The sequence below is a fragment of the Nesoenas mayeri genome (assembly GCF_963082525.1).
Source record: "Nesoenas mayeri genome assembly, chromosome: 5".
NCBI lineage: Eukaryota > Metazoa > Chordata > Aves > Columbiformes > Columbidae > Nesoenas > Nesoenas mayeri.
Window position 1 is genome coordinate 41,678,836 of NC_137548.1, and position 71,786 is coordinate 41,750,621.

At 45.3% G+C, this 71,786-nt stretch overlaps 2 protein-coding genes across 3 annotated transcripts; one reads left to right on the top strand and one right to left on the bottom strand.

Annotated features, from left to right (window-relative positions):
• Window positions 1–28,635: 28,635 nt before the first annotated feature.
• Window positions 28,636–44,162, bottom strand: VPS18 (VPS18 core subunit of CORVET and HOPS complexes). Of its 2 annotated transcripts, XM_080345804.1 has the most exons (6): window positions 44,012–44,143; window positions 40,382–40,509; window positions 38,751–38,892; window positions 38,487–38,578; window positions 35,913–37,783; window positions 28,636–35,174 (listed from the first exon to the last, which is right to left on the bottom strand). In XM_080345804.1, the coding sequence occupies exons 3-6, from the start codon at window positions 38,777–38,779 to the stop codon at window positions 34,446–34,448; spliced, it is 2,721 nt and encodes a 906-aa protein (XP_080201930.1). In that variant the 5' UTR covers window positions 38,780–38,892; window positions 40,382–40,509; window positions 44,012–44,143; the 3' UTR covers window positions 28,636–34,445. The 2 variants fall into 2 exon arrangements, with proteins under 2 accessions (XP_080201930.1, XP_080201929.1); XM_080345803.1 differs by lacking the exon at window positions 40,382–40,509 and having other exon boundaries at window positions 44,012–44,162.
• Window positions 44,163–52,727: 8,565 nt separating this feature from the next.
• Window positions 52,728–57,075, top strand: RHOV (ras homolog family member V; the record flags this gene model as incomplete). Its single annotated transcript, XM_080345807.1, has 3 exons — window positions 52,728–52,923; window positions 56,238–56,296; window positions 56,635–57,075. The coding sequence occupies 3 exons, from the start codon at window positions 52,728–52,730 to the stop codon at window positions 57,073–57,075; spliced, it is 696 nt and encodes a 231-aa protein (XP_080201933.1).
• Between the last annotated feature and the right edge of the window lie 14,711 nt (window positions 57,076–71,786).

Consider the following 71,786-nt stretch of genomic DNA (forward strand, 5'->3'; position numbering starts at 1 on the left):
CTAAGTCACAGATGTCTTTAACGAAAAACAGCCATTGGAATGTTAATAACAGCTCCTTGTACCGTAAGAAATGAGTCCACTCAGACATGCTTTTAGGAAACTAACAGTTTCAGCACATCAACCTATCAATCACTTAGCCTTCTAATAGTTCATTTAAGGGCATCTTTTATTAATTTGTTAGTGTGCTGCGCTGACAGTTCACCAAGTGGTATACACAGCCATCTCATATTCAGCTCCTCTGAGGTCCTGAAGTGACGGGCTCTCCTCTGAGATACTAATGAAGAATTCATTTGCCCCAAACTACTTTATTCATTCAGTCTTTAGTCACTTAGTTAACTTGGAAATGCTCCTGTGGCTACTAAACATTCATCAGTGCTAAGATGACAATTCGTGACCACACACCAACAACCCTGGAAACCCGAGAGAGTGGCTGGCGTAGTGCAGTCAGTGAAAGATGCTGATTTATACTGGCCATGAGAGAAACTGTGAGGTAAAATCATTGTTTTCTTTCACTGGAAAGAATCAGGTAATTTGGATAAGTATTTTTTAAAAGTATTAGCCTGGAAAAATTGGAGTTTTCTGTTGATTGGACCCCCACATTTTCCTCTGCAAGGTCTGTTGTCTGTGCTCCACAGCTTCATTTCTGAAAGCCTTCATGTAAAGCTGCTTAAAACTGATATGGGATGAAACAGACAATAACGCTTGTGTTTTGTTTTTTTGTTGTTTGGTTTTGTTTTGTTTTAATTTTCAGCCAGAAGCATACACAGCACTAAACTGCACCACGTAAACTTATTACTTCTATATATTTATAAACATTCTTTCAGGCTTAATCATTACTGTTGCCATTAGAAAGCCAGGAAAGACTAGCTACATCTGGATTTTCCTCTCCTTAGGCTTCAGCTTCAGGAACAAACAGCTGGAGCTGATGCATGGCATGGAGTTACAGCCAAGGGAAGTGTTAGCCGTCCGTGTTCCCACTCTCTGGTTCCTCTGCTGCAGACCCCGGTGCTTAACACGGTGCCATAACTCCAGCTCCCTAGGCTGTCAGTGGGTGGGTTAAGCTAAGATGTGACGTTTCTCAGAGTGGGAAGAAGTACATGTGATGGTGTGGGGATGGCAACTTCTGGCACGGGACCAGGGCAGGCAGGTGGTAGTCATGAGTCCAATTGTCAAGCCCTTGAACCAGCAGTTGGTGGCTGTGCAGAATGGTGTTGTTTATCCTCTCTGCTAATGGTATGAGAAATGCCAATAGCAAGGCACTTCATGGGAGGATACAAAGCAGATGAAGCTGCTCATTCTTTGTTAAATATCTTTGCCTTACCTGCTGTTCTCTATAGTTCCCTCCTCCTCTCCGAACATGACTAACTAGTTATATAATGAAGGTGACAGCCTGGAATACATTTTCCCATTTTTTCTAGTAAAAGCCACAGAGGCTCATTTTTTTGGACCAAATTAGTTTCCCCAATGCTGCAGAACTTGTGTCATCCAGCTAGAATCTGAGTCGAGTCAGAGCTGCTTCTACAGCAGCTGACCCAGCACTGGGCAACCGGCTCCCGAGGAAGAACATACTTTGTAATTGGCACAGCGTTGTCTACAAAGAGCCATGCAAAGCCAAGACTCCAAGGAGCCAGTGTGTGTGTCTCTGGCCCTCTGCAACCCCTCGTTCCAAAGGATCATCACATTTTTAATTAAGGCATTCCATTATGAAATGAGAAAACTGCGTCTAACAAGTGCTGACCCATGTGATTAGATGGTATATCCAGCATTTCTTCTGTCTGTCTCTACTCACACAATTTGCTGCCCTCACCAAGTAAGCAGGTAATTTTTCTCCACCTCAACAAATCATATTCCAGTTATAGAGACAACATCTAAACTTATGTCACAATGCTGGACTGCACATTCAAGACATGTTCCTTGCTGTCTCTGTCCTAATGGGACGTAAGCATTTGTGCCTGCCCGTGTCACCAGGAAAGCTCTGAGCTTACTCCAAAGAAAATGGAGCCCCATAATCTGCAAGGATGTGCACACACATGCACATGCACGCACACCAACACACATGTAGCAGGAAAATCATCAGCTCTTTCCCAGCAAGATCATTTCATAGATAATCATTGATTCATGGAGATCAAACAGGAAGGCTAATAAGAGAGAACTGCTGTAAAACGCAATGGTTTGCTATGTAACCCTGCCGTTTGGCCTGTTGTTGTCAAAGGTGAAAGTTTAAGAATGAAGCATCCTTGCCTCCCTGCGCTGCAAGAGAAAAGCCAGCGTCATAGGCTGCAGAAGTCAGTTGTTTTTGTGCGGGGTTCCTGTTTGTTACTCATTTCCCCTCCCTGTCCCAACACTCTGCCTCTTTAAAGCTCTTCCAAGATTCCTTATAGGAGAAGGTTTGCTGCCAGCTCCGAGCTTCCTGTTGTACTCTCAGAGAGCCTTATCTCCGCAATCTTCATGCAAACTGCAAGGGGATTTTTTGTTTGTTTTCTACAACCCAGGCCATTTCTAGGGACTAAGCAGTCTCTCTGTAGCTGACTGAGGTGGTGCCATTTTTTGGAAAATTCATTAGGTAGATTTGTTTAGATTGCAGATTGCAAATCAATCTCTGCCTCTGTGATTTCTACAAAATTAACACTGCCAGGTTGCCTTATTTAAAAGTCCTTTAAAAAGTTCTTTAAAATCCTCAAGAGGGATGCCTATGCATCTAGCAAGTGCAGCTCTCCACCTTTCCTTGGTTCTTTTTGCCTTTTGGTTTTCTAGCACAACTCTCATCTCTGGCCCTTTAAAACAGACGTTCTCAGGAAATATTAGCCTCATTTTCTTGTAGCTCTTCTCAATAGGAAGAGCCTCACTGTATTTCTCAGCTTCACTGAAAGCCTGGCAACATCCAAAGGGAAAAGAAGGCCTCATTTCCCAGATCTTCCTCAGTTCCCACTGGCCCCTTACCTCTGCACTTGTGCATCTTTGCACAGAAGCTGTATGAAAGCTTTCAGAAGTTCAGTTGTATCAATGAACTCTTCTTACTGAGTTCTACTCCCGCGCTGGATAAAGATACTGCTGCTGTGTCCGGCCTGAGGTACAAGTATCCTTATGTTGCAGGGACATGCTGGTGCTTCTCCCATGGCAGCCCAGCCAGCTGCCAGCAATGAGGTCAGAGGCTGTAGCTGCCAGCAGACCTTTTGGCCAGGAGAAGTCACCCTGACAACAGCATGAGCTCCCTGGGTCAAACTCCAGGTGCTAAATTTAGTGAGAAGCAGGTAATATCTCTAAGGAGACCAAGGTTTGGAGCCTCCAAGATGTTCCACTGATTGCTACAGCTATTGACCATTGATATATTGGAGCATGTGGGTTGTAAATGGTAGTAAAGTGACCAGCAGTGGGGCTTGGTCTCAAGAGGAGCCTCTCACCGCAGAGTTCAGAGCAGGGAGCCCTGAATCTTGGCTTTGCCCTGTGCCCATTTCTCTGAAGCCATGTTGCACCTGGGTACACAGACCCTCTCATGTTAGTGAATAACTAAGGACCTTCTCAGACACTGGAACGTCCTGGAACGAGGCAGGGCTGCCCCAGAGGCTGATCTCTGGGGAAAAGCTGCAGCATCCCAGTGCTGCCATGGAGAAGGTGGTTTCGTTATTTATGTTCTTCCAGTGAAGGTGGCAGCAAATAAGCTGCAGCGCGCAACAGATGACACAGTTTATTGTCTGAGATGTTGCGATGAACAGCCTGGGCATGCTCATGGCTTTGGTATCAGCAGGGGCAATGTTGTCTAGGCACATAGACCCCAAAAAGAAACACAGCTCAAGAGAGGCTGAAAGACCTGAAGATGTGGCAGTCTGCTCTGTGTTTGCATGAGAAAGTGTTAAATTCAGCTTGTGTCTTCCTCTGGCTGGATCTGACAAAACTTGTGCTGAGTGCTGGCTTTCCTTTCCCTCTGTGATGGGAGGGAAGAAGTCAGAGCTGCTCATGGCACACAGCATGGATGAGAAAGGCCAGCAGCATTTCCATGACCCAGAATATGACAGTGGCAAATGCTGCCCTGTGTGGCAACATGGGCTAGGGAAGGTGCCAGCTAATGCACAGGGTGGTAAATGCTCCATGTCTGTAAATGGAGAATGGAGAGCTCTGTTAAAATCAGTGAAAGGAGAATAAAATTACAATCTGCTGAAGGAAAACTCTTGAGATTCTAACTGGGGCTTGAGAAAAAAAAAAAAAAAAGAGCATTGAAGAGGTGAGAGAAATCCTGCTGGTGCTTGGGGATGAACCAGCACAATGCTGGGTTACACCTCCTCAAGTGAATTCTCAAAGCAAGAGAGCAATACGTAGCTGAGACCTGGCCTCCCAGCCCATGGCAGACACTTAACAGCCCAAGGGGTGATCGTCGTTGCCAGGAATTCATTTGTGAGGGCACAAGAGGAAAACACTAGGTTTGAACAGACCCATCCAACTAACGATGTTGGCCATTTTGCCTCATAGAAAAAGACTTGTGGACTCCTAGACAGCACTGGCCTTACAACGCAACTTCATGCACTGTGAAGATCCTGTTTCCCAACAGGATAATGAAACTGATAGAAACAAATTTTACTTCTCATCTCCGAACAGTTTTACTCCTCTAACGAGGTGATTCATCTCTGAACAGTTTTACTTCTCTAACGAGGTTGTTCATCTCTGAACAGTTTTACTCCTCTAACGAGGTTGTTTCAATTGTCCTCACAAGAGACCTGTCAAGCCAGATTTGGGCAGACTGTGACTATGGTAGTGTCAGATGGAGAAGGAGCAGGTGGCCATGCCCCTAAGCTCTTTTCTTCCCCCCCTGTCATCCTTGGAGAATGGTTAGCAATGCAGCAGCCTTGCTTTTGGCATCAGAAGTTAATTTCCAAGCAAATTATGGAAAACTTAAAATTATTCCCATTTCCCACACAGCAGCAAATAATAAACTGTTAATATTATCCTGACTTGAAGACCTGTGCAGTTTGCCAAAGCAAGATAATTATTTGGCTACTTTGTGCAGACCCCATCAGGCAGCCTTTTGTGGCATTTGCTTACTGCTGGGCCCCCAAAGCCTCAATACATGATGTCCTGGGGAAGATCTAGAAAACTCCTCTCTCTCCTCTGTCAGCACAAGACTGTGTTATGTAGTGCTGAGTATTTGCGCCCACAGGGCTTCAGAGCGTGAACATGGCTCATCCGTCTGGCTTCAAACAGAGTGGGAGATGTTGATGTTCCCTGGGGTTCTGCTACCCCTGGTTGTTCTGGGGGTGGGGTCAGTTCAGCCACTTTATCTATCTACAGCTTAGATGTCTACATTTGATCTAGTTGTCTAGACTCCCTTCTAACTAAAGAAGATGCAGGCACTTCTGAGGTACGGTTCGTCTCTCCCTAAAGTGACAGGTGGAACAGCTCAGATGATTTGCTTTCTCTCCACCGACTGAAAGATACATTCTCTTAAATTTGGGGGGAAGAGTTTGCTCTGTCTGCCAAGGACTAACTTTCACAAAGCACTGACCTGGGGGTCATAAGGTCTAACTTTTAATGTGAAGACCTGGGGGAAGCTGAGGAGCCTGGGTTGGGCACCTTGACTCCCAGCACAACATGTGGTGATGGCAACACACTTCCCAAGGGAAAGCTGCAGCACCACAGCCTGAGCAGGGACACTGCAGCAATGAGGTGGCTCAGCTGGTCACACGTTTCACCCTGCCACCAGCTGCCACCAGCCTTGCCTGGGTGAGAAAAAGGAAGATGAACTGGGTGAGAGAGCAAGATAGCCCTTCTGCCTACTTTTGAGTGCTTTTGAAAAGGTACTGCTGTCATGCTGATGGTTTTGCTTGGTCATTTGTAACCAATCCTTCTTCAACTTCCATCCACTCTTTGTCTGGTACCCTTGCAGGTTTCCCTTCCAAGCTTCAGCAGTCCACATGCATGGAAGACTGATTATTTATGCTGGGAAAGGGACAAAGAATGGTTTAAGTGTATTGTAAGTAAGGCTGTCTCCTAGGTTGTTACAGAAGCTCTTCATATCACACGCCCAGCTCACATTTTCTGTCTGCCCAGGGGGGTCACCCCTTCATCTAGGGCAGTTTTCAAAGCTGCCAGGCATCCTGTGCTGTCAACTTCACCAGCATTACAAACTTGCCATGACTCCAGGCTCCTTTCACAAATAACAACCTAATGGCAAAATCAGAAGAGCAACAAAAGTTCTCCTCTTCCACTTCTGGCCAGCATCAATAGTTTGGTAACAATCACTAATTTGATTTGATTTTTTTTTTTCATTTCCAGGCCTGTTCAAAGCAGGGAGGGAGAAGTGTATTTTAAATTCATCAGTCATGGTGTGAGGTGAAACTGAAAAGTTTCTAAGAGACTGAACGGCCTAAGTCTCCTTCTTGAGTGTACCTTAGACCCTCAAAACCCTACATCTCAGTGGAAGTCAAAGGGAATGATGGCCTTAATGTCTAAATCACTTGAGCAAGGGACAGCATCTCCTAAGTCTACTCTGATGCCTTGGAAAATTTTGCCTATTTATAAATAAGCTTTTTTTTCTGGCTTTCCTCAGTGCCAACTGAGTGCAAGTGTTGGCAAGATCCGTGCTAGTTTGTCTGGACTCTGAACCACTTTGCTGAATGCTTAATCAAGCTGCTCGCCTCCCTTGCCCAACAGAGGCCATTTATACAGCGAGAGAATCAGCTGGTCGATGAAGCAGACAAGTGGAGCGGGGGAGAGGGAGCAAGCTCTTTGAATGGGATGAGAACAGAGCCACCGGCACCTCAAGAAACTTTATCTGCCTCCAGTGCCAAGCACACACAGTGCTAATCTTTTGTTGCCATGAATATTCAAGCCCAGCTGCCAGCAACAGAGGGAGCAGCTGCAGTGGCAGAGCTGGCAGGTCCCCTCGTGGTGCCCTCACTTGCCGACCCTGGCATCTGGGTCTGTCTGGGGGTGGGGAGGGGGAGATGCTGCTTGCATGGCAGATGACAACCAATTCGGCAGCCCAGCCCCATGTTTACTCAGCAACAAGAATTCAGGAAGATGCTCACCCTGCAGAGCCCAGGACTGTCCTCTCCTGCTGACATGGGTATGCCAGATGCTCCAGATGTGTGGGGTCATGTGAAGTCCTGGAGGGAAGGGGTGAGCCTGGGACAAGAAAGAGCAACATCTGGGACAATACAAGATTGAATAACCCCTGCTTCTTCTTGGAGAAGCCAAAGTGAGACAGAGGCCTGCAGGCCCCATGGAAAGCAAGGTATACACAGTCCTAGGCAGATTGCGGTTCTCATGGCATATTTAACAACAGGGCATTTTTGGTGGCAGAGTATGGTGGGCTGGTGAAATGTCATTAGAGGAGTGCAGCACAGGTCACAGACAAGTTGGCAGGCGACTGTGCTGCTACGCTGTCATGGAAGAGTTGGAGAGTTTTTGCTACTCCAAGTGGCAGGCAGCAGCAAGAGGAAGCCATGAACTCTCCTCAGATGGCCAACTTGACCTTCTCCACAATTTAAGGCAGCTTTGCAAGGCTGGGTCCCCCTAGCAGCAGCTCTTCATCTCTGCATATTCCACAGAGATAGAGAAATGCCCTGGAACAAGTGTCGAAAGACACCAGGTCACAGAAGATATCCATGCTGCCATGGCATCATTCTGCCTAGCACTAACATCATCAGAGGCAGTAATGACCCTGCCCTGGCATGGAAGACCACTCATACCCACTTTGCTTAGCAGATTTCCCCTGTAATGCACTGAAATACTCTAGTGAAAAAATAAATGGAAAAAATGATGACCAGGGAAGGCAAGACCAGGCTTCAAGGAGCACCCAAGAATCAGATGTCCTGCCACCAGACCCAGGGTGGTCACTGTCATAGAGCTTTCAACAGGAAACCGGCTAGAACTGCTACTGAACTTGTTGCTTTTGCCCATTGAAGAAGGTGGTTCCTGGAGCACTTGCTATAGTCAGTTGTCAACTACTGACATTTAAAAACATTTACTACCATTCCTCTAAGTCTCAAAGTCCCTTGAGGAAAGCATCACCTCAGAGCAGCAGTATGTCAGTGTTGCAGTGCCAGAAGCTCATCACCTCCCCACCAGGAGTGCAAAGTCCTGCTCTCTGGCACATAACTTCCCCTTGAGCACCCACCTACAGCCAGCAGGCTGACCAGCTCTCCAGGCTTCCTTATTACAGGACTCAGAACTGTGGAGTAGTTTATATTGCTAGAAAAACTACCGGAACCAGAAAAACATCAGCCCCCCAGAAGAAAGAACAGCCTTTGAAGGCCAGAGGTTGATACTATGTAGTTAGCTATTGCTTTCCAAGAAAGGGGGGATCTGGATTTTTGAGAAGATGATCAGACCTGGGTTTGCATCCATGAGAACGGTTCCTGTGAGCAGTCCATAAGGAAAAATGAGCCAAATGCCTGCCTTGGGACACATTTAAGGATGTCACATGGACCAGGGTAAACACTCTTAAGCAAGCATATAGCACTGCATAGAAAAGTCGTCTCCTGAGGCTGTTGAACTTGCCAGTTCTCTGTCCTGTCAAACTCAGAAAGTCCATCCTAACTATATTTGCGAGTAGGACATCTCAAAGGGGAGAAAGTAGGAATAAAGCCAGGAAAAATCACATCTACCAAAACATTTGTTTTTACTTTATACTTTCTTAGCCTTTTTAGTATCAACGTTAGGAACAAAAACTAATTTCAAACAATTAATAAAATATCTTAGATTTAAGAAGGAGCTATATTGATCCAGATTAGCACAAATGTAATATATGTACCTGTTTGAATAAGCTATTTTTTGTCTAATTGTAATTTACCTGATTTTCTGGCAAACTTCTCAGAGAGTAAGAGCCCAGCCACCCCTGGGCTCCCTCACCTGGCACACATCCCGTTTGATATTAGAACTGACACAGAATATAGGTGCTTCCCATGGATTTATGGCTATCTTTGTCCCTAGTTTGATATAAACAGTTTGTGGATAAGAGCTTTATCCGCAGCAAATCCACCTCCTCCTGCTGCTGCTTTTTCACACTAAGAGGTCAAGGGTTTAGAAACTGATTTCAGACTCCCAAGCTGTTACTGCTAAAGTGCTGATATAGCAGAAGGAAGGGCCATGGTCACAAAAGGTATCTTTGTTTGTGAGGATTTAAAATCGCTTCTTGTATTCCCTGAGTACTGTATTTCCTTCCTCCAGGTTTCACCTTGGATTGAGCTCCATCCTTCTGGCTCCATCATCGCATATATTTTTCTCCTCAGTTTTTTTTTCTACATTTGAACACGCTAATTCCCATGAAATCCAATGGAACTGATCAGCGCAACCTTGCTCTGGAAGTCTGTGTTACTTTAGACAAAGCGGTCATTATGATCTCCCATAGCTCTGAAGTGCTGGTCTGCACTCTCAAACACCGTGACAGCCCCAAACCGTCCAGGTGCACCTGCAGCGATGTTCTGTGCCACACAGGCACGTTATACCAGCGTAAAATGAGGCTCTAGAAAAATGATTCGGGTCACAACTAAACCATGAGGGACAAGATGAAGCAGATTCTCCCAGGGAAAGTGAAAAGATGGGCAGAGCTGTACCTGGGCTCTCCTTGCGGCACAGCACTGGGACACAATGAGCCTGCACCAGACGTGGCCAGTGTCTGAGCCGGTCCTGCTCAGCTCCACAATGGGCAAATGCCAGAAACTGACATTTATGATGTGCAAATTCATCTGATGGAGTTGGATGCTTGGTTTAAGATGAAATATTCAGGGCTAGACTACTTTGGGATAGGAGACTGGGCCGGTGGCTCCAGCAAGATACACAAAATGATAAAAGCCCTACAAACATTGCCAGTTCTCCTTAGACTCAAGGAGGGAGTTTGGGAGAGCCAAGAAACTCCCATCACAAAGCACTGCAAAGGGGAAAAAGGAGATATTAGGGAGGCAGAGTGGGAAGCTGACAAAGCCAAGAGAGATGTGAGGGAAAAGAGGAAGAAGGGAATATTTTGACTTTATTATTACCTGCGTACTATTGAAAACAGAGCAGAGATGCTACCAGAGTACACTCAGCACTAGGTGTAATGGGTTTTAACCCCATCTGAAGGAAGCTAAGGGAGTGGGTGTAGCGCTCCCTAATGCCCAGCATCCAGAAGCGAGTTGAGATCTACAGGCTGGGAAAACACTGTTGAGACTCCGCCTGAGGCTGTTCCACCTTGCAGACCTAAACAAGATCCCCCAGACTGACCAGAGGGGGAATGTGCCTTTCCCACCCAGGAAGGCAATTCAGCAGAGAAAGGGATCTGGACTCCCAAGGGGACATGGAGCCAGGATCCCTCTTCCACTTATCTTCTGGCTCAACAGATACTGGGTTCTTTCCCACACAGTGAAACTTTTTGAACAAGAGCCATCAAAACTACACCCCAGCATCCTGTGACTCTTCTCTGGCAAATACACACCTGGGAATGGGTTAGGTGAGCTCTGAGTGAGGCAGGTACTAAGTTCTTTGACACAATCAAAATAAAGCTTTTTCTGGGCATGGTGGGTAGGAGAGGAGAGTAGGAATTTCTTGGTTCATAACCTGGACTCAGCTTCCTGAATTCTGCAAAACTCCCTGTTCAGACACCCAACTCCTTACTTAGGCCAAACAAATTACGAATACGGTTAAACAGCTATATTTGCAATCTGTAAATAATTTGTGTGTGTGTGTGTGTTGAGGAAGAAGGGAGGGTGTCACGCAAAGACTTGTGGACTTACTGTGTTTGGCATATGTATTAAAATTTCCCTTCACTCCTCCAGTTTGACATAAGATTAATTACACAGAATGGAAGTGTGTCATTTTTTGGTGACGTGGAAGTTCTCAGCTCTGCATCCCATGCTCCACTGGGAGCCAGTTCAAGCAAGGGGTGCCGGGGGGAGCATATATGCTCAAACTGATCGGCTGCTCTTGGCATACCTGCTGGTCCCAGAAGGGGAACGAGAAGTGAATGGCAGTAGCTGGAAGGAGACTAGGGAAAGAGGAGGGAGAACTGATGGGAGAATGAATATGTGACACATATCTTGGGTGCCAAAACACCTCATTGCAGCCCTGACTTGAGGGCAATCAGTAAGAAGGGAACTGTTTCGGGAGGCTTTCCTCTGGTATGCTGAAAGGCAGGAACAAACAATGCCAGCCACGGTCCATTCTGCCCCCTCTCTCCTGAAATTCAGCCCATGGTGCCCTTCACAGGGAAGGCTGCACCGCTCTCCGACAGCCCCATTCCCCAGGGAGGCTGGAAGTGTTCCCTCAGCTCGCTGTTGTCTCCAACCCACTGGACATTTAACTTTGCTAAGCCTCCCCCTGCTTCCTGCATGTTTGACATCTTCCTCTGCCAGGCCAGTGTTTGGCCTATTCTCCCTGTTTAAATACAGGCAAGATGTTTATTTAGTAGATGTTTTGGAACAGTTTCTTCAGATTTTTCCTGTTTTTTGTTTTGTTTTCCCTTCTTAACACAAACTGCTTTTTAACCCTTATGTATTCAAGGCAAGAAGCTGCCAGTCTGCAGTGGCACTATTTGGTACACCTCCTAAGCTCTGATCACCTAGCCCATTCTTTGCAGGGAAGCAGGCCCACCAAGAAATGCACTGAGTCTGTCAGGTTGTCTGCTGGAGCCCCCAGGCAGCCTGGGAAAAGTTTGGAGGGAAGGACCTGACTTGTCCCAAGGGCATCTGTCTTGTTTTGCCAGGTGCCACAAAGTGCAACTGGACTCCACGCACTGCCTGGTGGGTAGCAATATGCCTTACGGTTTCTACAGCGCTTCCAGTTTCCAATTCTGTGGAATTTCCTCCAAAACTGCTGTATCACCCAGATGCTGCTGCAAGTCACTCCGCTGCTGCTTTAACATCTTTGATTCTTTGCACTAGAGTGATCCAGAAAGCAGAGGGTCTTGCTGGCAGATTTAACTGCAGCTTGGCACAGAAAACACAAAGACTTTAATTCTAGAATTCACATGACACTGGAAACTTCAATTACATCTGCAATTCATTCTATTGCACTCCTTCATTTGCAGACCTTCAGAAAATTTGTGCCCAGAACAACAAATATCACCAACTCCTGCTATAGCTGAACCTATTCAAATCAAAACCAGCGACATTAATTTCTAACCAAGTCTCATGCAAATAAGACAGGTTTCCCCAAAACAAGGACAGACAGAATTCCTTGAGTCTTTCTAGGATCACAGGAAGAGCCTGGTGCTCATTACCCAACATGTGACCCTCTGTGGCTTTTGCGTTCAAAGGAAGATGGGGCCATTGCCTTCTCACACGTTGGGAAGAACAGGCTTTACGATGTCCATAAATAAGTGGAGGATGATCCTTCTGCACATCATGTGTCAGGCAGTAATGAATCCTACGCTCACTACTGGGCGAGTCCTTCACTAGCATCAGTTGGCTACAGGGTGACTCTTTAGAAATGGGATATCATGAGCCAGCAATCACCCAATACATGTGTTGGCCAAGGCATTTCAGGGCTGCACAACTCACCTAGAACCCCTTCGGACCCAGGAAACCGCTGCTGCATTCTCCACATTGACAAGCCAGCAGAGTTTGCCATCTCAAGTTGTGCTCATAATACAGAAAGCAGCTTGAAACTCCAGTGGTGGTTTTAAACGAGGACTCAGATCTCAGATGTGTGTGCAGCAGCAAGAGGAAAGCTGTGCAGCTGCCCCAGCGCAGGTTCAAGGTAACTGTCTCCAGTGCACAGGAGTTCCTTGGATCCTTGACAAGTGACAAAGCTTCAGTTTAGGCATGAGAAAAGGATAAGGGTGCGTTCCAGAGCTGGAAAGGGATATTTCAGATACTCTTATGCCATCCTGTCTATCACTATCGGCCTTACAGGTGCTTAACTGTTAATGTCATTCTTTTAAGCCCTGTGTTGCTCAGATCTGTGTTATTTAACCTGCCCTCATTGCCTGTGCTCTGTGTTTGGCTCCAAGGTTTCCCCTTTCTCATAGCAAATCCATCGATAAGAAAAGCCTGGAGACATCTGTAGGATAAGGACTTGAAACTGAACTCAGCCCCAGTTCACCAAAGTACTTTAAGTGCTTCCACTGAAGTGAGGTCATAAATCCTAGTACAGTAAACTGCTTCTGGACAGATCCTTGTTCAGCACAACACTGCACCATGACATTTTAATATGAACACTGTCTGATAGCCACACAGGTTTTGCCCACTTCTACAGCATACAGAGCTTAAAGGTTTAAAAAAACAAAAAAAGAAGAGATGAGGAACCTAAACAAGTGACCACATGTCTGAGCCTAAACTACTCAAACAAAAAATCCACGTCTTTATTTTGTTGCTCTCTAAATAATGTAATTGTTGCCAGATGTATGTTGCCTATTTCTTCAAAGTAAACCGAATTTTAGAGAAAAAAAAACCAACACGACAAACTCATTTCGCAATTTGCTGATGCAGTACATCAAGCTTATTCCAGAGAAGGGTTGGCTGACATGCAAATTTTCCAGTTCACGCATCTTATGGATAAATTATCTTTTATTTATGCTTCTATGCTGAGTTCAATACAATAAACTTTTCTACTGGGTCACTTAAAAACTTTACACCATGTCTGAAAAATGATTTTTCTGTAGGCACAGTGCATACTGCATCACGTGTGTGTCTATAGCTACAGCTGGGTTCAATGGTACCAGACATGAAGCTGTGTGCCACCCAGGTCCTGCACCTGGGAACCTCAGAGGTCCCAGCAGCGACAGGTAGTCAGGAGGAACTAGGCTCGGGAGGTGTGAATGAGCCATAAAAGGGGTAAAGGCGCTTCCTGACACAACACAGCTGCAGAGAGGTGCACCTGAGCAGAAAGAACCAGGCAGGGGACTGAAGCTGGACTGGGCTTGAGCTGCAGTGGAGCTCTAATCCCAGCTGCCCCTGTGGCAGGTGACAACTGAGGCAGAGCCTGGGGTATTCTGTGTGCCTGTCAGTCATGTGCCATCGCCACAAGAGCAGATGGGGCAGGCACGGCACACAGGGACCTGCCTGTGCGGCAAGTAAATACACAGAGCTCATTCAAGGCGCTTTCCCTGAATACGCTCACTGGTTCACCCTCAACCCAGTCCTGCCTGCGGACAGTCGGCAGTTTGGCCTCAGGCCCAGCCTTGAGGCTGCTCTTAAAATTCAGCGTCGATGCAGCGACAGTGTCAGCTTGAGCATTGCATCTCCCAGGAGCCCAGCTCCCCCACATGCATGTGGATCAGGACCATGGGCTCCACGCTCTGCTCCCCTATGATGGACACATCAGGCCATTTTTCCAAAGTAACTGCTCTTTACTTCTCGGAGGATTGCAATTGCAGGGCAGAAGGAACTCAACTCCTCCCGACAAAGCAAGTTGCATGGAAGCAACGTGTTAGCTCACCCCAAAACTGTGAATCACTTCTGAAAAGGCAGAACTCTTCCTGGTATGTTTATACATATAGAGAATCTGCACAAACATGCCACATGTCCAAGCACATGGACTCAGCCATATGCACCCATGAATACACACATGCTTCCTTCCGTGTGTGTGTGTATGTCTCCCTCTGCCAGCACCAGATTTCTGGCAGGCAGCTCCTTCTGCCCTTGCCCCACAAACAGCAGGCACTACTTCTCCCATCTGCAGACTTCACCCCTTTTCCTTGCCTTGCTTTCTTGCCTGCCAGCAAACATGCCCTCTCTTTACCTACTCAGTCTTGCAGCCTCCCCACTTCCTACACCAGTGCTTTTTGATCAAGCAAATTCCCTGCTGAAGGGTGGTGCCATCGGGCGGGGCTGGAAGGATCAAACACTGTGGTGACTAGATCCCACCATGTGCCAAAGCCTGTTCATGTCCCACCTCTGACCAACACCACAATGGCACAGCTGGGCACACCTGGAAGCCCCAGAATCACACACCTTGAGCACACAACGTCCCCCTTGTTTCTGCCTTTGCTTACAGCAAACTGCATTGCATACTGATGATTTGAACACCATAGCAAGAGATCACAAAGAGGGCTGTCAAATATGCTGATTTCTATTTTTCTTTTTTTTTCTAAATTTGTCTATTTATAGGTTATTGTAATTCTGTTTAGCATAGCAATGCTTTGGCTCTGAGCCAAAGGCAGCAATATTTTGAGGCAGCGGACTGCAAGGTTAAAAATTGGGTGAATACATTAAAAAAAAAACAGCTTTCATATTAGGTGGTCATCTGCCTTCCCTGTTAGGTCAGCCTTTTAAACCTTTAGCTATGCTATTTAGCTGTATGCTGTTCATGCAATTCTACAGTTACTAGCAGACCTTTGTCCCTGCACTTCTATCTTACATGTTTCAAGAGACAGTATCTAATCTGGCCTCATCCACTGCAAATATTAAACCTTCACAGAGGACTGAATTAAGTCTGATTAAAGTAGAAATGCAATTACACTTTCTTTCCCTGACTCTTCATGTAACTTTTCTAAGCCATACAAGTGTTAAATTCAGTCTGGGGTGGAGGTAGCGCAGGTGTCTGTTCTGAATTATTGTTCACTTATTACCACTTTCAAACAAGAATGACAAATTTGAGTCCAAGTCCTGTAACATTTGTTTTGACATAACTGCTGAATTCAGAAATCTTGAGAGACCATCCTGATGTCTGTCCAAACCACCTTTGTATATCAGTTATGTATATCAGCTCTTTCTAGCTCCCTAAGAAAAACAATCAGACAAAAATGAGGCAAAAGAGGGTAAAAAGAAAACAGGGAACGCAGGTAATTCTGCAGTTTTGACTAAAAGGATTCTTGCAACAAAAACAGTTCCAAAGCCAGGCAGCATGCCTCTCCCATATTTTACACTCCCCTTCAAATCTTTCCTAGCTTGTGTCATTTTAAAAACCTGTAAGCTGGGACATCAAAGGGAGTCTAGGCATAAGAGGAAAGCAAACACAGAGGCACAGTAAAGAATTAATACACAAAGACCTGTGAGATTAGTGGCTGAAGATTTAGATCTGTGCATGGTCATAGAGGAGACTGTTCAGACATGGCACGCAAAAAGATTTCCCTTGAATATCAGAGTTTCCTAGTCCAGGGTTTTGCCAGCTCTGCCCTGCAGAACAGGAAGGCAAAGGCAGCACGAACAAATCTACATTGAAACAACAGCTGAGTTACTGCCCCAACACCAGACCCCCTCCTCCCGGTCAGGGCTGTCACAAGGGCTGGTTTGGTTTTGTTGGGGCAGTTTGTTTTGTTCCTAGAAGGATACACTTTGTCCTTGAATGCTTTTTTTTTTTTTTGGACAACCAACATTTGGGGCGATGCCATAGATTCCATCAATGCAGGAGCCTGCTGCGCCTTTTCTTTCTGGACTGAGCCCCCAGCCTGCGAGACCAGCATGGTGTCTCTTGATCCTTCCAAATGAAATTAGGAAAATGGGCCGGCTGACTTGCATCTGCCCTACACTGCATGAAACGGCATTGCAGAGAGGGCACATTTGCTAGCGAAAGCAATAAATGTAATTTCCTCCATGAATTAGTTGTGCCACACTGGCTCCAAAAGAGGTCAGAGGGAGAACAAGAAAAGAGCCACTGTCTGTTAAAAATACCAGTCCCTGACTTATCAAAGGAAGTTGGATATTGGGTCACACTTCAAAACCTAATGACAGCAGTTGAAGAGATTTGCTCAGACCCATTTCCTCAGCTCAATTTTTACAGGGCACTGGGTACCTTAGAGCAAGGAGCCTTCTGTTCCTTTGAGGAAAGGGGATGGAGGGGAGGGCAAAGCAGGGCACCGGCTTGTAGCCCCAGCTCGGTCGGTGCCTAAAGTGACCTTGTGTAGATGCAGGAAGAATTTCAGGTCGGTAGAATGTAATTATTCTGGTTGGAAAGTCGCCAAGATTCTGGCATTAACATCCCTACTGCCTGTAAAAAATGCCACAGGGCCAGAGCTATAGATTTCTCCATCACTGGAAAAAACAGCACTGTAGAGGTAGGGGAGCCTGTAAGCTTTGTGAACAGCTTGAATTGTTATAGCGGGAGTTGCAAAAGAAGCTAGACTTTTCCAATCTCTCATTTAATTTATGAAACACTGCTAAATTAAAGGAAAATGGTGGATATTCCTTCCCCCCTCTACACCCCCCATTTCCTCTCTCTTAGGAAAGGAAGAAGAAATTCCCACGGAACTGTGGCAAACATCCTGGCACAATGCACACACAGATTACTATGTTTGCGTTGCACCAGATTATTTTTCCCCCCTCTGCCCCCACTCTCACTGCTCTTTGCAAATCAATCTCATTCAGGACGAAGTCTACAGCAGACAGAACAACATTCAATTCTAGCACTGTTCTGGCACCAGATGAAGACTGAGGAGCTACAGTGCCCCCAACAAAACAAAGGTGACGTTCCTTTTTCTAAGCACCTCCTTCTACTTTGCTGTGGTTCAGGGGAAGCCAAACCAAGTACCTTACGCTGGGCGAAAGTTTTAACAGGATCCTCTGTAGCACATGAGGCAACAATACTAATGCAGAATACTGGGCCTTGCTGAGTTTCATTGCAACCAGAAGCATTTTGTACAGCCAGGTGTGGAGGTTTCCTATACAACTCTTCAAAATCCAAGGGCCAGCTCTGGTGCCAGAGGAGAGGAAGGGACACGCTAGAACAACAGCTGTATTGGATTATATTCATAATTCTCACAAACATGCAGAAACACTTTCCAGCACTTGTGTTTCAGTATTAGTCTTGAAAAGGCAGAAGAGAATTCTTCCCTTTCCTGGCACTCTCCCCTTGACCCACAGGGGATCAATCAACTTGTGAGCTGCAGAGGAAAATTTGCACACAATAAAGATTCTTTTCAGATACGGCATTTGGCAGGGGCTCATTAAGGGAAAAAATGGCACTGCTTCAGTCAGGGAATGGCATTAAATTTTCTTCTTGCAAAAGGCAGAAGATATCAGTTACATAGAAACAGGCATGAAGTTGTAAGGATAGGGGGCCTGTAGGCAAGACTGGGGCTTTGGAGAGAGCCACATGGCATCACCAGGTATTGCACATGCTGTCATGCCACATGACGAAGTTGTGGCTGTGCAGTGTGAAGCAAGATGACACAGTCTCTGTCACCCTTTTCTATTTATTTTTTTTTTAAGCCCAGTCTCTGAAAGCAGATCACGATGAAACACTTTTCTGTCATTCTCAAAGTTAGCTTCTGTCCTTCTCTATGAAAATAAAGTATAACAACTGCTGGAGGCCTGAAGTAGAAGAACCTAATTTTTTAAGTGTAATGATTTCATTGTGTCACAGTATTAGGGGCTTGCTCTCTGAGTGGCAACACTGCCTGAAGGCCTTGAAGCCTTCTTCCTTGGGAGCTCACCTTTCATACCTGAGCTGCAACATCCAAACATACATTTGGGAACACCATGTTCTTTCATTTCTGTCCTACAGTTCTTGCTCTTGTAGTTATTCCTATTTTATGAAAGCTGACAAAAGAGATGCATAGTCTACCTCTCTATGAAGGCTCTTTCCCAGGCAAAAATCAATAAGCTATGCTCACAGTGATACTGCCTTTTTTTTTTTTTGTACCCAAGAGTCAAATGAAAGTTAACTGCTTGTGTGCAGATTTTGGTGCAAGTGCATTTGCTGCTTTTTATAAGAAGGGAAACCAGAACAGTCTGCTAAAGAAACTTGCATGACCACAAGTGAAGCACTTTCTTGTATACCTGCTATTTCTTGTATATGCATGCAGTTATTCATTCCCACTGCACCTAATCCCCAGAGCAGAATCTCCCCTTCCTCTATTTTGACTCATTACAATTGCATTTCACCTGTGGCATCAGCCCACATTGAAGCTCAGACTGTTGCATGTGCCAGAGAGAATAATTCTGCTGGAGAGACTGAAAAAGAGACTAAAAAAAGTCAGTCATGGCATATCTTAGAATATCCAAGACTATGGACTGCTGTAATACAGAAAAATACCCCCAAAAGTGGACCAGCATAAAATCAAGTAATAAGAGAAACAGGGAAAACTGACCCTAAGCTTGTATTTTGGGCAGGAAAAGGAAGCTCAGCTGGAGTGGCATTCCAATACTGGCAAACATTACTTCAATCACAGCATATTTTTTAAACTATGAAACAAAGCTGCACATGGAAGCTTCCTCAGAGGCACTGTGCAGGTCCAGCCCAGCTGAGATTGCATGACAGTAATAGCTTGATAATGCTCAAGCAATATATCCGCACCCTGAGCTCCCAGGTCTGTAGCTCAGGGCAGGTAGATAGCAACTGCAGCTGTTGCTTTTATGAGTAACAATTTTCAAAGACTTAAGCACATCTTAATCAAGGTGCAAACATGCCACACATCTAAGGAAGCAGCAGCATTTATCTATTAAACACTGAAGAAGTGATTTGCCCCTAGGTTGCAGCCTTTGAAGTGCTCCTTAGTTCCTGGAAATGAAGACATGAAGGAAGAGCAGCAAGAAACCACCAAGGACTTACTACGTGCTCACAGTGAGGTCACTGGGCTGCAATATGACAGTCCCAGTGGAACATCAGGAAAGAAGTATTTTCTTTTTAAGAATGGCAAGACTCTGATTTTCTGGTCTGCCCATGCATGATTAGGAGTCTCACATTTCTGGATGATCTGGATTAGTGTAACTTTAATCCGTTGCACTGCTCATTCCATCACCAGCTCTGGCAGCAATCCAGACAGGGGACAGAAAAACACAGAAAACCTCCAACACGCTTTCTCTGGGAGCCTTCCTCTCCCTGCCCCCCTCATATATATGGCGAGGGAGCTTTTTCTGACTCAGAAATAGGCCTGTCTCACATTGCCATTTCCTCTGGGAGCCTGAAATAGCCACGCAGCCATCTACCACACTTACCATCATAACATTACTTAACTCAAAAGCCACAGAACAGGCAAATGTCAGAACCAGAAAGGTGTACTAAATTTTTACACTTTCAAAGAATAAAAGCATTAAGCAAGTAGCAGCTTATCATGAGCTTTTTTATTTGGTTCTGGTTTGCATCACTTTTGAGAAAAAGGTGTCAACTGCATGAAGAATTCTTCACTCTGTATCATACTAAGGAAACAGGGTGGGGGAAAAGAAATCAATACTCAGTTAAAAATAGATTTCCAGCCTTTCCTTTGGTCAGGTAACTGAGAGCAGGAAACAGAGCCCTGCTGAGCAAAAACTAGAATTGTGACATTTTTCATACACGCTGACAGATTAAACCATGGTAGTTATGAAGAAATCCCCTTCCTGCAACCATCTATCATGTCCCTTGTGAGCGGGGAGCAGCATCCCTATTGCAGGATCAGCTGGTAAAGAGGCACAGCAGCTCCTCTACCACCATCACGTATGCAAGTCAACTTCTTGGTGTTTTTTTTAATATCTCCTGTAAACTATTGAGAAATAAGACACTCATCGTACCAGATCCTCCCTCCTGCTTAGCAGAGCTGTTCTGCCTGGCTCAAGAAAATATTAAAAGTTGTTCTCTAAAAGTCTGAGCATTGATTTTTCTCATCTACTCAGATCCTCCCCAGCCAACACCACTGCAAGGGAACAACTTTGGAGAGAGACAGAACAGCTGGGGATCCTAATCAGTTCAGCCATCTCAGCTTAATCTGCTGCCTATATGCTAGCTGCACCAGTCCTGTTCTGCGGTTTTTACCATTTATACAGAGCTTCTGAGCACCAAGAGGCTTCTGAAGCATCCTGCCTCATCACGGCCTGGCCCAGACTCAGGATGTACAGCAGAGTGGAACACTTCGTGGGGACCCAAAAACTTACACCAGAGCTTCCTAGCTCTTATTAAAGAGAGCAATTAGCCTCTATAAGTGTGCAGTCCTCTCTCAGAATTACCCACCACAACACATGCAAAACGCTCTCAGATTCACTCTAGAGCTGGGGCTGCCATGAAAGAGTCCCTTTAAAGACAAATTAAAAGTGTGCCATCTGTAAATAAAGCAACCTGCCCCTGTGAAGCCAGGCATCTTCACTATGGAGAAAGGGCCTCAAGCAGAAGGCAATAAAATATCTCAGTGGGACTGTTTGAGTTTAAATTCCCTCTTTGAAGTACCACACAGTACTGTTGTTATGTGTGCTAATGAATAGCTCAGCATTCTCAGACTAGTTAAGCACTACAAGGAATTAGAGATGTAATGTGCCAGCCACTATTTTCTGTGAAGTCACTGGCAATGCTTTTGCTGCAGTTTGACCCTCTGAAGCTTTAAAAGTGGCATTGCTGAGGGTTTCCATAGGAGGGAAGGAAGCAAGTGGAGGCAGGTGTACTGGATAAAGAACAAAAACCCTGCGACTTATTTCTGAAAAGTGCTGAGCACCAGTTTCACAGCAGCAAACACAAGTGTTCAGCAGCACTCTGGATACGCAAAAGCATGTAGAAATGCGAGTCACCTATTCTCTAATCCCTCTTACTCATTTTGGTTATGTTCATTTGCAAGAGACGAAGGCCAGAGAAAGCATTTAGGTATACTGTAATCAATAACAAATAACTACTTTCGAACATAAAACCCTGCACCTCTCTGCTGTCTAAAAAAGAGACTGCCCAGGACATCTTACACAGGAGGTGCACAGTAGTACCAGATGGACCCAAGCCAGGAGTCTAAGCCGTGAGAACCGCAGAGAGAAAATAACTGTGAAGAACTATTAACAGCAGCTCAGTGGCTTCTAAGCTTGGCCTCACTTTTGCCAGCAGGAAGGTTCCGGGTACTGCTTTATTGAACACACTCCCTTAAGCAACACAGAGTCATTCATTTAAACATCTGTTTCACCTGCTAAAGAACAGCATTTTTGGTCTTGTATGGACTTGAAGTGACATTACACTGCATAGCAGAGTTAAGGGCACTTTTGAGGAAACTTAGGGAGAGGGATGCTCTTAAAAACATGAAAGGCCCTCTGCTTCTGTTTCTGTACTCTATTTGTCCCCTAAATAAACCATCATTCTCCATTCCAAGACTTAAAAGGCTGTTGTAGAAACTCCAGTACACCTTGTGAAGCATTTTAACTAGTGTGACAGCCTCAACCTACATGGGGTCCCTGGGAATTCAGCAGCAGGAACCTTCCTGCTCAGCCTCACACAGGAGGAACCAAGCTCAGCAGCATCACTCTCTGCCAGCAGTCAGGTAAGTCGGCTCTACCAGCTAACAAACGCAATGGTTTTTTAGAAACATTAATGAGGTGGGGGGAGATGGACACAATCCAGACTCCAGCTCCTCTCCCAGCAAGCCTCCCTCCTCGCACACACATCTCCAACCCAGCTAAAGAAGTTCCCTTTGAGAGCCAGGGGCACTTCTCACATGTCTCTGCCGGCCAATGAAGAGCTCTGCCCTTTGCTGTTACTGTCTCCCAAGCAGCCTGTGCAGACTCAAAGCAGCTGTCCTGCCACAGCGTCCCTCAATTCCCCATGGCAGAGGATCGTTAACCTCACCACAATACTGCACCTTGAAGTCTGCTGATTACCCTGGAATCAGTTAGACCAGGCAGGTGTCTGGGTAACAGCAAGGAAAAGTATTAACAGACAGTGCTCTTTGGGAGAAACATAAAAAACAAAAACAAACCCCCTGCGCACACACTTGTTTTTACTTACACTCTGATCAGTTCCAAGAAGTCTGTTTTTCACCCAGCATGCTGCTGTCAGGATACACACAGTCTCGCAGTTGACTCCCATTTGTCATTATTATTGTTTCCACCAAGAGAGATCCTGCCATAGGAATACACATTATCTTTACACATTCAAACTCCTAGAAGCCTAAAGGCACAGTAAACTAAACAGCTCACCATCATCAAGAGATCAAAGCCCTTCTTCCCTTTTCCCACCTCGTCCTTCTCTGTAGTTCCCTGTCAGGTCTGTGTCCACTGTTGTCATCCATAAGTCAGAAGAAATGAATGCCAGCTCAGATGCACATGAAATCTCTGCCTCAGGCTTTCCTCTCTCCCTGTAGGGCTTCTAGGCAAGACCCAACTTAATCAGGGGTCACATGCTCAACACAATGATTAAAAGCTCCCATGTCTCTTTAGAAACATCGGTGTCTCTAATGTAGGAAATGGCCCAGCCATTCTCTTCCCAGAAAATAAACAGAACATGTTAATAAGTGTCTCAGCACCTACTAGGATAGTCTGTAACATCGTGGTGGTGCTAAATTAGAGCAGTCCTAGATCACATAAAAAAAATACAAGGAGCTTGGTTTTTTTTCTCCACAGTAACTAGTGTAACTAACTAGTTCTCACAAAGAGATGCAGAAATCAAATTAGAGAAGATGGCTATTATATGAATCAGCATTTGGACACACATGTGTTTAACAACCCCCAGTGTCAGAGGAAGTTCCTCTGGTCACAGTCTCCCCAATTTTTCTTTCACATGGATTTTCTACTGTCTCAAACTTCGAGCATACACTATGGGTGTTGCCTATGGAGCCACAATTAAGAGCCACTCTTCATCACCTGTTTTCATGGAATTCATACAAAGTCAGTATCTTTTATATGTATGTGTCAAATAAAATTACACTTGGCAAATACATTCAGAAATTGTAGAAGGAAAACACAAAGGGTATAACAAATGTGCATGAGCTCAGATGCCCAGGTATTGTTTTCTTAGAAACCAGGCTAATGACATGAAAATCCCGTAACAAACAGCAATATCTGTAGCAGAGCATCAAGATCTAATAGTAAAGCCTTGTGCTTTAGAGTACAAAAATAAAAATCCTCCCTCTCCTCCAGATGATACAGCTGCAACACGCTGACAGAAGATAGCAATTGCCTTGTGAGGTTCAGACACTAAAATTACTAGTGACAAGTGCATGACCACACATGATACAGGTGAGATTGTGATAAACATTATCCTTCCAGAGAACTGGCAGGAGGCTGCTGTATTATCAGCACTTAGGGTAGAAAGAAAGGATTCTCGGGGAAATCATCTGCATTTACTGTTCTGTGGAATCAAATTCAAATTTCAAAAAATTCCATCTAGATCTTGAACAAAGAAAGGGATTTCACAAAGTAAAGGGGCTTGATGGAAACTCATCCACTGTGTCTACCAGCGCATCTGGGGAATAAATGGAAAACTGCTCAGCACTGGCACATACAGCATATGTGCAAGGCTACTTTTTGAGGAAGTTCTTCAACTCAAACCCTTTGCCAAAATTCACAGCAAATGACACCAGGATTATTTTAGGGTATGTGTTACATGACTTGTTTCGTATAGAGACAGTTACTAATAGAAACAGTCTAAATGCATATATGTTTCAAACAGTAGAAATCCATACCACAGCTTTTACATAGCATAGGAAACCAGAGAGTTCTCAGGTAGACAACTTCAGTAACTCTGCTCTAGAGTATGGCAGAGAAGACTTCGTCCTGCAAGGACTCCAGAGTAGTTTAGCTGTAGTCTTGTAGGTGGCCATGGTGTGGCTGCCTCAATGTGCAAAACAGCAGAATTGGATTGAAGAACTCCAAAGCACACAGAAGTGGAAAGTCATTTTTTAGATCAGGCATTGGACAGTGCAAAGGTGATGGTGGTCCAAGGGGGTCAAAGATCTTCCTGCCTTATGGTAGAGCTGGGGAAAATTGTCTCAGAAAAGACAGAAGGGAAAGCATTTCTGACTACACTGCTTGGTTACAGGTCTTGACTGTAAGAAGACTGAATGTTCATTCCTAGCACTCTGGGCACAATCTCAGACTCTCTCTTACTTCATCTGTCAGTGATGGAGAGTATATGTATCTTCAGAAATCTTAACAGTGGCTGGAAGAAATAGGTTACTCCTTTAGTATTTTTTTAACTGAAGAGAAGGTGCCTGGTTGTCCAACAGTGCAATCTTTGAGCCAGTGGAAACACAGAAAAAATCATGAAACCTGTTCACAAGCTGATTATTATGCAGATCAGCAATCGTTATCCTTTCTCTCATTACCTCAAATGCTTTCTGCCATCTGTTGGTAACAAACCTGCATCTGGCAGATTACCAGAGGAGCCCTAATCAATGGGTAATTGGGGTAGAGGATTGTGCGGACAATCCTGGCAATGAAAGCACAGAAAAACTTACAGCAGGAGAAGAAAGTTTGCCTGTCATGTGAGATCCTACACGCAGTGCTTCTCTGCCATTCTGAGGTGGGGAGACAGATTTGTCACAGGCAATGGGATGAATTACACCAGCCTCTGTAATGATACCTCAAGCGAAAGGTTAATTTCCAACAGATTATGCCAGCGAGTGCTGCCAGGAGAGGCACAGAGCAGAGCAAGCACAAACATGCATGGGTTTGCATTTCCACAGTTGCCTCTTAGAACCATCTGTTAATGAGACATAGAGGATGCTACAGACTCTTTCAAGTAATGGCTCCTAACGTAGTCTCTTAGTGCCTTCTGATAAGAAATGCTCAAAATATGTCCTCTGCAGGTTTTCCTTCTCCAGCCATGCATTCAGGGTCCTGCTTCACTCCACATAGGCCTTCCAAGTCTCGATTACAGCAGCTTAGATACAATATTTGCATCATTTCTCTGGCTTCCAAAAGAAACAAAGATTTTTTTTAAAATCAGACTTACTAGTGCTGAGGTCCCAACAGAGACATACTGATAGATTTCAAGCAAGTTTCAGGATGAGGCAGAGTCTCAAAGTTACCAGATTCTTACAAGTTTCGAGGGAAACTGCAGCTGAGTAGAACAGAGAAACGCAGCTGGTGCCGCCATCAAGGGAAAGCAAAGGGGAATTTGCTGCTCTGCATTCCCATCCTCAGCTGGCTGGTTGGTCAGCAAATGCTTTGAGCTACTCTGCACACATGGAGCTGTCAAGTGACCACCACCACTGCTGTCCTTCTCTACCATGAGTACCAGAGAGCAAGAGACCAAAGTTTAAGTTGTAATTGTAAAGACCTTTGTAACAATCAGACTTTGTTGATTCACCTTTCAAAGAATGAATCAAAATAACGACAGTACTGTACTGTTCAAAAGATCCAGTCCATGCTGTCTGCCCTCCTGCCACTCTGTATAGACCCAGAAGGCAATTTCAACCAGGAAAATGTTCAGAGCATTATAATGGTGCTTAAGATGTTCAAGATATGAGTTTAACAATGACACAATGAATCAACAGGGCTAAGTAACCTCCCCAAACTAGATGGAAGCAGGTGAAAAAGGCAGTGCCTTTTTTTTTCCCTCCTGTGCTTGGCAGGCCCCTGCTGTTTATACCTGCTCACACTGGTCCCAGCAGCTGGGAAGGTACATACATAACATCTACTGCCCAGACACCACCCTGGAAGTGTTGCATTTATTGGAGCATGGAAGGAACAAGGAATTCGTGTAGTAAGAATGTGGCTCAAAGAAAAGAAGGAAGTAAAAATCCCTATAAATACCCAAATGCTGCCCATGCCCATGCGTGCTGGGCTGGGATCCAAAGTAACTGTTTTAGCGTGATAAGAATCCTTATTAAGCACCTGAACATGGGAGAGGGGCACCAACGCCCAAGCTATGATGTTAACGAGACACTGACAGAAACACAACATCCTCCAGTGATCCAATACCCAAGCTGCTGCAAATAAAAAGCGAGAATGTGAATCATTACCATTCAAAGGGACTAAAAGGAGGCAGAGGGATGCAACAAAGTTGGTTTTAGAAGTGTGTTCCCAAGAGATACAGATCTTATTTCCTTCCTGCTATTAAGGGAAAGGGGTCACTTTGATATGTACTGGATTACATTAAAGCAGAGAGCAACACCCACATTTATTCAAATGCAACAACTTTTTTTTTTTTTTAATTCAGCATTTTGAGGACATGACTGCCATCTCCATCCAACAGCTGCAGCCTGCAACATGCTGGTTCAGTTGCACGTACATTCCCACAGACAGCAGGCATCCAAATGCAGTAGGCTACCAACTTGGACTGCTACCAAAAACCAAAGGTTCCATATAGTTTGTGACCCAACTTAGATAGCTTAAAGCATTCAGAGAGGGAACAGAAATAGAGCTGGAAGAGAGAGATTTGCTGCACTGCTTTTGGGAGGTTTGGTTTTGTTTTGAAATGGGGATATTGTGTGACCCCATCCTGAAAAGGGGAAGAACTTGGCCTCATCTGTGCAAGATCGGATAGCTGTGTGTCAATGAAATATTTATCCAGCCTTCTTGAGCCTCCCATACTCATTAATGGTATTAGTTAAAAAGAAGGGGGCACAGTGAAAAGCCAAATTCTCTTCAGATGTCATTTGTGGCACTGGAAAAGCAGTGAAAAAATAAAAAATGTCCAGACTCAGCTCTTCAACATGACTATGCTATTGTGGGCAATCTCTTTAAATTTTAATCCCAAACTATTGCTTTGTTGCTTCAACGGCTCTGAACAGTCACACTGGGCAAGGGAGAGGTGGCATTAATCCAAAGACATGACACTTAATTGTCCTGCTGACACCTTAGTAGTGACTCAGCTGTGTAACCACCTAAGAGTATTCTAGGAATCCTGAGTATTTCAACATACTTTTAGGAAATAAAAGCACCAAAAAGGCAGATATGATCTTCAGCAGCACCTAGGAGATCTGGTCATACATCAGTAACCCTCTGCCCTACTCTCCAACTCCTTGTTTCAACAAGACAGGATATCCTCTGTGTTCACATTGACTGATTTTCACTCAACTCAAGCTCACAGAAGATAACATTTCTGTCCTCATGTATTCCTTGAGAAGTCTGAGCTGAAAGAAATTTTTTAAAAGTTACTTTAGAGGTTATACTTACCCACTAAGAATTTTCAACAGACTGAAAACAAACTCTAGGTTATTGTGGAATGGGTTTTAGTATGTTCTGCTTTCATTAGATGTTTCCTGTACTAAAATATTTTTTTGCTTTGGAAACTCTGCAACTGCAAGTCTTTGAAGCACATACTGAGGACTACCATAAGCAACCTTTCAGAAGAACATAGCAGAAAGATGACATGGTCCTAGTTATTCCATTCTCATAAACTGGGCAAGCAGGCAAGTGTTTGAAACAGACTGCAGAACACAAGGAAGTGCTTTTCTCCCCAAAAGGCTGCTCAGGAGAATGTACCACTGTAACACAAATGCAGATGTTGCTCTGAGACAGGCATGCTGTGTCACACACGCAAGTACTAAACAAAAAATTGGGACATTTAGGAGAATAAGCCTCAACTCTTTCTTCCTCACCCAGCAACATTCTGCTCAGCCCTTTCATAACAACATAAGCTGATCTAAGTTTATGGCCCTGTTATAAAAGATAGCAACATCCAGTTCAGCTATACATGGAATATTATTTTATTTAGATCAGCTATACATATTAATGTCATCTTGATAGCTACTGTGAGAAAAACTGGACAACAGCTATTTTGCTAGAACCGTGTTAATTAGCTAAACACCAATTTTTGAGTATCCTTACCTTCACAGGCTCTTACCAGAGAATAAGTATCTTGTTCATGTGGGGAAAAACACACAGCAGCCATCAAGACTAGCCAGGGCAGCTGCTAATAATTGTCATGCAGTGTCTGTAAAGTCTTAAAAAACTACTACAGCAGCCGTTGTGGTCTTCTTGGTCTGCGACATTCCTAATTCATCCAAAGGCATTGGTCCAATATGCACATCCTTGTGTGTGAAAAGGGGAACATTAGAGACCAAAACACGCCAGATCTACTCTCAGAGAAAACCACACTGGGCACCTTGTTTTTAATAAATGTGGGAAAATAAAAGAAAATCTATAGATAGGAACAACTTTCTTACAAACTCTGTTCCACAGTAATAATTTATTTATTAAAAAAATTCTGTCCAGTATGTACACAAAAGCAGATGAAATAAGACTGTTGAATAACCGACTAATTGGAAAACACAGATGTCTGCTTAAGGGAAGTCCAGCAGCCTCCGAGTTCAGGCCATGTTCTGAAGATCATGTCCCACGCCAAGTGACTAGCACTTGGATTACAATTGTAAAAAGTGGAGAATACCTGCTTTTGGATACCAATCCAGTTGTTCAATCCTTTCATATAAGCCACCACTACAATGAACCATTCAACATGGAGCACAAAATGGGGGCTAGGCTACAGTTCATCTTCTGGACACTTTCATTGCAAACCTCTATCAGTAGTATTCTCAGTTACAGATAAAGCAAACAAGTTATGTGTTAAACAAGCAAAAGGCTGGGTCAAATCCTCTTCTGAAGACAACTCAGCCTACAGCTAACACAGCAACATAGCAGGAATATATGAACCTCTGCAAAGTAGGGAAATGCCAAAATTACCACCTAACACACATTGGGTACACCCTATATGTTTATAAAACAAAGGTATTTATGTGGTGTTTGGAACCATATGATGGAAATCTCTGTGCAGCGAGACACCCTGCTGTTGTATAGACACATCAGCTGTGCTTATTTCCACACCAACCAAGCTCTGCAGCTCAAGAATTAAAACAAATCTACAACCACCATGATGGGGTCATGAAACACTCCAGCAAGTCTGAACCCAATACTGACTTTTTGCAAGTTGGAGAACATCTTCTGCAGAGCTGACAAAAAGTTTGTATATCAGTTCTAGTTGTATTTGCAACCTTAGAGTGCGCCTGTAGCTTCCTTGTTCCTAAGCAACCAGCCTTACTCAAGCTGCCTCCAGTACTTCTGGCCATTAGAGAGGAAACACCTGAGCCCCTTCTTCTCACCATCCCAACCACTTTCAACAGGTAGATCTAACAAGCTTATTTAATCTTTTTCCCCTCCTTCCACCTGAAAGCAGCTGCAGACCAGGTTGCTTTGAATCTCATACCCCCAAATAAGTAGCCTGATGCCTTTCCATGAGATCTGGGAGTGAAAAAACCCAAACACTGAGTTGAGAGGGAAATATCATCCGTCTCCCAAGTCACAGTAAGGGCATGAAGCTCAAATCCTAGAGGGCTCATAAGGTGTAAAGTCTGAACTGGCATGATAAGAGACAGCAGATAGTTTAGGAACTGAACCCATACACACCGCACTACAAATTTAAGGCCCTCCTGTAATGTTCCACTTTTAAGCCCTAAGCTCTTCAATTCTACAAAAATTCCTATTCCAGCTTTTTCTTCTTCAGCACCTCAGTGTGAAAAGTACAGATCCATCAATATTGGAGTTCCAATGGGGAGGCTCCTCTGAACTCAGATACATAAAGTTTGGCCAAATTATTTAATAGAAACCATCATTTACTCTCCTTTCTAGGGTATCCCTTCCCCATGTACAAAAGGGTAGGAGATCCTAGCAAACCACTCTCTGCTTTAAGGATGCTGTAAGATACTCTCATAAATGCTACACAAACCACAGTGAATCACATGGTACTCTTATCTGCTCTGGAAAAAAATTTCATCTGTTTGAATAAAAACAATAATTAAAAAATTCTACAGGCCTTGTCTATTTCAAATCCCAAATTCCAGCTTAGCACACTTGTTGCATGGAGGAGGCCTGTTTTCAGTGTTTCTTCCCACAGCTCAGTACAGAATTGTTGGATGCAGTGATTAAAGGAACATACTTCCCATCAAATCCCTCCAGAAGCTAAGTATTTGCACTTGTAAACATAGACAGTCTACACTAACAGTGACAGAGAAGTAGTAAATGGGAACTACATGCTAGCACATGACTACAGTCTGAGTCAAACTACAACATATAATTTTGTTGAAGTACAAGATGTTCCTACTCCCACTTGCCCCTTTATTGGGATTATGACCCCACAGCTCAGAGGCAAAAGCAAACACACTAACTTTTCTGTTCACACAAGTTGGTGTCAAATATCAAATTACAAACCCAGCTTTACTGGTGCTTTTACCAAAATACACTAGATGTGAACTCAGGCAACTAAGGAACTGGCTCACATTCACTTCTACCATCTCTGCTGCTGGGACAGGGTGAAGAGGAAGCAGCAAAAACGGCCAGACCCAAGGCCACCAGACATTTCAACTCCAAGCCCAGGGATGCTTTCTCTACAGTTACTAAATCAGCTAGGTCTGTAGGAACTTAAACCGGAGTGCAATTAAACAAAAGACGACTGATACTCATTTGTTAACAGAATAAATCCAGCTCCTGATAAACAAAATCTGAAAAACACTGACTTGTTAACTGAAATTGCATCTTAGTTAGAGCCAATTTTTTTAGCATCTTTGCTTCCAATAACTACCTTAGAGGTCTGTTTCCATCCTCCCCCCTCAAAGGCACTGGGAACCTCACTGTTTTGTACCATTCTTTCTCCTGCTCCAGAATACCTTTTGCTTCTCTGCAGCAAACCTCAGTATTTACACAGACAGCAATGACATCTAGTGGCTTGTTAAGAATTTGCCTTACTATATTTCCAGCTCAGTCATGTATTTTCAGAAAGTAGACACAACACACAGCTCTCAGCATTTCAGTTAGCTGCTTCCAACTACATATACCAAAATTCTCTACAAAGTCTTCCATAACACACACTCACAGTTGTCTCCCCCAACTCGCAGTATTTCCCCAATCCCTTGCTTGAAGCCCAGGAGAGCTGAGGTAGTAGGGATAAGTTTGCTTTAGGTCTTGCCTGCACAACTGCATTTCTTCAGCATAAATCTAGGTATAGGTATTTGTTCTGGTTAAGTAGGACTGTGGCTCCCACCCAACCTTTTGGTTATGCTGTTCACTAGCTGCATTAAGCTAAATCGCACAGGTTATTCACACAGGCAAGGACAAGGCCCAAGGCCACAACATTTGTAACAGCTGCTACACAGCTGATTCACAGCTAGAAAAAAAACATACAAAGGACTGATTTCTAAAATGTAACTGTGCAGAAATTACAAGGAGAAAAGATAAACACGGTATTCTGAAAACAAAGAGGAAGAGATCTTGCAGATTAGATTTATGGGAGAACAGTAAGCAGGCCACTTCCATGCATCTCCCCCCAAAAAACTCCTAGCTTTTTCACTGAGTGATACTGCAAAATTGCCAAGAAGCACAGGTGAGTAGTTACTGAAACTTTCGAAGCATGTGACAAGGTAAGGAAAGTTCACAAGGTATCTTTATGTAGCTTCCTGTACTACTAGCACTAGTCATTTAAGGACTGCTGGAGTCTTTGCAGGCATTAATTCTCTCCACAGCCTTGACAGTGAATGACCTAAAAGATTTTTCAGTTAACAATGGTGAGAAAGCATGAGATTTGTGGTACACATAGCTTAGTGCACAAGCCTACATCCATCAGACAACGTTGCTTACTAGTCATTAAAAAAACCCACCCAGTTCTAGTTTTGTTAACTGTGACATATTAATACCTAAGACTGGAATCAGTTCTTGAGGTGCCTTCCCCTGCCACCCCATCTCAGGTAAAGACCTGAGGGGTTTTGCTAAGCCTCCGTTCCTACAGACACACACTTCTTCCAATATTATGGACAAGCAGATCTCCCTGGAGTGGTCTATAAGCAAATAATACTGCTAATCTTCAGAGAACAACAGAAACATTTACTGATGCAACTGTCTGGTAGTGCTAATAGGAAGAGAGTACTATAATAATTCTAATAGACCAGGAAAGCAACCTGTAAAAACTCAAAAGTAAAGAGATGGAACAAGTATTAAGAATGTCTCAAACAAAACAAGTAACTTGAAATTACTCCCTGCATAAGAATGAGCTATTACTCATGTTTTTGCTAAAGGGTAGAAAAACAGCCACTTGCCTTTGACCAGAAACTGGGCATGGGGAGGGGCTACTGTTGCTTTAGAATGACATATACAACCTTAAACACCACACTGCTTACTTGGAAAGACGATGAGTCAGGAGTGGCCAGTTATAACAGGTCTGATGCTGAACTTCAAAAGACATCACATTTAGTTTTCATCACAAACTCTTCTGCAGACCCATTGACTTATTCAAAGCAAAAGGCTATCCAGAGCCAAAGAAAACTACAGCCTGTGCGGTTTCTGAACCACAAAAGCAGTGGTTTCTCATAAGCCAGTAACAAACACTACCAGGTGGTAATGAGACTGCCTATCCCATGGCTCCAACAATGAAAGGAGGATTTCAAAACCTCAGGTCTTCCTACTGTCAGGTCTGTTTTTTATTACTCATGACATTTTACATAGATAAAATTCATTCGAGGCTAAGCTCCCAACAAAAGCATGGATGTTCTTCTGGAGCTCTGAATGGTTACCAAAATTCTTAGGTCAGCTCCTAGAGGAAAACAATTTATAATTCCCTTTCAATGATGTGAAAACCCATTTTCACAACCCTATGAACAGGAGGACTAGCAGGTTGAGAGGGGTACTCAAGACAAGCACATACATTCACATGAGAGAACTGTAGAGGTTTTTCAAGAGACAGTGTTTTCCATGGCCTTAATTACAAGAATCATCATTTCTCATTTAGATCATTCCATTCTTCTGCCAATTACTACCTTTGTGATTCGGCCCTAAGTGGCAGGACTTCATTAAAATTTTAGTTTCTTAAAAAATAAAACAAGGAATCCTTGCTAAATCACTAAAGAAAAGTGTTTGTTCCATCACCCACAATGTAGGAATCACCACCTTCTGGGAAGAATTTTCCAAGTCAGAGCAACAGACAGCAGCACTGACCTCAGCCATGTCCAGAACATATCAAATACTGTCAGGAAGTAAAAAGACTGCCTGGTCACAATGTACTGGCTTCAAATGGCAAAGCAAATTTCACACCAGCAGAACTTTTCTGCAATCTACCCTTGAGGGAACCTACGACTAGATCTCTAGCCTAGTTCAGTGCAGCTTGGAGGACCACAGCAGGACAATACAAACAGGCTGTGTTCCTGCTTGCAGTGTTTCAGTTGAAACATTACTGCTGCATATATCAATTTTAGTTCGGAGTGAAGACAAAATCAAGAGTGAGCAGGCTAAGGAGTATTGCCAGAAACAAAGTGAAGAGTACCTAGAGACAATTCAAATGTATGTGCTCATCCATAAAGCTTGTGGGAGCGAGAATTATATACCTTGAACTGCAGGCAAATGACTGAAGTGTATTATGAGACACTTTTGCTTGAGAATTACACACATTCTTATATTACATTGTGCAGAAACATGTATTTGTATAGCATGATGTTTACAAAATATATATACAAGCGCATCTGTTCTTTCATGTTCTGCCTACGTATGTGGTTATAGACTCTGAGCAAAAAGGAAAGAGAAGGCAATTCTAGTTTTGAAAGTGAAGACGACTACACTGCTTAGTGTTCTTCACTACCTTTCCCTTTAAGCTTGTGTTCACCAAAACAAGTACCACACAACACGGAAGACAATCACAAGCTGTTCCCATTTCCTTCTGGTCAACAAGGCACTCCATTAGCTTTACACTGAGAACCTCAGAACTGCACGGAGCAAACATCTGCTAAAAGATATTCCAGTAGGTTACCTCTAACTATTATGTTCTTAGACAGCCACAGCTATATCTCCCCATTTTCAGGTCTAGTTCACTGTAATCCTAATAGCAAGACCCAACTACACTTTCCATAGAGTTCCACAGAAGCCACCGTGTTCCTGCTTCTGGAGGTGATATTCCCACCACAGAAGCTCCACAAGTTCCAAACAAAACCATTACAGTGCATCGACAGTTGCAGATTTGGAAAACTACAGCCAGCTTTGCATCTCCTCTTCATACTTTTGGGGATCAATAAAAGGCTTGTCAATGGACCGGATCATCAGCTCACCACAGTACACACATTCTGCTGCCACAATGTCATCAATGTCAGCTTTGATCTGTTCCCGGCTCTGCTGCCCCTTCCCCAAGCTAATGTTATCTGCATCCTTGGGACGATGGTGGCTCTTGGAAGGCTGACTGGTAGTTGCCAGCTTCTTCTGAAGATCTTCAAGTTTTGCCTGCTTATAGGCAGGAAGGTTTGGGAAAACTGCTTGGAGGAGACAGTCATAGTGGAACATGTGACCACACAGGAAAAGGTAAAAAGGGCGGTTTAGAAGTGGAAAGTCACAAGCAGCACATTTTTCTTGAGGCTCCACAGAGCCATACTTATTTCTCATTTCCTGGATGTCCTCTCGGATTCTCTTGGCACTCTGTGTGGCTTCCTCCATCTCCCTTTTCAGTTCTTCAATGTGCTTGTTGTAGTCCTCCAGGGAGTTACAGATTGCCTCCTTGAAATGGTCAATAGTGACAAAGTCTGGGAAGAATGGCAGGACATCTTCAATCTTCAGCAGGGCACAGCTGGAGAGGCAGGCCATTGCCTTCTTGACATCCTTCTCTTCCTGAACAACATGGCGAGCGATCTTCAACCAGAGTTTCTTACGGAGTTCCTCATCATCTTCAGGGAGATCTGCACAGGACTTGGCAAGATCAACATCCACCTAGAAGTCGGACAGACAAGGGTACTGAGTTAAACCTCCCTCTTTGTTTATCTACCATTCCACTTGAAAGCCTGCTGTCCATTATAGGAGGCATTAACAGAAAACTTCTCTTGCTACCTTATTGCCTAGAGCTGCACTACTGACCTGCTCCTTGTTTACTTGTCAAACGCCTCCCCTCTCCACCAGTATTCCTCCCTGAAGATTCACTTGCTAGGCAGAAGAGAACAACAAAGCCCAGCACCACAATCAGGGCAAATCCATGTTACAGTATCTTTGCTGGCCACACGTTTCAGCAAAGACATAGCAATGCCAAAACTAAAAATTCCAACATTTCCCTGATGGTCAGACTTAGCTGACAAAGGCATTCTTCTGTGATAATTACCACAGATACAAATAGAAGTAATTAGAATCCAGAACAACAGCTACACAAGGCTTGCATAAATGCAGATATGTTAAAGGTATTTTATGCTAGAGAGTGAGCTTAAGACAGACACTACTCCCCCTTGTACTTTCCATACCTCTACCCTCAATTATGGCTTGTCACAGTCAACTGTCTACATAAAAAAAATTGTGAAAGCACAGAAGTATGTTTAACAGAGACAGGTCTTTCTTCCTAGACTTATTTGCACAGCTCCTATACTGATGAGTCTGTCCAGTTCCTCTCAATGTTTGGTTGTTCAAGATAAAGTGAACAAGCTACATTCCTATATATCATAGTACGCACACACAGACACATACCTGTAAGGCGAGATCCACAGCCTCCTCATATAATTCCATCACTTTGTAAATATGGACACATGCGTGGTGGTGCCCATGCTCTGCACACAGGCGCAATGCATACTTCAGGTCATAGTGGATCCTGTTTGGGTTGGTTCCTGCTTGCTCCAGGTATGACAGCAGTGAGTCCGGCCGACACAAAGCATAAAGAGACAACAGGTAATTGTGAATGGCTTGCTGGGTTTCCTCCAACTGATAGACACAAAACTCCATGTATCTAATGGCTTCATTGATCTGCTGGGTGCTGGCACTCTGGCTATAGTTAACAAGGGCTGGAATGAGGTTCCTGGCATCCAGTCTAGAGCCCATAGAAATCCAAGCATCAACTACCTTCTTTGGAATATGCTGGATGAGAACTGGAGAAAACTTGTAGAACAGCTTCTCATCTCTGTGCCTGGACAGCACATTTAAAGCTTCATCATACTCATCATGCTGGCAGTGGTGAGCTACTACACGCTCATAGTCGTGCATGATGACTGCAAAGTAGACCATGTGCTCTGTGTCCCCATGGCTTGCCAAAAGCTCGTAAATAGATGCCCGGTTATTAAATAGACAGTCTTTGTTTTTAGGGCTGCTCAGGAAAGTGCGAAACTTCTCCCGTGTATCCAAATAGAGATTTCGCTGTGAGGGATCTCCCTCCAATATACCTAGCCAGTTCAGGTAGAGCTCCGTTAACCACGTTGTCAGCAGAGTTGTCTGCGTCTTCTCAGAAGGCTTTAGGTTACTTAGCTTCTTAATCAGAAACTCCATCAGGGCCTCCTCTTGCTTCGCTTCAATGAACTTAAGAGCAATTTCCTCAAAGTAGTTCTGGGTCAGTGCATAACATTTGGCACTGTCTAGATACCTCTTGTTTTGGAAGCAGTGTTCTGCCTCTTTTGCTAGAACAATATCTAGGCACTCTGGACGATCTTTACAATACTCTTTGGCTAAATCAAATTTGTTCATATTCATATACATCTTCCACACATCTCTAGATTCCCGCTGGACGTGGTAACGGAACACTACCTTCTCAGTGTGGATCCATATCTGCTGGACTGTGGGATCTTTGATCATGCGTGTCAGTAAGCCAAACTTCTCCAGGAACAAATCTTGAAAGACAACCTGCCCATTCAGAGTGCATACAGCTTTGACCCGATCAGGCAGTAGCAACAGGAAGTGGAACTGGGTAAGCACAATCGATATTGGCTTGTTCACATTTATGTCAATATCAGGAGGATAAACCCAGACCCGTTCATCACTCAAAATTGAATCAGGACGGCTATAATCCAATGTACCATATAAAACACCATTTCCCATCATCCAAGCAAAGGAGCGTGGGTTGGAGCGCAGTTTTGGGGTGTAAAAGGCTATCTCACTGAAACCAAAACTGGCTGGAAACTCCCGGAAGCTGGGCAAATGGTCAGCATGCAGAGCAAATATAGAGCTGAAACCTTGCTGCTCTGTCCCTTCAGGCACTTTGCCAACAAACTGGAAGAGTCTCTTTCGAGTGGTAGCTATAATAAAAAATTTCCCTTCTATCCCTCGTTCAATCTCCAAGCAGCAGACTGGGGCAGGTCCTGATTCCTCTTCCAGAGTGTAGACCTGGCGGAAGTACTGGTCAGGATTAGTGCTGAAGAGGCTTCCCTCGCTGACAGAGATTTCGGCCTCATAGATCTGCCCCTGGGCTGTCCCCACCAGGATAGGCCCAGTATTGGTCTCTGATCCAAGAAATTTGTTCCAGCCCACACTTTCAATCAAGTGGCCTTTCCAGCGGGAGAGTGCTCGCACTTTCTGAACACTTCTGTTCAGGTAAAGGCATTCACTGGTGTTCAGAGCAATCAAGAGATGAGAGCCTGCCAACAGGAGAAGGGTTTGGGAAGGAGAAGGAGAGAACAAATTAAGACAACACCTAAGCAAGCCAAATTCCTGAGGCTTCTAATCCTCACATTTGATAAGCTCTAGTATCAACATACTTAATCCAAGATGTTCCCAGGCATTCATAGGAACGTGGGGGATTTCCATGCTGGATCAGAATGGCAGTCTATATGTTGCAAACTTAAATTACTAGTCCTAGATGCTTCAGCGAGAAGGTATTCTGCTGTTTCAATAAGTGTTCTAAGGACAAATAGTTCCCAGAGTCCTCTTCTATCCCTGGCAGTTGGTGACAGATATAAGCAACTCTTTCCAAACTTTTTTTTTTTTTTTAAATCAGTCAAGGCTGCAGATATTTTATAGTCCTTTTGAAATTTTCTTATATAAACACACACAGCACATGGTGATGGCAAACATTTCCTTTTATTGGTTTTAGCAGCCTTGCTCAGAACAGTCTAATTGCATGTGTTCATTTCAGAGTTCAAAGGCAACAAGCCAGTGTTCTCCTAATAGCATGGGGGCAAATCAGTAGGCAGGGTCCCTGCGCAGTGCAGTCCTGCCCACAGAAGAACCACCTGTTCTCCTTAATGACAGAGCAGAAAGAGAACTCCTTCACCAGTGCTTCTTATGCACATTCAATTGCATCTGCAGCCAACCACGATCTGTAAATGTCCATTGCCTCACCTGTGTGGTCCAAAAACATCTTGTAGACTTTGGCTTCATCTTTGCGTCCCAGCTCCACCTGATTAGGTTCATCTGGCTTCCCAAGATCAATCCTGCAAAGAGAAACCATGAAAGCGTGCTTCTAATAGAAGTTCACGTAGGCGTAATTGCTTACTCTTTTCCATACTGGGTTCATGGCTTCTTATCCAGTAAGTTCTTTAGCAACTTAATTAAAAAAAAAGCAGGGGAAAACAAGCAATAACTTCAGGTCTCTGGCAGCATTACCTGAGAAGGGTGTCTTTGCCAAGGCTCATACAGAGCTGATTAGAGGAGACCACTAAGCTGTTAATTTTCTCTGGAGGAGTAAAATCAATCCTTTGCTTGTTAAATATTGGTGTTTCCTTCTCCAGCCGTGCATTCACATATCCTGGAGAAAGAACAGGAACACATAAAAACAAAGCAAGACAAAAAGCCACAACAACCACCCTACACTACATCAAAATCTAACCTAAAAGACTATAAGGATCATCACCTGCTCTGAGATTTACTGAAAACGGAATGCACTCCATGGAGCACGAACACCAAGAGCAGCAGTCACATGGAAATGTGTAACAGAAAAGAAAAGTAGTAGTACGCTTTACTGTCTTGTCACAGAACTGCAAATTTGTCACAAGCATAGATTTGAAAGCACACACAATTCCAGGGGAAGCCACAGAACTGTCACATAAACTGCATAAAAAACTGAAAATGAGAGTAGAATCAAAGTAATTTGTTTTCTTTCATTGATAGTTTATTTGTTCAAGACAGGAAAGAATGGCTGGTAAGGCACAAAGAGGGCTCTGGTTTGACACTCCCATACAAGCTACCCAGGAGACCACTGTGGCACTAATTGAAATATATTTCTCTCCTATTCCATGTGGAATTGAATGAGCTACCATAATTGACATCCACCATTCACAAGCTGAAGCTATTTTTAAAGCCATGTCAGTTTATTTGTAACCACACAGCAGACTTCATCATAGAGAGAAGTCCCCTGGATTGCTTTCTGCATGGAACACAGCTGGAAGTCACAAAGATGCTTCTACTATAACCCTGTTTTACCACCAACAACACTATCCTAATTGCAACTTTCCAGTTGCTGCTGGAAGGCATGTGAATTACTTATTTGAACCAAAACAGTAACCAAGACCTGGTGATTCCTGAATCAATGCACCAATTTTGGCACAAATTGCTTCTTGAGCCAAAACCCATTCAGATAGGTTTAGTGTTTCATGGCAAATCCCAAAATGGAGTCAGACTAACCTAATCCTCAGATACTTTCAAAAACCATGCCTGGATTTTAAGAAATTCCCAATTAAGTTAAGGTTAAAGGTTGAAGTTTGACAAGACATGCCCACCTTATGGGAGACATGTTGAGTTTTAAGCCCATCCAAGCAAACCTGACAAATCAATGAACTGAAAATGGGAGTGTGTGCAACTACAGCAAGTCAGGTCATGCAACTAAGTATTCAGCTAGAGAGTTGAGTCCCAACCAGCCTGGGAAATGTGGCATCCATAAGAAGGTATGTTGAGGGATTACTTATGAAAGAGATCTAGATGGGAAAGGCAGGGAATGGCAAAGTAAGGTCTGATTTGAGGGAAGAGGCATGCTTCTGCAGAAATATGTTAATAAATAGATAAGTAGATCTTAGAAATCTATTGCTTTAAAAACCTCTTATGATCTTCAGTGCCAATGGGCAAAGCACAAGACGCAGTTCAAACTCTAAGACTCGTTCCTTTGGCTATGACAAAGGCAAAAGCCCAGCCATAGGCAAGAGACCAACCACCTGAAACTCCAGACAGGTGAACCTGTAACATCACGTGGCAGCACACAGAAGCAGCATGACAGATTTAGTTTTCACTGAAGATGGGTATACCTCTGCACCCAAAACAACATGGGACTTGCAGAGATCATGCCATTCCATTTCTACATGAGGACAGCACTCTTCATGGTTTTCCCATGAGGAAGCAAAAAACTACAAAAGAGCTGAGATATGCCAGTGAACTGAAAAATAAAAAGGCATTCATATAAAACCAAAACCAAGTGATGATGCTCATTAGCAAAATCCTGGAACATCTGTGCATCCACAAACAGATCTTATCACAAAGTTTCATCCATATCTGTCCCATGAGACAAGTTTTCCCAGTGACTGAATTTCCGATACACACACAGTCTAACATAACCCTGTGACAAAGAAAACAGCAGAGCATCTCAGTCTGACCCAACTACCTCACACTGGAACGCAAGACAGATCGATACATTGCTAGGTTAACCCATCTGCTTTGCTCAACCTCTGAGTGATTTCTAAAGCAAGCAGTTAGCCTTAACAGGAAGATTAAAAACAAAAGGAGCTGTAGCAAGTTAAGACCAAAGTAGCTAACTGAGAAGATACAAACATAAATAAAAAAGAAACCTGGGATTGTATCTCAGAGAAACAAACGGCTTCCATCCTAAAGAGCATAAGCCTGACATTCTCTAGACTGTGACTCACAGCACCACTTCAAAGCACACTCAATACCTACAGCCTCCTCCAAATTATCCTGAAATAGTCATATTGCTTTTGAAAAGGCCAATGTAGTAGTGGAAAGCAGTCTGTTAACACTACAAATCTTTCAAATGCCTATTCTACCAAAGCCTTCTCCTTACCTCTACCTCAACACTAGACCAGCTACAGGATCTTTAAAGGATTCTTGTTTTAGATGAAAGATGCTCACACAGGAATAGACAAAGCAACCACAATCTGAGTAGGCAGCCTTTTGCTCAGCACATGCTTTCTTCTTACGCATTGATCCACATCTTAATCGTTACCCGCTTATGAAAATGGGCATTCCTTCCAGATTTTTACAATTAGGCAAAACATATGTTCTTCATTTCACATTAAGGAGCTGCAATGCCACAGCTTAAATTTGCTGGTATGAACTGTGGTTCAAAACATGCACACAAAACTCCCAAGCTGCAGACTCACACAATGTCACAGCTAACCAACGGATATAAGTACATGTGTTTATATATAAAAAAGAAGGATTACTCTGATGGGAAAAACCCACATACCAACAGATCACCAAGTCACATTCATTCATGCCATGCTGAATTTTTTTCAAAACAAGGCTGACTGAGACAGCAAAGAAACCCAAACACAAGAAGGAAAGGGAGCAACCAGCACCTATGCAGAGAGAAGGGTTTTGAATTGGGGTGAATTTGGGATTTTTTTTTTATTCAGTCATATTTCAGGCCAGTGGGTTGGATTCCAGCATTCTGGGCTCTTTAGGACTGTACCCATTAAAATTAGAACAACTGTAGGATCATCACTAACAGGGGAATTTTAGCCAGTGTCCATAACAGAAGGATGTACTTCTTTAGCTTACAGTTCTCTATACAAAGGAGATGTCTATTTTACGAGATACATTCCTTTGAAAGAATCTGCTCATTCATCCAGACCCCAATGTGTCGTGTGCCACTTCTGGTTCAGGCAAGATTCTACTGCAGCATTTCCCAGCCTGATTTCTGGATAAATCTGCATTTTTCCTTAATGCTTTTAATCTGTTCAAAGATCTAAGCTCACCAACAGCAATCATGCCTAGTGAGTCAAAGTAGGTCTTTTCATGCTGGAACCATATTATTTCAAGTTTACACTGCAGCAGTACTTTAGGTTGGCAACAGAGTCACTGCTTGGTTACCTAAAACTTTAAGAAACAGCACCTGCGGTTTAACAAGCACAGGGAACAGCTAACTGAAACACGAGAATAAGTTTGAACATCTTCTAAAATGTCCAACTTAACTTTCAGGACTTCTTTCAGGAAGTTAACTATTACTTGCATCTTTTTCCAAAATCAATTTTTTTAAACTTCAGATTGCCCACAACTTCTACCAGCCTCAGTTTTGCCTAAAACCATCAGTGCAACCTGATTTAAGAATAATTAAAATCCTGATTAGGCTGTTCCTTTGCGTTTAAGTAGTTTCCAAAACTTCATTTTCCAAGATCAATTGTCAGCAAATAGACAGGTTTCTCAACTGTAAGACAGTCATGACTAAAGACAGTGTTGCAGCAGCAAAGAAGAAAAGCTGAGTCCTTGAAATTTTATTTTCAGTAATACAGCTTGTCCCAACACTGTTTTGCACAACATCTAATCAGGACAATTATTTTTTTATCTAACGTTGCACAACAAAATAACTACACATGCTAAAACAAACACAGGGAACATACCTACCTCAGTAATTAGAGAAATTCTGTGTATTTATACTCAAGAATATACATACTATGACATAACTCATCAGTTCTTACCACATATGTAAACCTCACAACCTGGTTTCCCCAAAGGTTAACAGTGGGCAACACTATATGAATAAAAATCGTCAAAGAATGCATCCATGCATTTCCAAACTCAAAAATGCCAGCTCTCCATGGCAGCTGGTGCTACCATGACAAGAGCAGGCAGAACAGAAACCTCTCATAACTTGTATTTCCCTGTTATACTAAAAAAATCATTGTGAGGTGTCACAATTATAGAACCTAATAAACCTTGAACTTATCATAGTATATGCTTGCCATTTGTATACTTTCTCGCACTGGCTCATCATCACACTGTTACTTTACATTGATTGTACACCTCCCTGGACACTGCAGTATATCAAAGCTTCACAGATCCTAACAGAAAAGTTAAATAGTGATAGAGATTGCTTTCTTGGTAATCCTTTTCAGCAGTAACCTTGCCCTCATGTAGTCAGTCTAGGGGAAACATTCCAAACAATGATGCCTTTGGTAAACTGCACCTGGGTTAGGAAACTAATTCCAGGCAGGTACAACTGTGCCCACAGCCAGAATACTGTGGCCATAACAGCTGAGTTCCTCAGAGAGGACGAAGGGGGAAAAAAAAAAGGAAGCAAGCTGATGAGACAATGTCAGACAACTACCACAGCTCTGAACCAAGTAGTGCTGAGGTGTGGTTATAACTTGTGACTACAAAGGCAGGCCAGTTCACGTACACACGTTTCCACCACATGCCACTTCACAGCACAGGCAGGTATGGCCTTAGGAAGCTCTCCCATAGATAACCAGCACGTCAGTTTTGCTAGGATGCCCTGCACCACCCCTGAGCTTCACCAGGAACTGAGTGTCCTTTGCGTCAAAACATTTCACACAGCAAATGGTGGCAAAACAAGTCCCATCTGAATGTTACACCCCATACGCAGTGATACACTTTTTTACTGGAAGCATTCCCCTCAGCCTGACATCCACCACTCCTCAGCCCGCCCCCAGCTACGGAACTGCCACCTTGCCTCCTCTTCCCTGCAGGGAAACCCGCAGCGGGGCTCCCTGCGAACTGGAGGCCCCACAGAGGGACTACTGGGGGGAGCAGGCCTTCAGACGGCCGGACACCGGGCCTAGACCTCCCCTGGGCGGACGGGGGGGACACGACGTGCCCAGGGCCCGGCTGTAACCTCAGGGCCGCGCTGCCCCCGGGGCCAGCATGGGCAGAGGGCTGCGTGGGCGCCGCCGCGCACCTACCGGAGTGCGGGATGCCCACGCTGGCGCGGCTCTGCTGCACAGAGGCGGAGCGGTACAGGGAATCCTCGTACTCGTCCAGGATGGAGGCCATGGCGGCCAACGGGCACCCGCCAACGGCCACGGGCACCCCAGCCCCGCGCCGGCCACTTCCGCCAACGCTCAGCTGACCCGCGTCACGTGGCCGCCCGGCGCGCACTGCGCCTGCGCCACTGCCCCGCCCCTCTGCCGGGGTGGAGAGTCGCCTAGAGGGAACGGGTGACCCTCAAAAGTGGGGCGTGGGGTTGTAAAATGTTGGGTTTATTGCTAAGATTATGATTGTGGCAAAGCATATGGCGATGCAGCGTAAGGCTGTGCGTGAACTGTGCTAGATTTGCTCTGCGAGTTTATCCCAGCTTTCTAGACTAGAACCCGGCTTGTGTGTCACGAAATAGGAATTCAGAGCTGAGGTTCCGAAGTACTAAATAGTGCTTAAGGGCTGTTGTTCTAGCCTCATCCTCGAGATTAAACTAGCTGAATTTATGGCAATGGCATTAACAAAAACACTAATTCGTTACACAACCCTTTTGGGTTTCATCCTATATAAAATGAATACAGATGTACACACTGTATGTATGTTATATACTGTATATCATATCGAACCCTCACAGCACTTTTTGGAAGGAACAGGGCAATGCCTCCCAGGGTGCGGGACAGCTTGCAGCACAGAGGGATCCGTGACAAGGCGCAGGAGTTCTTCCCACCCCGAGCGAGGCAAGGCCAGCAGCAGTGCCTGTGCTTGCCTTTGCACAAGCAAGAAAGTGGCAGCTCCTTGTCTGTGCTGGCCCTGGACACCTCACCCCCAAGAAGCTGGGGTTCCTTCTCCAGGCCTTCTCCCCAGGGCTGGGACAGACACACAGGTCCCATGCCAGCTGGGTCCCCAGAGGCTTCTATGGTGCCACTCCATGGGGCCACCTCTGCCGGCTTTGCTAAAAACATCAGATGGCTCTTCCTGACCCACCCTCCCTGCCAGCGCTGGCTGGAGCCGGGACCCAGCCCCAGCCTCTGCTGTTTACCCTCTGTATGCGGCAGCTGTGAGCCAAAACAACAAAACCACATTCCTTTGCTCTCCTGTCATCCTGATCATCATAAACAGCAACTGTTCTCTTTCAGCTTCTCAAAGGGTACACACAAATTCATTAGGTTTAGGGTAATGAGGTAGGAAGGGACTTCTTGGACTATCAGATCCCACTCTTGCAGATACCACATCATATAGTCCTTTCTCTGTTCTTATCAAGCTCTGGCTTGAAGCGTGGGTATTTTTAACCCTGACTGGTCCGGCTCGTTCCAAATGATGATTACTCCCATGATTTCAAGCTCTGATTTCCAGTCTAACATAAGCTGTGGCTAGTCTGAATCCATTTGTTCTTCTTCAAACACTGCTCCTTAGTGTAAAGGAGATTTTAGAGTGTTAATTGCATTTGCAAATCTCCAATGCATCAATCAGAGCCTTCATTCAGATGTACCAAATCCAGGATTTACCAAACCAAGATGTTCTTTCCTTTTTCCTCTTAAAGACAGGAGGCCATTAGTTTCCTGGAGCATCCGAGTAGTCCTCCTCTGCACTGGTTGCAGCTTCAGCTCATGTTTGTGTAACGGGGTTGAGCATAGTTTGACCCCTAATTTCAGATGAGAATAGAATAGAAATAGTTGTGCACGAGAATAAAATGCTTGTGCATTAAATATTTGTGGATGAGGTTCTCCCCTGTTGCCTTCAGCAATGCTGCTTATACTTGTGTGTGTCAAAATTTTAGCAGTAGAAGACTGAAGGGTTATTTGGTAAGGGGGAAATAAACTCTTTCAAAATATGTCTAGAAATCAGGCTAAATTGAAATTTGTGCACAAATTTCTGACTGTCCAGCTCTATGGGATGTTTCCATTCAAAGCCTAGGTCAGGACATATCTTTGTAATGTTGGGGTTTTTTTTCTTAGTCAGGTTCAGAAATGGAACAGACTTTCCCATTCTGGCAGATATTATTGACAGTTAGGACTGATATCTCATTATAAACCTTTGATTTTAGTGTGGTTAAATTCGAAGCCAGATCCTCACTTTATTTGGAAATGAAACATCAGCCTAAAGCTAATCCAGGCCCACAAGCCTGCTCTGTCCATCTGCACTATCATCTGCTGTGATTATTTCGTTTACAAACATGTGCAATAATTATATACCAGTATTATGTTCACAGATTCCATATTCTGAAAAGCAGGGGAGAGTGGGGTTGCAGACAAATGATTTATGAGCTCTTTTGTTCACCAGGAGTGCATGGAGAATCAGGTGGTTACATTTTGTGTGTAGCAGTGGTGTAAGTCTATAAGTGGGACCTGTGGGAGAGAATTAAGTGAGTTATTTCAGTGATGTGTTTATGTTGAAAACCTAAATTCTGGTTTTGTTTTCATATGACTGTGATCACACTTGCAGCAATTTTGGCTTAAGCGTTTTCTCCAAGCTGTGGACACAGCTATCAACGTCTACATGCTGTTTTGACATGCTAATCTCTTCAGCTGCCTTGAGGAACGGTATGGAGATAATGGCATTGACAAACACATACTGTGTCCAAGACCTGGATTCCCAGCAGATTAAGCCTGTCTAAATCTGGGCTTCCAAAACACTGTCTCTGTCACTCCGGGCTGCCCTGTCTGCCCATACTTTGTGCCAGTATTAGTTCATGTATGACTGCAGGGTGAGCCAGCTCCCTGCCCCACAGCAGCTGACTGTGTGATCCACAATCGAAATGCAAGTGCTGGTGCAAAAGAGAGGGCAGGAGGACGTGACTGTGGGAAGAGGTAAGGGCAGAACAAAGGCAGCTCAGATTTAAATGACTGGAACTGCCCCTGAGATAACCTAGTGACACTATTATAATTTGAATTAAAACCTGGACTTCCTCACAGATTGACATTACAGATGTGGTACTGATCATCACTACACCTCTCCGTATGTAGAATATTCCTTCACTGTGATCAACATAAAAAAATACACTGCATTCATAAAAGCCATAGGCAAATACGTGTATTTCCCCAAATGCAACAGCCAACATAAGATGCCAACAAAGACATAATATACAGCCAGGCTCTCTGACACCTCTGTACCTGCCTTGAGGAAAGTGCTACAGATACTGATGTCCCCCACCCAATCAAGAGACCTTCTCCCAAGAGCAACACTTCCCCAGTGACATGGATATTGTCTTTGAGTGACTGCTTGAATTCTATGTACAAATTTACTACACTTAAATAAAGTGTTGTGGCTGTGTACCTATGGGTACCATGGTTACCCATGAGAACCTGAACTGGAGACTACGTGGGAAGCCATGCAGCAATTATACTTCACACTGCAAGAGATCAAAGCTCAGAAACCCATCTCCTCCTAACCATTAACCAAACTCCCAAGCTCCCCAAAAGCTGCGTGGAACTGTATTATGCCAGCACAGCAATTGCAGACTGCTTACCACAGCTCCTCTTGACACCTTAAGAAGTTTCCCACAAGTGAACTATCAGTATCTGTTGATGCTACACATGCACTCCAGGGTGTGCTGCTGTTCAGAAACTCTACAAGCACAACCTGTCAGTCCTAGAATGAGCACACAAGCACCAGAGAGAAAAGACAGAAACACGTTTTTACAGCGAGGAAACCTTTTTCCCATCACCAGCACCTGTGGCTAATCCCTCAGTTCTGATCCTCAAGGAAGATCTATGAATGATAAGCTTGAGAACTGAAACTGGTAGCTTGGTGGAGATGGTAGTCTTAGAGCATTTTATGGTTTTGCTAGCAATCCCTCTTCAAGCCAGCCCCTCACTGTTCGGTGTTAACTGCCTGCCTTTCCCTGTCTCACTTGAGGACCATGAACCTTATCACATTCCTCATGCTAATTCCCTCACGCCTTCCAGTTAAGTGTTAACTGATCTTTTCAGTAAGGTGTCTAATTGAGTGACATAATTAAATTAAGCTCACACCATTGTCTCCCAATCAATCTTTAGTCTGAAGTTTGCTGTTTCTATTTCAGATATAAAGGGCTTTGACTGCCTTAAACCTTGCCCACTTTTTTTCACATTTATCAGTTGATTTATTAAAATATGTATGTTCTCCAGCAGATGGCAACATACTTCATAATTATTTATAGAACATCTGAGAGGTAGGGCTTGTTCCTGCGCAAGTCAGATAGGAGATGAATTTGTCTTTGTCAAAGGGGCTGAGTACAAGATACAGGCTTATCTTTCATTGGAACATTTAAGAAAATATTTTTGACGCTAGTGCTGTTGTAATTTCATTTTAATTTATTATTCTGTAATCTGAAAATGTAGTATAATGTTGTTGTAGCTCTTTGCCTCCTCATTTAACTAGAGTGGCAGTGAGCAGATGAACCAGAACATCTCTGTACATCCCCCATGGCATTGCTTTTATTTCCAAAGAGAAATAAAGAAGAGGCCAGGATAGTAGGTGCTGTATTATCACATTGTTTCTCTACTTTTTTTAATTTTCTTAAAAGGCATTCCAAAGTCACACATCTTCATGGCACACCAGAAATACCCATTAGCTGCTATAGAATCATGAAATATTTTTGTTTCTGTGGACTTAGAAACTACAGAGCTCCTATCAATCAAGAGCTCTATATGGGAAAGCAGATACTAGGATCTTTCTTCCTTTGATTTCAGCTGTAGTAATTTTTCCATGAATAGCCAAAGCCTGATTTTCCGCTGACTCGTGCGTTGTATCTATTTCTGCCTCTGCAAGGTTGATAGAAAATGATATGAAGCAGCATTTGACATCACTTCCTGCAGGTTGCAGTGACTAGACAGGTACACTGCCAGGGAAAACCAGGCTCAAGCTCTTGCCTTCACCCTTTTGTGTGTCAAGTTCTTTTAAGTGGTAATTACACTTGATTTTTCCCAGGGAGGACACACAATCAGGTGCATGACAAAATGCTGGTGACTCAGCACTGGTTGTCTCATTGCTTGTGATTATGAAGGAGACCGGCCAGGCAGTGGCTGTGTCTCCACTTCTTCACTGTATCTCTTGGTACCAGGGGATTGGGTTTGCTCTGGCACCTGCACCCCAGTTTAGTCCCTCTCCCCATCTAGATCCCCACCCCCTGCCCCAGTGCGTGATGGCATTGTCGCCTGTTCTCATCATCCCACAGTTTCTCATTGTTGTTTCTCATTGTTTTGTGTTTCCTCACACCTAGCACTGTGAAAGGATTCAGAAATGTGATCCAAGGGCATCGTTTGCAGAAGGAGTGGATTGACATACACAGCCCACTTGTACAAACGCAGGTAAAGCTGAAGGCCAGGTTTGCTCACTGCTGGGTTAATAATGCCCAATCAATTTTTCTCTCTCCCTTAGTAAGAGGGAGCTCTGCTATTTGTAAAACTGAGGTCTCCCAACTCCCACAACATGCAATGCCTTTCCTGAGGCAATGGGGGTAGTTTGGTAGGCTTTGCCAGAGACTGTGGTAGTGGCTTGCACTCAATGACTTTCGGGCAGACTGGTCTGTGGCCACACAGTTATCAAGCTAGAAATGAGATCAGCCAGGGAGGCAGAATACGATGTTATCAGAGGTGCAGTATTGTTCAGGAGCCAGTAAAAGTCGGGACCATTAGCTGCAAAAAGTTCTAGCATCAGAATTTCCCCCCTGTTGTAACACTGCACTTCAGAGGGGAAGTTATATGGAATAGTTTGAGCTGATCCATAGTTTTGTCCCCATCACAAGGGAAGAGCCCTAGTTTCCTCCTCATCCAGATTGGCTTAGTTACTGTTTTTAACTTGGTCCACGGGCAGACTTCTCCTGCCACAGCTCTGTTGAGAAAGGTGGCTATAATTAATAGAAATGGGCAGAAAAGGAAGTGTCTTCCTCTAAATAACTGTGCCTTTTTAGTAATAGAACTTTGAACAAATGTATAAAGTTTGTTTGGTGGTGACAAGCACACACTGCCTAAATATCTAAATTGATTTCCACTATAATTCACTGTGTACTCTAATAAAGCAGCTTTTCTGTTTAATTCAAGCAGCTACATATGATGATACAGCCCAGCTGAATAATGGCTGAATGCCAACAGTACCTGAAATCTATATTTGGTCTGGCTGAAAAGTGTTTGATCTTCTGCACTTATTTCCCAGTGGATGGGAATTCACATCATGAAGAATACTGTCGTAATTGGAACTAATTATAATTCCTGGGAGAGAGGCCAAACATAGCCTTGCAGACTGCATATTTCCCACTCAGCCAGAGCTGGTCTTGGCAGAGGAGCACATCAGGGGGGCAGTGCGCGGTGGGGTTGGGGTCTTCTGCTGTACCTGCTGCCTACAAGTGCAGAGCCTGTCCTTGTGGCTGCTGGCTCAGCAGCTCTAGGAACGGGAGAAATTTTCACTGACATTAAAATTAAAAAAAACCAAAAAACAACACAACTCACACAAAGAAACAAACAAACAAAACCAAAACTGTTCAAAAATCTTGCAAAACCAAAATGTGTGACTCCTCGCTGCATTGTGAAACTAAACTTGCATTTTCTGTTTGCTGTCAGGAGGAAGGCAAGACCTGGGAAACAAACCCATGGGAGCTGCCCTGTTTGTTTGCTTAATGACTTAGTTTAAATATAGATTAAAGATCACTTAAGCTCATCCACAAGCTAAATGTGTGTCAAACTGGCTATCAGAAACTGCAAGGGGAAAAGAACACAGTCACAGGAGGAAGAGATTTAAGGAAGGGAACCAGAGAAAAAGGGATTCAGTCCTTGAAGTGGGGCAACAGTGTATATTCCTGAGGAACATCCATTCCTAAGTAAGCAGCGCATAGGGAACAAGAGCTGCCAACTCCTCTTGGTCTCTTCCTCTGGCTGCTGCTGACGCTTGCTAACAGTGAATAATTTGGTGAATACTCCCTCATTTACATTCATTTCTTCCGATTAAATGGAAATGTCATAGTTCACAGAATGTCAGCCTGTGCCTGAAATGCACTGGAAACCCTCTGCAGGATCCTCGCTTGCTGTGCTGCCGACCCCTTCTGCAGTGCAGTGTGTCCCTGCCAGCCCTGTTGGAGGGACAGCTGCACCTCGCACATTACAGCGTGTCACCTGTCCCAGCACTTTCTGCCTCTTCTGGAGCAGTTTAGCTGTCACCTGGCTCTGAACTGCTGCTGAAGAGTACGGCACTGCTGAATAGAGGACTAGGTCTCACGTAAGCCAGTCACTTGAGCTGGCAGCCACACACTGTAGCAAGACAATCTGGCACACATTTTAGTGGCAGCCTGGTTTACAATACCATCCTCATTTTTTGTAGCTCTAGAAATTTAAGGCTGTGCTAGTAAAAATACAGAAGGAAGAGATTAAAGCAAACTACTAGAGAAAACTGCAGAGGAAAAGCCTTCTTGCCCAGTGCTGTTCCTAGGAAGCTTGTGGGCCGTCTCCAGAAAGTGGACATGCTTTGGAAGTGGAACCAGCTGAGATTCTTGAAGCCAAGGAGCTGCAGTGCTCTTGACCTTCTGTCAGCCCTGGGGACAAGCATTTTAGGCTGTGCCTGACTTAAGGACATCTCAATTTTAGTTTTAATATAGGTGAAACACCTGGGTAGCTCCTCAGCATGGATGCAGAGACACAAGCTCAGGATCTACTAACCAACAGCTCCTTGTAGCACGAATCTGCCCATGCAAAAAGGTCTCCCTTGCTGAGAGCACAAAGAACATCATGTAACTAAATTGGTGACATTCATCGACAACCAGAACTTCGCTCCAGCTTCCAGCTGATGTTGCAATACTAGGTATTGCATGCATTAATACTTTCCCTCCAGTGTTTTCAGTCACTTGGTGGTGATACACTGGGGTGCAATGGTTGCTGTGATAACGTGGCCACATCTCTGCTTTTAAGTGGTGTGCTCCCACTCTTCTGTTTATTTAGTCGTACTTCTTCAGACAGTGAGCTCCCCAGGGCAGGGATGGAGCCGTCTTCTCCACTGCCGAGGGCACAGTGTAGCGTGTGAGCTACCGGAGGTGAATATGAAAAAAGGCAGTAGAATGGGAACCCCTGCGCATGTCATGGGAAAATACACTTTGTGGCTTTTGGCAGCATGTAGCAACAGCTCAGTTGGGTCAGAGGAACTTGGTAATGGCAATCATGTAGTTAACAAAAGTGATGTATTTCTGTCATTTGTTTTCTGCTGTCCCTCACAATACTGACCAACACCGTTGATTTTGTTCCCTTCTTTCAGAAATCACAGGTGCTCCGGAGGGGGGCTACCGGTCAGTGGAAATAAATACATCAGCGCGGCTTCTTTTTAAAATAAAAAGGGGGCGTGGGGGACCGCGGCTTTCCCCTGTGGGTGCACAAAATGGAGTAGGGTGGAGCACTCGGATCCTACCGAAATCGCGAGAGTGAGCGCTGCTCGGGGGCCGTGGCAGCGGAGGGGGATGCGGCACCGGGCTCTGGCCGGGGGGCAGGCGGCAGGAGGAGGCGGCCGGGCCGGGCCGGGCCGCCCTCCCGACGGGGCGGGCCGGGGCGGGACTAGGGAAATGGAGGCCGGTTTTGGGCGCAGGGCGGCAGGTGCAGCGATGAGGAGCAGTGCCAGGCGGGCCGGAGTGGGTGTCACCGCACAGCAGCGCGCAGCCCCAAGAGCAGCCCGCCCGGCCGGGCATGGCAGCGGCCCCGCCGCGCCGCTCCCCGCGCTGAGCCCCGCCGCGCTCCCGGTGTCCCCGGTGCCATGCCCCCCCAGGAGCTGCTGGACTACTCGCCCGCCCTGCGGAGACACAGCCCCGCTCGGGGCAGCGGCCCGGAGCTGGGCATCAAGTGCGTGCTGGTGGGAGATGGCGCCGTGGGCAAGACCAGCCTGGTCGTCAGCTACACCACCAACGGGTACCCCGACGAGTACCAGCCCACCGCCCTCGACACCTTCTCCGGTAGGCGCCCGCACGGGCTCCGCGGTGCCTCGGCCGGCCGGGCGAGGGAGGCGGCGGGGGGATCCCTGCTCGGTGTTCCCGGGGGCGCTGGGTGGGCTTTCCCGGTGGGACGGGCTACCGGAGGTGGCTTTGCGGGTGTAGGGTGAGCGCAGCCTGGGGACACAAAGCCCAAGGGCATTTTCTACAACTCGGTCTGAGTCCCCCGGGCGTTTTGTGAAGTTTAGCGGGTGGAAGTCCTGCATTTTGCAGTTTTATGTGTCAACAGGGCATGTATCAAGTCGGTTTGCAAGTTCTATGAAAGTGGACACCTTCCTGGTTTTGTGGTGTTATTGTCGCTAAATAGGAGGGGACTTTATTTTCTGATTATGCCGGTTTTTAGCTTCAGAAACGTCGCAGCATTGCACTGTAGGCTTTCTATGTTCAACTGATACTCAGCGAAAACATCCTTTTGCCCACATGTCCACTCAAGTTATCGTTGAATTGAGGTTGCCAAAAAGTTGAAGAGCTCGAAGTTTAGCTAGAATCACCTTCTCTGTCAGCTGATGAGTTCTCATTAATTTCCACTTTTGTATATGCCATCTTTGTTCTTGTCCTCCACTCCTTTTGTGCTCCAGTTTCTACTATAAACCCCAGGAAAATATAAAGCCCTTTGAAAGATTTCTGATCTTCATCTGATATGAAGAAACACAACAACACATGACAGTATAGATCAGTAGATTAGAAATGGGTTCAAGTCAGACCAGGAACAAGACTTCTAATGTGTCATAGTCTCAGGGGTTCTTAGAGGGAGTGTTTTGTTTGTCTGACTGTCCCCCCAGTTGCTCACTCTTACACTGGGAATTGTTGATTTGCCTTGCCTTGACCTTCTCCAAGCTCTTCCATTGTCCCTTGGAGGAAATGAACTGGGATCTTGAGTCCAGTGGTCCTTCGGGAACAGATGAATGGAGCCCTCAGGTCCTCCAAGGGACAGATTGCTGCTCTCTCTGCTCGTTTACACTGATGTGTGCAGTTTTGAGCTGAGAGGCTTGACATTATCTTCCTTAGCCTCCACGTTTTTGCAAAGGGCAAATCCATAGTAAAATGATCCAGAAAGTTGGAGGCAGTTCAGAGACTGCCCGATTATCAGCAAGTAATCTGAAGACAGCTGCACATGGGTTTAGCCCCACTTCAGGTGTCCAAGTACTGAGCCTGATCCAGAGGCATGTAGCATTTGCAACTGATAGAAATCAAAAACATTAAAAGCAGGTCTTCCAAAGTTCACTTTCTGCTTATTGGGAGAATAGAGAAGTTTCCCTTCCCACTCCTACACTTAACCTAGGTAAACTTGAGAAAAGTCCCTCCTTGGATTCACTAAGCACAGTTCAAGATCCATATCAGAAATTTCAGCCAAATTCCTTCTGCTCTTGGGGAGTACTTTGCAATTGAAACTGCCAGCAGAACTGAGCTTCACAGTTTACATCCTAACCCTAGTTATGGTCAAGGCACTGCAATGCCAGTACCAGTTGAAGAAGATGGAAGAAAGTATTGTGTTATCTGAGGAATGGTTCTGAGACTGTGGCCCAGCCATATCCCATATCTGTCTGTCTGCCACGTCCTGCTGGGTGTCACTGCCAGGCAGAGCAGTGTACCTGGTGCCCTTTCTCCACCGGGCTGTCCTGTTCTGCCGGCCCCTTCGCTGTTGTCCCAACACTCAGCCTAGTCCTGAGGGTGTGTGCCTTGCGAGGGCGGTATTGGGAGGGCTGTCGCAGGGTTTCTAGCCCAGTTTAGGCTAGCAGCAGGTACAAAAAAACCTTGTGCAAGCACTGGAGCAGCAGGTAATATATGTGATGCTTTTCTTCTGAAGATTATAAAACATTTCAGAGATGTTAATTCCTTCTCTCAGCACATTTGTGAGACAGAAGAAACCAGATACTAGAAAGGCAAATGCCCAGTTCCTTGCAGATCAAGTCAGGATCTAGCAGGTTCTTTGATCAGGAACAGGTTTCTCTTCCTCCTCTGGGGCCCAACTGTTTCCCAGTCGCAAGGGAACGATGACTTTCAGCTATGCCGCGAGGAGTGGCGCTGTGCTGGATGCACCCACCCCTTGGTTTTTCCATCAATTTCAGTCTCCCACCAGACTTAAGCTCATCTTTTGTCTGTGTCTCCCTCCTCCACAAGCTGCTTTCAGGGAGGAGTGATCTCCTCCAAGAACGTGTGTTAAACTCCCCATGTCAATTGTTCCTATCACATTTCTCACCTGGCTGATTACTTCAAGAACCACAAAAGATTGTTCCATCTTATGTTTTGTTTGTGGTTTGTTGTTGGCTTTTTTTTTTTTCTTTTTTTTTTTTTTTTTAACAAAAAGGACAATAAAGCCTCATCCTGGGCACAGGGAGTGCATTTAGCTACCATGTGTCAAGTGCCACCCATTGTCACCTTAGCCAGGATGTCTGCCTCTATTTGCCAGAGCACAGCCCCATCTGCTTTGTCAGGACTTTCAAGTGATTTCCAGCTCCCCTAACCCCTTTCTCCTTTTCCTCGGTTCCCAGCCAGTCTCTGTGGTGTTTGTGCACTTAAACATCTATCAGTTTCATCCCAGGTTTCCATCAGAGGTCCTACCAGCCCTCAGTCTGAGTCAGCTGATACCACATGAAGGCTTACTGTGATTAGGGAGTGAAAAGGGAGCAGACCTTACATGTGTAACTCAGCAGTTTTCCAGTGTGTGCATAGTCTCTGCAGGGGATTTCACTCATCACTGTTTCCTTATTCACTTCTTCATTTCAAAGTTGGGTTTTGGTCTTTGCTTTTCCTTAGCCAGGACACTCACAGTAACACAGTAACACCTTTTTTTTTTTAATTATTTTTAAGGCCACATTTCTGGCCCAGATGGGAAAAATCTTCAGTAGCTCTTTAGTGGAAACTGATATGAACTTCCACCCTGGGCCAAAAAGCTAGGCACATGTTGCTGAAGTTGTCTGTGTTTATCCTTATCTGCTTTCTTGGGTTATGGAAGAACAAGTTGTTCTCAGGGGGCACCATTTGGCTAAGGGTCCAGTAATACAGAATGATTCTTTCAAAACCCGGGAGAAGAGCCCAAAACAACTGAGGGATAACCAAATCAGAAAGCCTGTTGTGGGTATCTTAATGTTTCCAGTGCACGCTTCAGCTGATTTGTGAGGTTTGGGAGGATGCTCAGCAAGGAGGACAGACTTGGGTGACTTGGATGTCTGTTCAGTGGGACACAAAACAGGATGCTCTGGGAAAAATACTGTATAAGCGCATGTGTGTATCCTGGGCAGCTCCCTTAGACTCATGTTTGTTTCTTTCTGCTACAGTGCAAGTCCTGGTGGATGGAGCCCCAGTCCGGATTCAGCTGTGGGACACTGCTGGACAGGTAAGCTCTATAAAAGCAGCTGTCAGTTCTGGTCCTATCCAACCCAGTCTCTGTGCAGGCTTTTGAAGAATGCAGTGTTTAACTGGGAAGGAAGGAAATCCCCTAGTCCAGCTGTTTGCTGGTGTGGCAGTCACAGAGAGGGGTATGACAGACTCCTTCAGCTCTGAAACTTGTGCTGGAACTGTGGCATTGCCACAAAGTCAGCACCATACCCTGCCTCTGAGGATGTTGCTGTCCCAGTTAACATGTGAAAAAGCCACTGCAGTACTATGCTGTCAGGAGATCAGTCTAGTGAAGAATTTTTTGGTTTTTTTACCCCCTCCCTCCATTTTCTACAGGAGGACTTTGACTGCTTGCGCTCACTTTGTTACCCTGACACCGACGTCTTCCTTGTCTGCTTCAGTGTGGTAAACCCAAGCTCCTTCCAAAACATTACTGAGAAATGGATCCCTGAGATACGAACTCACAACCCCCGGGCACCAGTGCTGCTGGTGGGGACACAGGCAGACTTGCGGGACGATGTCAATGTCCTTATCAGCCTGGATCGCTACCATGTGAAGCCCGTGCCCCGGCCCCAGGCAGAAGGTCTAGCTGACAAAATCCGGGCTGAAGCCTACCTGGAATGCTCAGCCCTGACCCAGAAGAACCTCAAAGAAGTTTTTGACATGGCCATAGTCAGTGGTGTTGAGCACAAAGCACGACAGGAAAAAAAGATGACTGCCAAAGGCATCAAAACTCTCTCCAAGTGCCGCTGGAAGAAGTTCTTCTGCTTTGTCTGAAGCTGCTCTGAGTGGAGGGAAAAAGAAACACTCAATGCCATTATTGGCTCTGCACCTTCTTGGAGTGACTGCTCCTATGGCCCCAGCAAGAAGGGTATGATAAGCTGGTGGGCTTGGAAACCTGGCTCTTGCTGGGTTCCAGTATCTGTTGCCCAGGAGACATGAACTGGATTTCCATTCTGCCAGGATGTGGAATGGTCCATGCAGCTATAAGTACCTGCTGGACATGTCTGTATTGTCCCAGACTAATGGGAGCCTTTACTACACCAAGACTCAGTACCCCAGAACAGGCAGGTTCCTTACCATGTTCCAAATGACCAGATTTCTGTCCAAAGCTAACATGCTTTCAGAGTTCTGATGCAGCATAATAAACGCGAGGGACTTTTGAAGTCTGCTTATGTTTTGGCTGATTTACAGGCTTGGCAGAGAGTAAGGTAGGGGCAGTTACAGGCAACTGTGAGTTGGTAACACGAGACTTGGGTTCCCTCTCTGATTCTGCTTGCCAAAATAGGTTGAAGTCACTTGGCTGTGAAAAAGCAGTGCTCTTTCTTAAAGGCTCTGCATCGTGAGTACCCTTGAGAAGGTTTTTTCTAAATAAATGCCACTAGCAGGCTGAAGAGAAAATGCACTGGGAGCTACAATAGTTCTTTAAACAAAATGTTCTCTCAGAGGATTCTGTAGTCCAGTGGGTGCCAGTGCTACAGTCCTACCTGAAGAGGTAGTCATAAACTTGGGGACCTATTTTGAAAGGCCTTTGTGTGTGTTGTTTTGAGAGAAAGAACAGGTGAAGAACAGTGATGAGTGGCTCTGTCTGTCTAGCAGAGGCGAAACTGTGTCAGTGAAGGGTTTGTAACACTAACCACCAAGGGGTGAAATGTTGATGGAGAGCCATGCATGTAACAAAAGGAAAAGAGAGAAGGAAGAAAAGGAAGAGAATAAAAAGGGGAAAAAAAGAGATGGAAGGAAGAAAGGGAAATGGAGAAGGAAAGAAGAATGAACATTGCTAAATGAAAGTTGTGATTCTACTTAATTGAGATGCTAATATTCAGGGAGTCTTCTAGAGACCTGGAAAATTTGCTAGTGATCTCAATTTCAAAGTCATATTGTTTATACATTATGTTCTGAATCCAAAGGAGGAGGTGAGAGAGAGTTCCTCTTGGTCAGTAAAATCCTCAGTTTCAGATCTATACAGGAAAACAGAATTTACTTTGTACTGTTCGTCCTGAGGCTGCAGAACAGGAACAGAGGGCTCAGGGCTTCTTCTTATTGTGCTTCCTTTTCTTAAAAGTCACTGCTTGATCTGCTGAAATCAAAAGTAAAGGAAATCTATGAAGTTCCTGCCAGAGAAAAACATTCACTATGCTCTGTTCCCCTCTCACCTGTTTTTCAGAGGATTAATTTCCCAGTGAGTCTATTCACATTTTATTACAGAACTTAACTAAAACTTGTTTCACAGAGACATTTCATTCTGGTTTATGTAGCAGAGAGTGTGACAGGTCTGTCAAGCAATGGTTTCAATACTTGGGGTGTTTTCTGCATCTGGCCATGACCCATCACTTTGGGGATGCTCTGGAGTAATGTGACAGAAGGGGACATAGCTGTGAATTGTTTGCCCTGCACCAAAAGCAAGCATATCTGAGGTAGTGGGCCTGTAAATAAAACAAACGAAAGTAATGCAGCATGGCTCTAGATCCAAACATCTCTCACAACCATCTCTCTCTGTGGCACAGCTCATGTGGTCCCCAGGATGTGAGAAAAGCCTGCTCTCTCCTTGGGCAATATTACAGTGTGAAAGAGGTGGGCAAGTCTTCTTGTGAAGGGATGTGGCCCACAGCCTTGGAGCTGCTTGTAGCGTAGGGCTTAGAGACCTGAAAAGGATGGTGTGTCAAAATGAGCTAAACATTGAAAGGCCTCCCCAAGCTGAAATGCCGTCTGGCTCCAGTGAGGAGTCCAAAGAGACGAAGAGCACAGAAGCGGTAGCCGGAGGTGCCATGTCCTACACTCCTCTAGGCAGGACCTACCTCCAGAACAAAGCTCTCACTCAGCAACGCATCCCTGTGTGTTTGCTACCTGTACATTTACGTTTGCTGTACCATCAGTTCAGTTTGTTTGTTGGGTCTTCACTCATTTCTTTAGCCTGTGAGACCGAGGGCTGGGGTGTGACCTGCTGAGGAGCTTGCCATACTGCTATGGAGCAAATCCAAGGGTGGAGAGAACACCAGCCTCCCCTCCTGCTGGGGAGAACAAGGGTTGTCCTGCAGTAGCTTGGTATGAAACAGGAATTATTTCACTCTGGAAAAGAAACTGTACTGAGAGCTGCTTTCTTCCTCTGTGATTGTGTCTAATATTTGTTCAAATAAATTTTTTTAATGTCCATAATATGTGTTTGTATTTTTTTCAGTGAAAAATAAGCTGGGCTTTAAGATAGAGGAGGAGTTATTCCATTTTACTGACAATAGCATAAGGGGAAAATTGCCTCACTTGTCCCTCTACATCCTCACCCCCCCTAGCAATGGTAAAAATCCCCTCATAGCTGAAACCTTCCAAGACCCTTTTGTTGCCTCAGTTAATTTTCCTCTGCACTCAGGGTGGAGGCTGCCAAGGGGGATGGAGCAGCAAACATCCAAGGCTTTCAATGCCTCTCCCCAGAAGCCACCAGCCAGGGACCAGTTAGGAGGCCCTCCCAGCACTCACTGGGACAAGCGACAAGCCCATGTAGGACCTGGCATTTGAAGCCTTAATAACAGCCTGCTGCTCTGTCATTAGGCTGATGGGTAATTTAGCAACCAGCCTGATATAACTTAACTTGGTAGTTAAACACTGCTGAAGTGCTGAAAAACTTTGCCCATGCCAGATAGGACACAAAGGCTCTATTCGAGATAGCTCATAGGACTCATCCTTTTAGCCTTATCATCAGCATCACAGGTAGGTCAGGGCTACTGTCTGTCCACATCTGGGGCCCCATAGCTGCTCCAAAGGCAGAGGGCTGGGAAGTGACGCTGCTGGGGTAGCTCAGCAGAGAGGTAGGAAAGAAAATGGACAAAAACTACGGTATAGAAGGAGTAATGAGCAAATGTCCTTCAGAAACCAGAAATGAATAGGAAAATACTGAAGATAAAATGTGATTTGGACATTTTTTTAAAATTTTTGTTTTTATTTTGTTTTTTTCTTTTTTTTTTTTTTTTTGAGAGTCTCAGGCTCCACTGGCCTCCTGCAGTCTGCTCTTTGCTTGATGTAAGGTGACCTGTGTGATTATTTGGAGCCAGCTCCCAGGTTTGCAGCTTCCCAGCATTAAAGCTTACAGAAGAAGCTGTAAATGGAAATAGCAGCAAAGTGTGAATTAACTTTACGGGGAGTGAGTCATTCCACTGAGCCATATCCTGTCTTGTGCACAGTAAGCATCCTAAAGCTCCCTGCAATCCTTGAACAAAGCTGGGCTCCTGAGGGTGGGGGTGAATCTATCTCCTTACATGGAGTGTCCTACCAAGCCACCTGAGGCATCTCTAAAGCTTGCTCTAGTCCTCTCCATGGTGCAGTACTGGACCTGTGCTGCTACCTGACTCTGGGACAGTTTGGGCTTGTTTCTGCATTGCATATGCTGCTTGACCAACCTGTATTTTCCGATGATGCTGTGAGCACAGGAGAGTTCCTGGGAGACTGTTGCTAACACAAACCACCCCACCAGGCTGGAAGAAGCTGGCCAAGCCCATTACTAGACCAGCACAATTCCACACGAGTGCCACTTTAACGCCAGAAAGGATCTTTATGATTAGTTGATCTGACTTGCTTCTTAATGCAAAGTTCAGCATCAAATGCTAGAAAAAATAATGTGCCTATAGGGTAGAAACTCTCTAGTATCTTCTTTCTTGCTCAGGTCTCTGAGTTGAATCCTGGTCAGAAGACTCCTGTGCAGTCCTGCATCCAGCAGAGTAATTCATCTGAGCGTTCCCACCATCATGAGCCACACTGCAGGTGCTTCAGTACAGGTGCCTTCTACATCTTGTAATTCTGTGTGAAGTCAGTGCGCTACCTGCCACTCTCAGCTGCCATCTGCAAAGGAGCTGAGCTCAGGTGCCAGCAACAGGAGGAATGCAGTGTGGAAAGGACCCTTTTGTTGCCTTTCTTTGTAAGGAGCACACCCTAAACGTGCTTAGCTGTGCCAAGAAGGTTCCCAGCTGGCAAAACTTTCCCAGGCTTCCACTGAACCCTGACTGGCAATTAATCCCCAGAATAATACCAAGTTTCATCTGACTCAACGCAGACTCCTTCCAGCGCCAGAAGGGCAAGTCTGAAAGGTCCCTTCAGGAGATCTTTATGCCCTGTAGGCTATGTCCTATTTATTTTGAAGGTACAGGCTAAATTTTTACCAGGTCAGGAGCTGACACAGTCCAGCAGCAGGAACCTGGCTGTGCTTGAACTCTGTGGAAATGCAATTACCAGCGAACAGCACCCTCCCTTATTTCCTGAGAGGGGTATGATTGTGTTAACAACGTTATCACCTTCTTAACACCCCCCAATTTGATCCTCGGGTGCTAACTAGCTTTTTCTTCAGATTGCCCCAAGTTTAAGGCAATTTATCAATTAGGCAACCATTTCAAGCTTGGAAGCAGGGTCTGGCTTGACTTTTCCCAGCTGTAATGGCAGCGTAAATAGCTTGCTTCAGCTGTGCTCCTAATGCCTTCCTGCACCTGATTTGGGTTGGGCCGGTCCCCTCCTGTGGTCTTCTCTGTGGCCTCACAAAGGGTGGCATGGGAACATGAGAGGAGCAGGAGCAAACAGAGGCTCAAACAGGCACTGGCATCACAAGAAATGTTTGTCATCTTGCAGCCTGCGTTTCAACCAGACTGCTGCTCTTCCAACCCTGTCGAGAGTCCTCTGTGCCCAGGAGGCCGCCCTTGGCCCGCCTGGTCTGCTTAAAGACCTTAGCTCTCCTTCACATCATTGCCTCTCTTGGACCCATGCTATATCACTCTGTAGGGGGCTCAGGAGATAAAGCATTGTAGAAAGAAACCACTCAGGTTTTACAGTATGGCTCCAAGACTGTCCTCCATGTACTGGAGGATGCTGGTCAAGACCCAGCTCTCAGTCTGCATCTGCTTCCAGGAGAAGAATCAAAGAGCTGGCCTAGCCAGCACCTGGGCCTCCTGGAAGCTGCTTACTCATGCCTTTGCGGAGTCCAGCCCTGGGCTCTCCGTTCCCACCGTATAAATACAGCATTGTACTTGCAAAGACCTATTGTGCAAGAGAGCAGGGTATGTTTCAACGTATCCCTGAGACAGGTTCCCTCGGCTGCAGCCCCACGTGATCCCCGTTCCCAGGGTGACACCATGCCCTTTCCAGCTCCCGGACTGAGCCGCTCGGCATCCAAACTTGCCGGACTTGTTCTGGAAGAGCAGGAGGAGATGTGGGTCCCATCCTCCCCCTCCATCACCTCACCCCCAGCACTGCCCCTGGGGCACTGTTGTGAGCTGAAATACTCTGGTTTCTGCTGCTATGGAGGAACATCAGGTGCGGGAAATTTGGCTGCGGGACAGGTTTCACCACAAGTCACTGAGCCAGGCTTTTCTTTCCCATGAGATAATCTTGGGCGGGGCAGACAATCTCTTAAAATTAAAATACAATGAAAATACATGGGCTTCCCAGGGTTCAGGGTAAATCTCTCTTTCCTTGTTTTCTCACACAGCAAGCCAGTTGCCAGGCTTGCAGTGCGGACGACACTGCTGCAGGACCAGCAGCGGCTCAGCCTGGGAGCCAAGCCTGGCTTTCTGGCCAGGGCATGGGTTCTGCTGCTCCCCCAGCCCTGCTGGCAGCAGGAATCCACCTGTGGGACCTGATTCTACTGGCAGTGAGAGCTCAACCTGCTGTGGAGGCACCTCCAGTGTCCTGTAGAGGAGGATGGATGGATGGATGGATGGATGGATGGATGGATGGGAGAGCATTGGTTAACAAGTCAAACAAGGACATAAAATCTCCCTTCCCATGTCACCCAGGTGACAGCACTGCCACGTTTGTGCTGGTGACATGGTGGCACTGGGACAGTATTGGTGATTTCAAAGAGGCCAGGCACACTTGTGCTGGCGCTGTCATCACCACTGTTGAAATCTGGGAGGGCTCTGGACACTCAGGTCATGGGCCTACCCTTTCTCCACCATGCCTGTAAGTGTCTTACCCTGCCACCAAGCTTAACCCTCTGCTTCTCCAGGTGAAAACCTGGTTACATAGCTCAGTGGCAACAGGGGCACAGGGAGAAGCCAGGGATGTAGCTGGGATCTTGCTGACGCCGAGCGTCACCACCCCAGCCCTGCAGACTGAGGTGCTTTCTCATCCAACGGGAAAAGTCAGCATCACGTGCTGCAGCAGGGCCCATCGTGGGAGGATTCTGTTCTCCCAGCAGAGGCTGCATCCCTGCAGGGCTAGACACCAGAGAGGCTGGGAAAATGCTGCCTGAGCAGTGAAAATAGGTTTCAGATGGTGTTGCAGAACCCTTTGCTGGGCGGCCTGCCCAGGAAGCAGCGTGTGCCTGGGGATGACTGGTGCCCGCCACTGCCAGTGCCGCTGGGCTGGCTCTCTGCAGGCTGGGGGGCAGGTGCAGCACCCAGCTATGGGCAGAGCTTCAGAAACTGCACATTCATCTTCCCTGCCAGTAAACCAGAGAGTGCCCGGGGCAGGCTTATGACGCACGGCACACCTGAGATCATTTTCATGGGAATAGACCCGTGAGAGACAGCGAGAGGAAGAGTCAGGGAAACTCTCCCAGCACTTCAGCCAGTGTCAGCATTCACAGGGCAGATTTCACAAGATAAACAAAAGCCTTTAATAACCGCACTGGAGAGAGGCTTTGAAACCCTGTGAAACCTCTGCCAGGAAAGAAGAGCGGCAGGCTGCTCACAGAGCCCCAACACTGCCAGCCAGCCAGAGATGGCAGCCACAGAGAAAAAAAAAGCTTCCAAAAACCAAACCGTACAGATCCGAGTGTGGCCACCTGGGCTGTACTCCCAGCTGTGGGTAGTAATACGCATGGTGCTATATATAGCAGAGAGGAATATTCGTTCCTCCTGCTAAGGGGTTTTAATAACATGGAGCAGATGAAAGATGTCAGCCTCCCTGGAATATTATCTGGGCAGCAGTATATAATCTGAAAGGAGGGTAAGAGAGGATATCTAATGTTGTGATAACTTCCATAGGATGACTGAGTTTATTTCTTGTAAGCCAAATAGATTTGTAGAATAACAAGAGTTATTAGCATCTAACAGTAAATCTTACATGTACAAGACTCCTGTCAAAGGATGCTAAGCCTGAAATACAGGGACTCTGTGCTCACCAGTAAAACACAACCATACCTTGGGAGGAACAGGACATCCAGCAGCACCTGGCTGGCTGCCTTGTGAGTATCAGCAATAGCAGCATCCTGCCTTTCCATGCAGAGCATTTATTCACTACCTCCAAACGTCTCTTTCCAGATGACAAATACATTAGGTGCTAGAAGAGAGAGGAAAGTCTGAATACAGTTTAGGTCACTGGAAGCCTATAAGTGCTAGCCCAGACTTTAACATCATTTCCCTGTGTGGTTTTGGGTGAATGACATTCCTTTTTGCATTCCCAAAAGGGAGCTCTCTCCCCTCCATGGGGTGTGATACACATTTAGTAACTGGTATTCACAGGGTGTCATAGCAGAGGAAGGGATATTGCCAGGAACACCACAGCACTTCTCATAGACCTCAAAACAGGACAAAAGCCCTTAAATATGTCCAGACACCAGTCTCCATTATCACATTCTGCAAGTTCCAGAGAGATCTGGAAAACCAAACTCTGTGATTATAGCTGCAGCTGTGGGGCTCAAGCAATTACGGGATAAATTCAGTATTCATTTAGAGCAAATGTCTCCAGCCTTCGTAGCTATTTAACAAAATCCGAAACCCCGTGGTGTGGAAAATCAGGAGATAAATACAAGTAAGCCCCATATATATTTCTCATTAAATGGTACATATGCCACTTTGATGATGCAGCAGGAGAGGAGAGAGAATGAAATGTTGTGTCTTCATATAGTTAGTATTATCAAGTCCCCAGAGAAAAATAAAGAAATGGACCCAAAATGCAGAATGTGGGACATTCATGTCTGGCTCCACTGCTTCCACCCAGAGCCTGTAGCACAGGCATGCCTATCTGAGCATAGCCACAGCCCAGGGGGATGAGAGGACACCACACAGGAGGTCTGGGAGTGCAGCAGGAGCAGGAACTGTTCCTGAACAAGACTCAGAATGAGCTCTACTTATGGGTGGAGAAGCAGCATCCCACCCTGAATCTATCGTTTTGTAGGATGGAGAGAGGAGAAAGAGGCATTTTGACTACTGAGAGACCTCTGCACAGTTTAGTAGTGAAGACCAGTGAGACGAAAGCAGCAGGAAGGCTGGGTCTCTGTGTGAGCAGCCGATGGCCCAGGCAGGCGTACTCGAGCCCATGTTGATGTCTGTGCTGCTGGGCTGTCGTGGTACCCAACGTGGCTGGATGAAGCTAGCTCACCTCCACCCAGCTCTGATCACGCTTCCAACTGGAGAGGCAGACAGAGCCTCGGGTGCAAAAATATGCACTTGAGGGGCTTGAAATCCTCCTGCTGCCACTAGCTGTCAGGTGAGAGGTGAGACTGGAGCAGAGCTGCTGAGCACAGAGGGTGTTCACCGAGAGGGAACAGCACACTCCGGAGTCCAGCCTTCCTCCTGCCTCATCCAAATGAATGCTCAGCCAGTGAAGGTGCCTTTGCTTCTGCTAAATATCAATACTGACTTCATGGATGCTGCCCTTCCATGTTTTATTGGCACCTGCTGGAAATCTCTGGCCACATCTGTGGTCTAAATAATTGCAGCCTCCCAGCAAGAAAGGATATGGGGGCAGCACAAACATTTGAATGTTACAAATGGGACTCTCCAGCAGGCACTGGTTGCTCTTCCCTAAAGTTCTTTCTAGGACCATAAAAGAGTAGGAAGAGATCAAGTCCTGCTCTCTACCATGCATCCTAAAGCATGGCTTTATTGGTAATTAAAAACTACATCTCAGCTTAATTTTCTTCCCACACTTGCCTATATTCTATCTTACCCCCATCTCAAAGAGGCATGTCAGTCCTTTCATATCCTCACTGGAGTTCACAGAGGTTTGCCAGCATTCATCAGAGGCAATTACCTCTGCCTCTTTAGGCAGGGATATCAGACCTGAGCCTTGGGTGACTCACTGCAAGATCACAAGATTGCTTCCCCCTGCGAGGTTCTTCCAGACATCTCCTTTGCCTGGAGATCTCAGCTGCCTTCGGTCATTCCTCGCTTGGGAAACTCTCCTGGCAAGGGGCAAGCCCTAACTGCTACCCAAGCCTGTGTATTCCCTGTCCCTGTCTTTTGACCTCACCAGGTAGAAATGGTTAGAGGGTTACAGGCTGGTTCTGACTAGGAATTATCTAACCAACATTTTCACATTTTGTTAGATTAGCTTTTTCCAATGGATTTTTGGGTGGAAGAGTCCTGTTTTGGTGACCAGTTACTGCAGTGCAGACAGGGCTGCTGGACCCCTGGCCTGTTCTCAGCAGCCAGTCTGGATGAACCTTAGAGTAAACCAACCACACTGACCACTCCTGACTTGGATGTCTCCAGGATTCCCACCTTCCTGCTGAGAAGAAACGAGTCACATCTCCAGTCCTTGCAGCTCTGATGCCCAAAAAGCCCTGGTTGGAAGGAGATCTCTTTTGAGATCCCTTGGCTCTATGGCAAGAGAGATCCCTCAGAGACAAACAGACATGCTGTATTTTTCATTTAGGAGAGAAAGGACTTGTAATTTCCTATAGGAAAAGTTTTCTGTCCAAAGAAATCCTAGGATTCAGTGTGGGTCATAACAAAAACCTGTTTTAGAATATTTGCCGGAAGTATTCCAAAGCAGTAAAAATATATGGCCCTGAAAAGATACTGAGTTTCAGCAAGCTATAGCACTTGGAAAGTGAAATCTATTGATATTACGCACATATGAGGCAGATACTTTTTTATCATTTATGTCATTATTACTTACTAATAAATCACACAGAATCACAGACTGTCAGGGATTGGAAGGTACCTTGAAAGATCATCTAGTCCAATTTCCTTGCCGGAGCAGGAACACCTAGATGAGGTTACACAGGAAGGTGTCCAGGCGGGTTTTGAATGTCTCCAGAGTAGGAGACTCTACAACTTCCCTGAGCAGCCTGTTCCAGTGTTCTGTCACCCTCATCATGAAGAAGTTTCTTCTCATATTTAAGTGGAACCTCCTGTGTTCCAGTTTGCACCCGTTGCCCCTTGTCCTGTCATTGGTTGTCACCGAGAAGAGCCTGGCTCCATCCTCGTGACACTCACCCTTTACATAATTATAAACATTAATGAGGTCACCCCTCAGTCTCCTCCAGGCTAAAGAGACCCAGCTCCCTCAGCCTTTACTCATGCTGGAGATGCTCCACTCGCTTCATCACCTTTGTTGCCCTGTGCTGGACTCTGTCCATCAGTTCCCTGTCCTTCTTGAACTGAGGGGCCCAGAACTGGACACAATATTCCAGATGTGGTCTCACCAGGGCAGAGTAGAAGGGGAGGAGAACCTCTCTTGACCTACTAACCACCCCCCTTCTAATACACCCCAGGATGCCATTGGCCTTCCTGGCCACAAGGGCACAGTGCTGGCTCATGGTCATCCTGCTGTCCACCAGGACCCCCAGGTCCCTTTCCCCTACACTGCTCTCCAACAGGTTGTTCTCCAACTTGTACTGGAACCTGGGTTTGTTCCTGCCCAGATGCAAGACTCTACACTTGTCCTTGTTATATTTTGTTGAATTTTTCCCCACCCAACTCTCCAGCCTGTCCAGGTCTCACTGGATGGCAGCACAGCCTTCTGGTGTGTCAGCCACTCCTCCCAGCTTGGTGTCATCAGCAAACTTGCTGGCAGTGCACTCTGTTCCCTCATCCAAGTCGTTGATGAATATGTTGATAGTACTGGTCCCAAAATAATACTGGTCCCAAATATTTTTGTTATTAAGTTCAGTATGACAACACAGACTCTCTGTGAGTGCTGGCTGAAGGCATCCTCCCCTCTGAAGCCTGCATCAACCTTGCAGAGATCCTGACTCTGCAAATACACACTCCTGGCCCACCAACCTGCATGTACCTCCAGTGCTCCAAGCAAGTGCTTGCAGAAGAGCAAAAGAAATCTGGCTGTTTAAAAGAACACAAACCTCCAGCACATCATCCCAGTCTGGTCAGGGAGCAGAGCATTTCACATGCACCTACCATACTATGAGATGAAGTTGGAGAAGTGATGGGTGTCCACTGGGATAACTCCATGAGGATCACTCCCCCTCTGTTTCTTCCCTTCCCCTCCAAGAAGCCCATCAAGTAGCAGAGATTTCTGCTGCTCTGCAATAATGCAGATACACTGTCTGTAGGTCTGGCTTTGGGGGGCTGCTGTGCAAATACACTGGATTTGTGTTCTGGGATTGGGAAGGGAAAATGAGCAATAAGGAAAGCAACTGCCTGAAAATAAACCACATCTGAGTAAAGAAATGAAAGTCACTAAGGGATAATCTAGTTTTGTGCAGAAGCAAAATCTAGGAAGCTGCAAAAGGGCCTGGCTCTCACAGGGGCTAGGAAACTCCTGTGGGGATTCACCCCACACATGGGGTGCTGCCTGCAGAGTCCTGTCCCATCAGTGCTGACTGAGCAAGGCACAATTGCTTTACACAAAGCATTTCCCTGTGAAATAAATATAGCTCTGGCTGCAAGGAAGCTGCTTGGTCATAATATGCACCACTGATTGCAAAGTTGCACAAGAAGAAGCTGCTTCTGACGTCAGCGAGAGCAGCTTGGTGAGCACCCCAAAATGGCAGGCGGTGGCTGGGCAGCAGCGCATGTCCTGCAGAGTTTCCCACATCACGCTGAAGGGAGACTTATTTTTAAAGGCCTCAAATCTCAACCGAGTGAGCAGAGAGGAAAAACAGACACAAGGCAAAAATGCAAACGTCTTCTGCACGCTCCTTCACAACATGCACATATGTGCTCAACTGTTGGCAGTGAGGGTAAAACAAATGAGCTGTCACTTCCATCTCGGGCACTGCCGGTGACAGAAAAATCTTCTGATAATAGGGACAGATTTCCAATGAGGAAAACAGCTCTTTTTTTTTTTGACTGGCACTTCCCTGTTTTCTGAAACCTGTTTTTGCCTCCTTAGCCAGTGCGTACATCCCCAGCTCCTGTTCTTTAAAGGTGGACAATAGTCGCTTTACTGGTAGGAATTACCTCTGTGTTACGAAGAGGACAGGGACATGAAAAGCAGGCTTGTCTGACAGGGCAAGCCTTTCCATCACAGCAAAACACTGCGGTGCATAACAGGCTGCAACACTGTTTTGGTGCCCATTGTTCCTTTGCATAAAAGCCTTTGAACCGGAGTCAGTAATTATGGGAGCCTCACTGTGCACAGCTCCTCAGCTGCTGATACGTTTATCAGTGGAGCATCAATCTGACTTGCTTCCAGGAGGTTTAAATGGCATGGGGTCATGCTTGCATCAGCTAATAAACTCCTCAGAGCTGGGATGAGCTCTTTCTTTTGTACCTATGAAGCAGACAGAATCAGTGAAGTCCGTATCGCTGATTTAAATAGCTGTCTCAATTCAGCGAAGACAACATATAAGTCTTTAAAGCTTGGGGACGGCAGAGGCATTGTGAAGTTGCAGAAGTGCTTTCTGCCGTTTTCAGGAGGTGGAAAACAGAGGGTTTTTTAAACTAACAAATAAATCTTGCTATGCTAAAATATATCTTTTTTTCATTAAAACATAAAGCTTTGCTTTCCTCTTGCTCTGTCTGAACTTTGGCTGAGTACCACTGGCAAACAAGTGACCTAGAAACAGTCACTAGCCACAGCAGGATCCTCTTTCACTCCCTTACCCATGAGGAACAGGGACACTGGGCAGCAGGGCAGTCCCTCTGATTTGTCCTAGGGTGAATCAGCAAGCCTCAGCCTCCTTAAATACCCTAAGGATTTCTGAAATCTCTCTTATTTTGTGCAATTTATTGCTAATTTTGCAGAGCTAGGAGATCCAGTGCTCTAACCATCAGATACATGAATTATTGCAGTTCAGGACAAACTGCAAGGAGAGGGTGAGACATAGCAACTAGCTAGCCTCTGCGCTAGCTTCTCAGCTTGCTCATGCTAGAGGTAGAAAAGGAAGTTTTAAAGCAAAGAGCAGTTTTTGATGCAAATTTAATAGGTACAAACTGGACAAAAGTCAAGACAGATTGGAAAGTAGAAGATGGTTTCTTGGCGACAGAGCCTGGAGATTCTGGAGAGGTTTTCAGCTGGAACAGTGTGAGGACAAACCCCTCCCCTTGAAGACTGAGCATGTCTTGTTTATGAAAACTACTGGATGACAAAGTTGTCTAAAATAGAAGGTAAGTGGACATGAGTCAGGAGGCCCCTTCCAGCCCCACGTTCAAAAGCCGTTTCAAAGGACTGCTGTACGTTACAATTACAATCACGCTGGGGATGGCTCCCAAGCTTTGCTCAGCTCCACAACACTCATCTCTATGAGAAATTTGGACCATACTGTGTGCAACGTGTATTACTCCACTCTAATTGCAACAGAGACAAGCATAGACTTGGTTAGAAACTGAACACGATTTGTCTCATTGCTTTCAACGGCCAGTGTGGAGAAGCACCTATGCATTGGCTTTTCCTTCCTAACAGAGTCTTTAGTCAGGGGTCTGGCCTCACAATCGTCACTTTTTCCTAGGACAATTGGGCAGAGAGCTGATTTCCTTATTGCCTGGGCTAGAACAAGGACTCTGCCCCCATCAGCCACCCACAGGTTTGGGCTCACAAAAACTGACCCAAGACACTAGGGGTGGGGGCACAGCACCTCAGCAGACAGCCCCAAACCCATGTCATGGAGGCAGCATTCTGATCACAAGGAGATGGCTAGTCAAGCTCTGAACATATCAAGGAGGAGCTGTTTTGTCCTCTGCTCCAAGGAGATGAAAGGCACCCTTAAGATGGGTGAGAAGACAGCCAGGTCATTTTTACCTCCATGCTGCTGCTGGACATCTTCCACACCTATGAGCTGGAGTAGGGGTCTCACATAGATACACTGGGGCGAACATTTCCTTATCTTGAATTTTGCTACAGGACACTCAACTGAAGTTAGCTTTCTTGAAATAGAAGGCCGTTTTTGCAGCCAAGGCACATTTTCAGTTATTAGGGTTCCTATTGTGCTTTCCGCAAGGTTTGCAAGTGTCCCACCCAGACTGCTATTGGAGTGCTTTGCACAGTGCCAAAAATCTCCTCAGCGGTTCAAACCGGAATAATTTTTTACCACTTCCTTTCCTGACACTGTTGCGTCTGGTGCAGAAAGTTTACAGGGTCCCATTTACATACAGAGAGATATGATGCGATATGGTGCTTCTGTGACTGCAGAAAGTTGCTATCTGCCTGCCTGATGCTGTGATATCTGGATTGTGCCACACGGTCTGGCAGTTCCAGACATCTCGCAATGCATATCAGAAGTCTCTGGGGAAAAAAAAAAAGGCAATCAGGGAGTGCTGAGAGTCAAACAAAGGTAGAGTTTATGGGAAAGTGAAGGGGAGGGGGGCAAACAAGAGCAATAGGAAGTTAGAGTTTGCACAAGCCTGGTCATGCCTTGGGTACCGGTTCTACCTGCCCGCCGC

Bases quoted from the DNA above. Each gene is read 5' to 3' on its own strand.
- VPS18 (XM_080345803.1), bottom strand. From the start codon at position 44,102: ATGGCCTCCATCCTGGACGAGTACGAGGATTCCCTGTACCGCTCCGCC. The intron at 38,893-44,011 runs GTAGGTGCGCGG...TTCTTTCTCCAG, and splicing joins CGTGGGCATCCCGCACTCCG to GATATGTGAATGCACGGCTG. The intron at 38,579-38,750 runs GTAATGCTGCCA...TTCTCTTTGCAG, and splicing joins GGCAAAGACACCCTTCTCAG to GATTGATCTTGGGAAGCCAG.